At 45.5% G+C, this 72089-nt stretch overlaps 2 protein-coding genes across 2 annotated transcripts; one reads left to right on the top strand and one right to left on the bottom strand.

Moving 5' to 3' along the window:
• Positions 1–24399: 24399 nt before the first annotated feature.
• On the bottom strand, positions 24400–44636 carry LOC149276647 (nucleolar protein 6-like). Its single transcript, XM_089503423.1, has 26 exons — positions 44443–44636; positions 43451–43685; positions 43070–43186; positions 42332–42511; positions 41945–42113; positions 41388–41522; positions 41060–41223; positions 40704–40824; positions 39014–39072; positions 38359–38460; positions 38089–38204; positions 37674–37851; positions 37457–37579; positions 36833–36981; positions 36296–36371; positions 36005–36142; positions 35374–35491; positions 35091–35245; positions 33508–33671; positions 32575–32727; positions 32091–32188; positions 31203–31327; positions 29571–29660; positions 26338–26538; positions 25162–25263; positions 24400–24549 (listed from the first exon to the last, which is right to left on the bottom strand). The coding sequence occupies exons 1-26, from the start codon at positions 44634–44636 to the stop codon at positions 24400–24402; spliced, it is 3612 nt and encodes a 1203-aa protein (XP_089359549.1).
• Positions 44637–46971: 2335 nt separating this feature from the next.
• Positions 46972–54628, top strand: LOC149276646 (von Willebrand factor A domain-containing protein 5A-like). The gene is made up of 9 exons (XM_089503422.1): positions 46972–47017; positions 48940–49142; positions 49325–49567; positions 50182–50343; positions 50756–50870; positions 52433–52602; positions 53657–53745; positions 54101–54245; positions 54545–54628. The coding sequence occupies exons 1-9, from the start codon at positions 46972–46974 to the stop codon at positions 54626–54628; spliced, it is 1257 nt and encodes a 418-aa protein (XP_089359548.1).
• Positions 54629–72089: the final 17461 nt, after the last annotated feature.

Here is a 72089-nt window from a genome sequence, read left to right as displayed (position 1 = left end):
CATATACTTACACATGTACACTCACGCTAACACCATACACTAACACACACCTATACACTCAAACACCATACTATAACACACACATATGCTAACACCATATACTTACACACATACACCCACGCTAACACCATACACTAACACACACCTATACACTCAAACACCATACTATAACACAGACATATGCTAACACCATATACTAACACACATACACCCACACTAACACCATACACTAACACACACCTATACACTTAAACACCATACTATAACACACACATATGCTGACATCATATGCTAACAAACATTAACACCTTACATATACACATGCTAACACACACATGCTAAGGCCACACATGCATGCTAACCTCCATACACCAATGCACGCACTTTCTAACAATGCATGCGGATATACACACTCATGCTGATGCCATCTAGTAACACACACAACACTGTACGCACACACATACTAACACCACACTCTCCAACAACATACACTAACACACACCCATTGACCCTAACACTAAACACACTTAGTATATGTGTGACACTTTACACCAGTGTCTCTATTACATGCAGGTTACGTGAACCCGCTGGGCTCTCTTAGGTGGGCAAGCAGGTCAGGCTGGCCTGGGACCCCCTGATAGCGGCCCCGGCTCCAGAGCAGCTAGGATGGGGTTGGGATTGCTCGCTAAGCAGCCCTGGTACCCACCATGATTAACGACCACCCTGACAGGGGGCAGAAGTGACACTGGGGGGTATCCGATGGCGCCAGTCCACGCAACTAAATTCAACTTTCAACAAAACCATTATTAAAAAATACAGGTCTAACTGAAAAAACGGCAGAGTTACTGAACTCACCGATCCAGAAGGCAGAAAAACAGAAGGAACTCAACGATCTTACCGCCAACTTCAGGAAAAGGATGTGGTTACTTCTCGGCCGACATCAGGAAAACTCCAATAAATCCATCTTCTGGCTCCTGAAGTCTTTGTAAATGCAGGGCTATTTTCGGTTATTTTAATGAAAGTTACCTATCGGCCTCTGGGAAAAACCTCTTCGGGAGCAAATCCATGAAATAGACTCAAGGAGACATCTTTAGGTAGAGCTGTACAAAGGAAAACTTTAAAATAATGTATAGCGATGCACATTTTTCTCTAAATATTGTCCCTTTTATATATTTTTTTCTCTTTATTTTCGTTTGTAACAATAAATAAACGGAGGACCCCGTGAAGCGCGCCCCGTGGGCATTCCTGCGCGATAAAACCCAAAAGCAGCGTGAATAACGATTCAGCCCTGCGCACTTGGCGGGAATTTGCTCTATCGAGTTACTATAAATATGATTCTAACTGAAATAACTTCCTCTGAATTCATCTTAAATAGAACCCCGGCGGTGACAGGTGAGAATAAAAATAATAATTACCGTAAAAGTATTTATTTAGACGGGAACTTGGCACCTGTTCAGTGGATAATTAGAAAATCAGACATGTTACGTTTCAACTAAATTTATAGAATCCTGTTTGCAGACAAAATTAGCAATTTATACAGCACTGTGGGATATGAGGGTGCTATATAAAAAATATTAATAATAATAACTGAAATACTACTACTAATAATAATAACAGAAATAGCAATAATAATAATAACAAAAATACTACTAATAATAATAACAGAAATACTACTACTACTTATAATAATAATAATAACAAAAATAGCAATAATAACAGAAATAAAAATAATAATAACGTAAAAACAATAACAACAGCAACAAATATAACAGAAATACTACTAATAATAATAATAACAGAAATACTACTACTACTTATAATAATAATAACAAAAATAGCAATAATAACATAAAAACAATAACAACAGCAACAAATATAACAGAAATACTGACAGAAGTAGTAATAGTAACAATAATAATTATTATTATAATAATAACAACATAAATGACAATAATAATAACATAAAAACAATAATAACAACAGCAACAAACATAACAAAAATAATAATGATAATAATAATTACAGAAATGCTACTACTACTACTAATAATAATAATAGTAATAACAGTAGTAGTACTTATAGTAACAATAATTATAATAATATTAATAATAACAACAACATAAATGACAATAATAATAACATAAAAACAATAATAACAACAGCAACAAACATAATAATAATAATAATGATAATAATAATAACAGAAATGCTACTAATAATAATAACAATAATAGTAGTAGTGCCTATAGTAACAATAATAATTATAATAATAATAATAATAACAACATAAATGACAATAATAATAACAGTAGTATTAGTAATAATAATAATAATCATAACAATAATAATATTATATGTTTTAGAAGCTCATCTAACATGCCTTCCGCTTCTCAGGATCTTTCTTCCTCCCCATTAAGTTATCTCTCTCCACTGTTATTAAGTTGCTGATTGTTGCTGATTGGTTCAGGCAGCCTTTGTAACTAAAGAGGGAGGAGAAGGGAGAGAAGTTCAGGACAGGAAATCGGTTAGATAATTCTGGCTTTGCCATGGGCTGCCACCGATCCCTGCTTTTGTATGGTAAACCAATTCCTTACTTGTAAACTGAATATTGGGGAGGAAAAAACATTTTAATAAATTAAATTGGTTGCGTTGGACGTTATAAAGGTGATGGTTCCCCTTTGAGGCTGATGCTCCAAAACAGGCAGGCAGCTTCTTGGTTAACCCTTTAATCTACGTGAGGTCGCAGGTTGTTATGGCAACATCAGTTATTTTTTTTCCACATATTTCCAAATTTCCCGAATCATTGTCGGTCTGCGTTTTGTTTGGGGGGGGGGGGGTGCATGACTCATATTTTGAGTATTCCGCAAGTTCCGCACCCACAAAACGCTGCTATCATACCCCTGTGACTCTTTGCCCTGACCCCACTGACCCAGCCAGTTTACGGTCGTGATCTTTACATGGAAGCGTGACGGTGACCGCATTACGCGGGTATTTCTTACTAACGCTACATTGTTGTTTTAAAGTTTCCGCCTCGCGTGATCCTCTAATTCGCCGGCGCCGGGTGACAAATCATTCTGACCACAATAAAGGCAAGACCGGAATGTCACTCTTACTCCGATATCACAGGAAGCGAAGGGACGCAGTGATGAGGTCATAGCTTTCCCCTTCCTGCCTCGCTCATATCTGATTCATTAACAGCCTACAATAGAAACAGAACTCTGACCCCGGCTGCTGGGTTAAAGGGACAGTTTAATGCCCCATAATGTATATCAAAGTGATGCGCCACCTTTTGCAGGGTGGCAGTAAAGATGCCGCGCATGCACGTTGGCAAACAGGTGGGGACCCTTTGGAACCCTTGCCAAGCCAGCTCTGGAGCTGACAGGTGGAAATAAACCTCCGGTAAGGAGGCCTAGGAGCTGGGGGGGAGGCAATCGCATACAGGGGGATTCTGCAGGGGAACGAGACAAAAATTTACAGGGTCCACTCAGCTATCATATGCGTTAAACGATGTATATGATGGCTGGAGTGGCCCTTTAAGCTAAGGAGTAAGTATTGAGGTGTGCTGTGATGTAAAAGTAGTGATGTCATGTCCCTTATTTAGATGGTTGTGCTGTGATGTAAAAGTAGTGATGTCATATCTCTTATCTAGATGGTGAACGGCCAACCACAGTGATTGTCGGGCATCTAGGCGCTTGTAAGTAATACTTTAGACTTCGAGTTGCTGTAACATTTTCCCTCTCTTGTATGAGGAAGCTGTACTCCGAAACCTGCTGTCATGTAACCGGGTTACACGCGTGTTCTGAAGCTCCATTGGACACTGCCTAGGATGCTGAGCTGGTAGGATATACATCCATGAGGTTGTTTCCTAAGTTTGAAGACAGAAGAAGAAGAAGCAGAAGTGGTCAATCCAGATGGAGGATCGGGGAGAGGACGTCACTGGAGGCATTTTTGCAGAAGTTCCCACCGGGTTAGGTCTGCGGAGATGCGAATGGAGATAGAAGAAAGAAGAGACGAGAAGAGAGAAAAAAAAAGATAGAAGACAGAAGAAGAAAAAGCAAAGGTGGCCGTTTAAGGTAGGGAAACACTTAGAGAGCATGAGAGAGCGAATGAGAGTGTGAGTGAATGAAGGCCCATTTATTTTGGATGAAAATTATGAGCTTCTTGCTTCATTTTCATCTGGTTAGTCAGAGGTCTGGTCTCGTTTTCGTGGCTTCCTACGATCCAAATGCAAAAGTCGAGTCGCTTCTTTATAGAGGATCTTGACAGCGATGAAAAAGGAGATACCAAAAATACCAGAATTCCGCCCTTTGACCGTTTCTTAGGACCAGCTGGACCAAACCCATCAAGAACATCAATGCCAAGGTGACACGCGGTCGGACACTGGGGTAGAATACATAGGTGGTGACCAAAGTACGTGGGAAAACGTAGCATGATGGGACCCTGGGAGGTCGGTGAGCGAGTGTCTTCCCACGACTGCTACAGTATACCAGAAATATAAGCCAAGCACAAGCGCTTACAGAGATGGCTGACAAAGTAATTCAAGAGCCGCATTGAATTTTCACTTTGTTTTGTGTATATTACCTGAAATTCCACATTTCACCACCAGGGCGTCAGTGTGCTTTAAGCACCCATGGCTGGATCCTTTATGTGCTTATATATTTTCTGTATGTACCGTAATTTGATTTTTTTTTATGAACTGTTGTACTTTTCGGGTCATTTCACTTTTTTTCAGCTTGGATTCACATCTTCGCGTTACAATGGCTTCAACCGCACTGTTTGTCCAAACGCAAACATGTTTACGTTCCGGTGGCCGAATGTAAACACGATTAACCGCTAAACCTTTTCCAGATTCCCAGCATTCCGAGATCATTACCCAGTAAGCTTTTAGTCTCCATGACAACCGATTGCTTTATTATTTGTTAGACAATACAGTAAAGGACCAAAGGGATTTGTTTAGTTTCTCGACGGTGAAGTCATTTTAATGTTATCTGAAATATACCAATATTTCTGTTTTAGCGGAACCCAAAAAACATGTCAGTAAATGCAAGTTCCTTAAAGCCCTGGAATCCTCGGAGATTCTAAAACGTCGGTATATTAAGTCGCTGAGGCCAGAGCCGGCCTTAAGTGTTCTGGCGCCCTGTGCGGACTACTCCTCTGGCGCCCCCCCATCCCAAAAAAAGAAAGGAAAAAAATCTCCACCCTCTGGCCCTTCTCACTATCTACCACCTCTGCCCCTTCTCACTATCTACCACCTCTGCCCCTTCTCACTGCCTTCCCCCCTGCCCCTTCTCACTGCCTTCCCCCCTGCCCCTTCTCACGGCCTTCCCCCCCTGCCCCTTCTCACTGCCTTCCCCCCCTGCCCCTTCTCACTGCCCCCCTGCCCCTTCTCATTGCCTCCCCCCCTGCCCCTTCTCACTGCCCCCCCTGCCCCTTATCACTATCTACCCCCCCTGGTCCTTATCACTATCTACCCCCTCTCCCTATCCTTACTTACCTTGTTGCCAGAGTCCTGTGGTGGGAGCGGGAGGCGTCCGTCTTCCCGCTCTGCCGCGGTGCACACTTCACAGCTGAGCGACAGAATAATTCTGGCGCTCACCACGAAACGCCGGCACCGCAACGGAGTCACGGAGAGTGAGGGGCGCCGAGCGGTTGCCGAAAACCTCACGAGCGACCGCTCGGCACCCCTGCCTGGGACTTAAATGAAAACACCGTTAAACTTTATTTAACAAGGAGGATGTTAAATAAAGTTACAAAAAAAACAAACGATGTTTTAATTTAAGTCCCGGACGGCGCCCCTGTTGCCATGGCGCCCTGTGCAGCCGCACAGGTCGCACACCCCTAAGGCCGGCCCTGGTTGAGGCCGCAGGACTGTGCTGGTTCCAGTTATTAGACCCTTAGGGGCAACCAAATCCTTTTTCTTGCTGTCAGTTGGGGGGAGGCAGTCAGCAAGGTGTCGGTACAGCGGTGCCGGCCTCCAAGAATTCCGGTGTCTGCCACTGGGACCACCGGAAAATTAATGACTGCCACATCACGACGACCTGATCTGGTTCCGTGAAGTGATCTCTTTAAAGGCAGCCTTCTGTCTTCACTCCGTGATCATGCATGTCTGTGTATGAGAGTGTGTGACCATGGATGTGGATGGATAAGGGTGTGTGTGAGCATGGATGTGTATGTATAAGTGTGTGAGTATGGATGCGTATGTGTGTTAGTGAGTTAGTAAATGTGTGTGTTAGTAAGTGTGAATTTGTGTGACTGTTTACATATGTGTGTCATAGTGTATGTTGGGGGAGGACAAGGGGCAATGATGGCAAAGACAAGCTGTTTGGGGGCAAAGATAGCAGAGATAAGCTGTTGGCACTGACAAGCTGGAGCAAAGATGGCCCAGGCAGCCTGTTTGGGGGCACTGATAAGCTGCTCGAGGCAAAGGTGGCACTCACAAGCTGTTTGTGGGCAAAGGTGGCACTGCGGGGCATGTTACTTAGTGAAGCTGAAGCTGCGGTTTCTAGTTAGTGTCTGTGTGCATGTTAGTGTTGAGTGCCTGATTGTGTTGCGTGAATGAGTGGGTGTGTTAATGGGAGTCTCTGGACGAGTGTGTTAGTGTGAGTGTCCGGGTGACACCAGTCATGAGCCAGGGTCTCGTACATCACAATATTCGGTTTCACGCGTTCACGTTCACTATCAGTTGCTGAAGACTTCCATTTCGTGCCGCATTATTGCAGGCTACAGGCGGGTGAGGCGGGTGAGGCGGGTGAGGCGGACATTGAGTGCCATTTAAGAAAAAAAGAGCCGTATATCTGCCTGATATCTGCCGATTGCTCAATGTCGGTCGCACGAAGGTCACGTTCCCAGCGGAGAACAGAGTTATTTCCCGAGCGGAGACAACGTAACGCATCACATTCTGTGTATTAAGAGCTGGTACAAGAAGAACAACCCGCAGTGCTGCCCCCGGTGGGGTAAACTGCCAAGGACAGAGGGATTTAGCCCCCTGCTGTAAAATCGTGTTGGGGGGGAATACTGCTATTGGGCAATCAGGCTCCCTGGGGCGCCCCTGCTCAATGTGCTCCATCTCCAATCTCCCCCTAGCCATCGGAGCCCCCACAGTATGCTGTCCCCAACACAGAGCATCGTTCTAAGGCACAAGACAAGCAGGAGACATCATATCGGGGTACTTGGTAGAGAGGATGGTGACTTGGGGGTAGCCGGACCCAAGATAGAGCCCGACGTTAAGACATTTCTGGATACTCTTCACTGCTAGCTGTGCAGGCAGCCTGCTAGCTGATCAGAAGAGATTGGATGCCAACCTTCTGTCACTTCTACTGCATCTTTATTACTTAGAGAGTGGTGGATAAGGTGGAGCAGCCTCCCAGCAGAAGTGGTAGAGTAATACAGTGAGGGGATTAAACATGCATGGGATAGACATACGGCTCCTGAATCTAAGACGAGACCAACGACTGATTAAGGTCTGGGTCTTTACAGCAGGAAAACCTGGGAGACTAGATGGGGCTGGGTGGGCCAGATGGGCCAAAAAGAACTGTTTGGATTTGTAAAGATTTGTGACATGCGTACCGACAGCAGTGAAATGCCAGGTGTGTCGACATATTGGTGGTTAAGAAACTTAGAAGGACAAGAACATTAGGACATAATAATAATGATAATAATTATTACACTCCGCGGAGTCACACCCTGCTGCTGACTTACGGACCCGTCGCATTGACCTTAAATCATCGGCAAGACGTCAGATCTGTGCAAATGATAGTTATTTGGCGGTTGTGAAAGATAAGGTGGGTTGTAGGTTTGGGGTGTGCGTCAGACACGCTGCCCCGCGATAATTACACCCACGGGGAGAACTCCCACGGAGCATCGAGGCTTTTATTGCGTAGGTACCACGTTTACCTTCTGCACGGACCTGGAACGCGGTGAAGGGTCCAACGTCCACCTGCTGCGACCACCGATGGCCGGTTGGCGGTGGGAACGGCCAGTTGTATATAATGGCAGAAGCACCCTGCGTCTGTAACGCTCAAGTGCCGGTTATGTTCCACACTGACCTTATTGATTAATCTCAACAATTTAGATAAATACCGGAAAACAAAATGTAGAATTATTTTAATCAATATGTTCCAAATTTACATTTAATGTCAAATAATAACAAAATAGATCTCAACATTGTTTTCTTCTTTAAACCCCTAAAATGTGCCTAAAAGGGACATGACCATGAATACGCATATCAGTAAATATTGTGTCACTGCAGAGTCATTTATAATTTGTAGAAATTAAGCACCCCTCTTTGATGACATTACATTCTAAATACATTAATATGGAGTCGGCCCCCCTTTGCAGATATAACGGCTTCCGCTCTTCTGGGAAGGATTTCCACAGGATTTTGGGGCGTTTCTGTGGGATTTTTGCCCGTTCATCCAGTAGAGCGTTTGTGAGGTCAGGCACTGATGTTGGACGAGACGCCCGGCTCGCAATCTCCATTCCAGTTCATCCCAAAGGAGTCTGATGAGGTTGAGGTCAGGGCTGAAGGGGACATCCCAGGACACTTTGGACAATGCTATGCTTTCAACTTTGTGGGAACAGTTTGGGGAAACCCTTTTCTATTCCAGCATGACTGCCCCGGCGCACAAAGCAAGCTCCATAAAGACACGGTGGGATGAGTTTGGGGTGGAAGAACCCAAGCAAATATGGAACTCATGTGGCCAATAGCAACAAACCATTGATCAGGTGGCTTAGATGTGACGTGAATAAGTTTTTTCTTTACTGAAAGGGTGGTGGATAAGTGGAACAGTCTCCCAGCAGAAGTGGTAGAGGATAATACAGTGAGGGGATTAAACATGCATGGGATTGACATACGGCTCCTGAATCTAAGACGAGACCAACGTCCAGGCCCGGACTGGCCATCGGGCCATCGGGCACACCGGGGATTTACAGTACCGGACTGACTAGGCTTATGCGGCCGCATTAACGCAGGGCATAAGGGGCACCTGCCCCTTAAGCCCGCACCAACTGCGACCGTGTCCGCCTCCCTAGGAGGCCAGGCAACCCCCACCAGGGCCGGCCTTAGGGGTGCGCGGCCGCACACGGGGGGGGGGGGGTTGTTTACTTTATTTAACATCCTTCATGTTAAATAAAGTTTGTTTAACTTTATTTAACATGGAGGATGTTAAATAAAGTAAAAAATAAAAACCCCGATGTTTTAATTTAAGCCCTGTGCGGCTGCGCACCCCTAAGGCCGGCCCTGGTGGGGGCTGCCCGGCCTCCTAGAGTGGGGGACACGGTCGCAGTTGCAGTTTACTCCGGCAACAAGGTAAGTAGGGTAAGGGAGGGGGGTGCGGGGAGAGGGGTTAGATAGAAAGGGGGAGATAGAGGCAGTAGCGTACCCTCGTTAGGGGGGTGCCAACTTGCCGGCCCCCCTCCAGAGACGGACAGTAATGTCCGCCGCTGGGGGAGCAGGCTCGCAAGGGAGCGATATGGAAGGTCTTTAACAGACCTCCGGCTCCCTTGAGTGATTTTAAAATCACTCAAGGGAGCCGGAGGTCTGTTAAAGACCTCCCATATCGCTCCCTTGCGATCCGCGCGGCAACAGCTGCTGTGCGCCGGGATTTGTTGTCAGATCCCGGCGCACAACACTGAAGCTGCGCCCACTGAACCGGAAGAAGACAGAAGAACTGAAGAAGAGGAGGAAAAGAAGCTGTAAGGAGAAAAGAGGAAAGGTAGGAAAGCATTCAGTGAGTGAGAGTGGATTGGTATGCGTGTGGATTGGTATGTGTGGATTGGTATATGTGTGGATTGGTATATGTGTGGATTAGTATATGTGTGGATTGGTATATATGTGTGTGGATTGGTATATGTGTGGATTGGTATATGTGTGGATTAGTATATGTGTGGATTAGTATATGTGTGGATTGGTATATGTGTGGATTGGTATATGAGTGGATTAGTATATGTGTGGATTGGTATGTGTGTGGATTGGTATATGTGTGGATTGGTATGTGTGTGGATCGGTGTATGTGTGGATCGGTGTATGTGTGGATTGGTATATATGTGGATTGGCATGTGTGGATTGGTATGTGTGGATTAGTATATGTGTGGATTGGTGTGTGTGTGGATTGGTATGTGTGTGGATTGGTATGTGTGGATTGGTGTGTGTGTGGATTGGTATGTGTGTGGATTGGTATGTGTGTGGATTGGTAAGTGTGTGAGAGTGATGGGTGTTATGCTGGACCATTTCCAATGTATTTTTCATTATATAATGCTCTAGTACATCATAACTCCCATCACTCTATACTGTTCCATACAGTGGCAGAGCTGGGAGACAGAGGCCTTGCACCCCCACCGCAGGACTCCTGAAAAGTAAGTGAACTTCAAAGGGGGAGAGGGTAGATAGTTAGGAGGGGGTAGATAGGGAGAAGGGAGTGAGACGGGGGGATAGGGGGTAGATAGGGAGAAGGGAGTGAGAAGGGGTAGGTAGGACAAAATGGAGTGAGAAGGGGTAGATAGGGCAATCATACTCCTATCATGCCAAGTCTGCGACTACATCCTGGAATCTGGGTATACCTGGGCATGATAGGAATGTGATTGCTGTTAACAATCATATATATATTAATATTGTTATTTAATTGTTTTGTCCTATTTTCGTGTGTTACTTACTTTAAATAAAGTGTTAGATTTTTTTTTTATGGTGTGGGGGGGGGGTCATATTTGGTTTCGGCCAGGTAAATGCTGCATTTTCGGTTTCAGTCCAGAATTCGTTTCGGTGCATCCCTACTACTAATGAAGTGGTAGGCCTACACCACATCAATGTTTGGCTTAGTATATAGTGATAGGAGTTATGCTGCACTATTGTCAATGTCTGGCTCAATGTATAGTGATAGGGATTATGCTGTACCACCGTCAATGTGTGCCTTAGTATATAGTGATAGGTGTTATGTTGTACCACCGTCATTGTCTGCCTCAGTATATAGTGGTAGGTGTTATGCTGTACAACCGTCAATGTCTGCCTCAGTATATAGTGATAGGTGTTATGCTGCACCACCGTCAATTTATGCCTCAGTATATAGTGATAAGTGTTATGCTGTACCACCGTCAATGTCTGCCTCAGTATATAATGATAACAGTAAGTGTTATGCTGTACCACCTTCAGTGTCTGCGCCGGTATATAACGGTAGAAGCTATGCAGTTTTAAAGTGTGTGGGGGGGGGCACATACAGGATCCGCCCCAGGTGCCAAATACTCTAGGTACGCCCCTGGATAGAGGGGGTACATAGTGATAAGGGGGAAAATAGTTAGAAGGGGCAGATAAGAAGGGGATGGGGAGAGGGGGTAGTGTGAATGCGTATGAGAATGAATGAATAAATGTGTGGATGAATTGTGTGAATGCGTATGAGAATTAATGAATTCATGTGTGGATAAATTGCTTGAATGATTTGTGAGACTGCATTAATGAATATGTGTTAATGATTTGTGTGAATGAGTGAGTAAGTGTTTGTGTCTATCATGAATGTTTAAGTGATTTGGGGAAATGCAAAGATGGTACATGAAGGGTGGGCTTTAGAAATAAATAAATAAATAAAAATGGGCTGCTCAGTCTTAAATGCCCGGGCCTATTTTTTGTCCCAGTCAGGGCCTGCCAACGACTGATTAAGGTTGGAGTCTTTACAGAAGGAGAAACGGGCGACTAGACGGGGGCCGGATGGGGCCGATCTGCCAGCATACTCTGTGTTCCTAATTGTCTCATTTGGAGTATAAGGTGACTCACCAGACCCTGCAGTTCACAGAATTCATGAAGTTTTTGACCCATTTGGCATTCCAAAAAAAACCAACTGCAAAAAAAAAAACCAACTGCAACAACAATGTTACAAAGTTTAAGAAAGACACACAATTCTTACAGGAACAATGACATCACAAGTTTACAAAGATCAGAAGCCTCACACCAAACAAAGATACATTATACTATTTACAAACAAATCCTAAAGACAATAGAATGTTTACAAACAAATGCTACTTTGTTGTATTTGTCAGTAAATATGTATGATGTACGTGACATGGTAAATCATGTACTGAATCACCATGTCAAATGTTCTTTAGTGATGTCATATCCCTTCTACACCTAAAATGAGCATAATATTATATATATATACATTTTTTATTTTTTTTTATTTTTTTTTAATATGATATTACGCTCACTAAGGTGCCGGCACTCCGGACCCGGAATTATTAAGTGAATACTTTGTGTTCGATTACTTTTTTGATTTCGTTCCAAGCTGCAGCAAAGCGGGACTAAGAGCCTAAAAGTCCTCATTAGCTGAAAAAAAGGCAATTATCTTTATCTGGTTAAAGCCAGGCAGGTTCTGGAAAATGGTTGAAGTTCCCTTGGGTGCAGAAAACGTTCTCCTTTCCTTCCGCGTTAATCCTACTAATCTCCTCCGCGAGGTCCGCGTGGCTTTAATGGACGGGAAATGAATACAGACGTCGCAGAAGCCGGCGTTCTATTTCATTTGCGCCGAGCTGGGAGGTTTTATTTTACCGTTCCGTGTAGAATTCCGTTTGTGTCATTTCTGAAAGCATAAAGTCTTTTCTTATACGTTCCTCCTGCGCTCACAGATTTCCATTTCATTTCTGGACGTTTCTTCTTTCACACGAGAGAATATCACGAAACTTTATTTCAAGGGAAACTCCTTCCAAATTTCCAAAGTACATTTAAAAAAATATTGTGCTGTTTTCTTTCACCCAGACAGATTCTTTGAATTATAAAAGTCTATGGCACAACCGACTTCATTAGCATCGCCACGAAGCATCAGTGTGTTGTTTTGGCAGGGAAAGAAACCCAAAATATCACATGACTAACAACAATGGCGGCCACCAGATAACTGTATACAGCGCTGGGGGTTATTACTGTATACAGCGCTGGGGGGTTATATTACTGTATACAGCGCTGGGGGTTATATTACTGTATACAGCGCTGGGGGGTTATATTATTGTATACAACGCTGGGGGGTTGTATTATTGTATACAACGCTGGGGGGTTATATTACTGTATACAGCGCTGGGGGTTGTATTACTGTATACAGCGCTGGGGGGTTGTATTACTGTATACAGTGCTGGGGGGGTTATATTACTGTATACAGCGCTGGGGGGTTATATTATTGTATACAACGCTGGGGGGTTATATTACTGTATACAGCGCTGGGGGTTACTGTATACAGCGCCGGTGGGTTATATTACTGTATACAGCGCTGGGGGGTTATACTACTGTATACAGTGCTGGGGGTTATATTACTGTATACAGCGCTGGGGGTTATATTACTGTATACAGGGCTGGGGGTTATATTACTGTATACAGCGCTGGGGGTTATATTGCTGTATACAGCGCTGGGGGTTATATTACTGTATACAGCACTGGGGGTTATTACTGTATACAGCACTGGGGGTTATATTACTGTATACAGCGCTGGGGGTTATATTACTGTATACAGCGCTGGGGGTTATATTATTGTATACAACGGTGTGGGGTAATATTACTGTATACAGCGCGGGGGGTTATATTACTGTATACAGCGCTGGGGGTTATATTACTGTATACAGCACTGGGGGGTTATATTACTGTATACAGCGCTGGGGGGTTATATTACTGTATACAGCGCTGGGGGTTATATTACTGTATACAGTGCTGGGGGGTTATATTACTGTATACAGCGCTGGGGGTTATATTACTGTATACAGCGCTGGGGGTTATATTACTGTATACAGTGCTGGGGGGTTATATTACTGTATACAGCGCTGGGGGTTATATTACTGTATACAGCGCTGGGGGTTATATTACTGTATACAGCGCTGGGGGGTTATATTACTGTATACAGCGCTGGGGGTTATATTACTGTATACAGCGCTGGGGGGTTATATTAATGTATACAGCGCTGGGGGTTATATTACTGTATACAGCACTGGGGGTTATTACTGTATACAGCGCTGGGGGGGTTATATTACTGTATACAGCACTGGGGGGTTGTATTACTGTATACAGCGCTGGGGGGTTATATTACTGTATACAGCGCTGGGTGGTTATATTACTATATACAGCGCTGGGGGTTATATTACTGTATACAGCGCTGGGTGGTTATATTACTATATACAGAGCTGGGGGGTTATATTACTGTATACAGCGCTGGGGGGGTTATATTACTGTATACAGCGCTGGGGGGTTGTATTACTGTATACAGCACTGGGGGGTTATATTACTGTATACAGTGCTGGGGGGTTATATTACTGTATACAGCGCTGGGGTTATATTACTGTATACAGCACTGGGGGGTTATATTACTGTATACAGCGCTGGGGGTTATATTACTGTATACAGTGCTGGGGGGTTATATTACTGTATACAGCACTGGGGGGTTATTACTGCATACAGCGCTGGGGGTTATATTACTGTATACAGCACTGGGGGGTTATTACTGTATACAGCGCTGGGGGATTATATTACTGTATACAGCGCTGGGGGGGTTATATTACTGTATACAGTGCTGGGGGTTATATTACTGTATACAGCGCTGGGGGGTTATTACTGTATACAGCGCTGGGGGTTATATTACTGTATACAGCGCTGGGGGTTATATTACTGTATACAGCGCTGGGGGGGTTATATTACTGTATACAGCGCTGGGGGTTATATTACTGTATACAGCGCTGGGGGTTATATTACTGTATACAGTGCTGGGGGTTATATTACTGTATACAGCGCTGGGGTTATATTACTGTATACAGCGCTGGGGGTTATATTACTGTATACAGTGCTGGGGGTTATATTACTGTATACAGTGCTGGAGGTTATATTACTGTATACAGCGCTGGGGGTTATATTACTGTATACAGCGCGGGGGTTATATTACTGTATACAGTGCTGGAGGGTTATATTACTGTATACAGCGCTGGGGGGTTATATTACTGTATACAGTGCTGGGGGGGTTATATTACTGTATACAGCGCTGGGGGTTATATTACTGTATACAGCGCTGGGGGTTATATTACTGTATACAGCGCTGGGGGTTATATTACTGTATACAGCGCTGGGGGTTATATTACTGTATACAGTGCTGGGGGGTTATATTACTGTATACAGCGCTGGGGGTTATATTACTGTATACAGTGCTGGAGGTTATATTACTGTATACAGCGCTGGGGGTTATATTACTGTATACAGTGCTGGAGGTTATATTACTGTATACAGCGCTGGGGGTTATATTACTGTATACAGTGTTGGGGGGGTATTTTCCCATAGTGTCCCGTGCCATGGAATATATACGTTATGAGTTTGGGTTCTTTGGGACAGAGAGGGGAACGATCCCGACAATAATCGTTACATTCATTGATAATGACTCCCCGGTGAATTATTATATTATTACAGCAATCCGCGGTGTAAACACAAGACTGTGCCTGCCAGGGTGTTCCAAGATCCTCCCAGGGCAGAGGCAGACGCCTAAAATACCTTTTTATTACCGAATGTCACAAAGCGTCAGCTCGCTACAAGAACCCCTCATTAACCACTTGCTGTGACCTGGTTATTAGCGCATGCACTAATTCCCAGGTAATGGGAGCAATTAATGCAAGAGAAAAATAATAATAATAATACATTCCTGGAGAAAAGGTTATGTTAAGATAACATTGTATGAGTATAAATTAAAGGTTAGGCATTTTTTTTAATCTGATACAAGGATTTCAATAGTCAAAAAATAAATAAATTAAATAATTTAATTTGACTACAGAAAACAATATAATGTGATTTGTTTTTCTCAAAATGTTATCTCCCACCAGACAGAAATTAAATACTGGACATGATATGGCTTCCATGGACTAATTATTAGCTGTATATATATATATATATATATATATAATTTTTAGCTATTTTATATAATATATATAATATAATTGTATTATTACTATGATTATTTTAATTATTTATTGATTTTTTTTATCAGCCAGATAATTAGCAGTTAAGGGGCAAACCTGCTAAAATATTTTTCCCTATCTTCGGGTGCCATCTAGAATCTACAGACTTTATTAGCAAAATTACTGTCAATTACTGCAAAATTACTGGCGAGTATCTAGCCAAAAGTCTCACGTTTAGGTTCAAAGTACCGTATTTGCTCGATTATAAGACGAGGTTTTTTTCAGAGCAAATGCTCTGAAAAATACCCCTCGTCTTCTAATCGGGGTCGTCTTCTAATCAGACCTCAAATAGAGTCTGATTAGGAGACTAAGATCCAGATCCCCCGCACCGCTGCAGGGGACCTGGATCCTCCTGTCTCACCCCCCCCCCATCATACACACTTACCGGTGTTTCCTGCTGTATTGCCGGGGCAGCGGGTTGACGTCTACGCGATCCGCGTAGACAACGTCCGCTGCAGCCGGAAGGAGGTGTGGCTAGCAGCGGGGGTTGTCTGCGTCCGTGCGTAGACCTTCCCCGACTGTCAGAGATCTCTGATCTCTGACAGCCGGGGAAAGTATACGCGACGGACGCATACAAACCCCCGCTGCCAACTCCACCTCCTTCCGGCTGCAGCAGAAGGCGACGTCAACCCGCTGCCCCGGCTGGAAGCACCGGTAAGAGAGGGCTGAGAGGGGAGAGAGGGGAGAGAGGAGAGGGGAGGGGAGGGGGGGGGAGAGAGTGTGTGTGTGTGTGTTAGTTAAATGGGGGCATAGGGCATTTCTGGAGTGGCGTTAAGGGGGCATTTAATAGAGCACTCTGCCTCCTGAAATGCCTTATACCTCCCTATATGCCACTCTGCCCCATAATATGCCTTTTAACCCCCTAAATGCCAGAGTGGCATATAGGGGTATAAGGCATTTCTGGAGGCAGAGTGCTCTATACAATGCCTTTTAACTCCCTTAATGCCACTCTGCCTCCTGAAATGCCTTATACCTCCCTATATGCCACTCTGCCCCATAATATGCATTTTAACCCCCTAAATGCCAGAATGGGATATAGGGGTATAAGGCATTTCTGGAGGCAGAGTGGCATATAGGGGGTCAAAAGGCATACCATGGGGCACAGTGGCATATAGAGGGTTAAAAGGCATATCATGGGCCACAGTGCCATATTGGTGTGGCAAGCCTGGGGGCAGATGTGCGTAACTGGGGGACAGGCTGGAAAATACAAGAAATAAAAACAAAAAAAATATTTTTCTCAATCATAGCTTTTATTAAAAAAAATAGTTTACATGAATTAACATTTACTGGTAAAACTTTTTTCCTTTAGGGTCGTCTTATATTCAGGCTTTTTCTTTTTTCCTAAGTTAATATTCAGATTTTGGGGGGTCGTCTTATAATCAGGGTCGTCTTATAATCGAGCAAATACGGTAGCCAAATTCTTCTTGGTTTTTATCTGCCAGATACAATACAGTACTTTTTTTTTTTTTTTCCAAAAAGGATACATTTTAAACAAGAACATATTTGTCCCATAGATACATTTTGCTGGCATGGGGAAAAAAGTTATTTTCAAAATATGTTATCTTTGTGCTCAAAGAGACACTGCGCCCATCACTGCTCCCATCACTGCTCCCATCACTGCTCCCATCACCGCTCCCATCACCGCTCCCATCACTTCGCCCATCACTGCGCCCATCACTGCTCCCATCACTGCGCCCATCACTGCTCCCCTCACTGCACCCATCACCGCTCCCATCACTGCACCCATCACTGCACCCATCACTGCACCCATCACTGCGCCCATCACTGCTCCCCTCACTGTTCCCATCACTGCACCCATCACTGCTCCCATCACTGCACCCATCACTGCTACCATCACTGCGCCCATCACTGCGCCCATCACTGCTCCCATCACTGCGCCCATCACTGCTCCCCTCACTGCACCCATCACCGCTCCCATCACTGCACCCATCACTGCGCCCATCACTGCGCCCATCACTGCGCCCATCACTGTTCCCATCACTGCACCCATCACTGCTCCCATCACTGCACCCATCACTGCTACCATCACTGCACCCATCACTGCGCCCATCACTGCTCCCATCACTGCTCCCACCACTGCGCCCATCACTGCTCCCACCACTGCGCCCATCACTGCTCCCATCACTGCTCACATCACTGCTCCCATCACTGCGCCCATCACTGCTACCATCACTGCGCCCATCACTGCTCCCATCGGTTGTATTTTAATACATATGAAATCTGCCCTAATACCATGTGCACCGTCCTGTGGTGCTGGCAGGGTCATGTTCCCCTTACGCCTATGACTCCAGGGTTTCTTAGCAATGACCTGTAAAGAGGCGGATAATATCCTCCTCCCATGAATCAATACCCCGTTATATACATGCCAAAACCTTATTGGCCCTCGCAGCTGCCCCCTGGCCTTGCGCACGGCTGCCAAGTCTGTATACATTATATATATATATGCGGGGCCGATATACATTATATAAATATAAGCAGGGCCGATAGACATTATATAGATATATGCGGGGCCGATAGACATTATATAAATATATGGGGGGCCGATATACATTATATAAATATATGCGGGGCCGATAGACATTATATAAATATATGCGGGGATAGGCATTATATAGATATATGCGGGGCCGATAGACATTATATAAATATATGCGGGGCCGATATACATTATATAAATATATGCGGGGCCGATATACATTCTATAAATATATGCGGGGCCGATATACATTATATAGATATATGCGGGGCCAATAGACATTATATAAATATACACGGGGCCGATATACATTATGTAAATATATGCGGGGCCGATATAAAGAGCTCTTCAGTGACGTTCATTGACAGAAATGTACAAAGAACAAGAGGTCGTCCTCTGAGACTGGAAGAGCGCAGGTTTCATAGACGACAAAGTAAGGGATTCTTTACAGTGAGGGCAGTAAAGATATGGAATTCACTTCCAAGGGAGGCGGTGTTATCCAATACAGTAGATGTCTTCAAAAGGAGTCTAGATATTTTCTTAGAAAGGCACGACATACAGGGATATAAATAGAATTAATATTTTAGAGCTTCTTGATCCAAGGAGAAATCCGATTGCCTTTTGGAGTCAAGAAGGATTTTTTTTCCCTCTTGAAGTCGCTTAATTAGGGCTTTTTTTTTTTTGCCTTCTTTTGGATCAAGAATAGGAAGGTTGGGTAGAAGGGTTGAACTTGATGGACTTTGGTCTTTCTTCAACCTTATGTACTATGTAACTCTGTAACACGTACACATTCATTCACTCTCACTCCATGCATCCATATCTACAACCATATCTATATTTAGAACCCCTTTTTGTCCACCCGCCGTTGACACGTCTGATCTCCTGCTCCCTCGCGGTGTTTGCACGCTGATCGAGCCTGAGCGCCAGGATATGATGTCATTACCCGACACGCAGCCACGGTTTAAAAGGTAATATTTTTTGAAAAGTATATATTTCAAACAAATGGAACATCTGGTTTCTATCCCTTTTATTTGTCATATATAATTGTTTTGGGGGATATTTAGCTAATAAATGTAAGTGCTGCATAGGGAGGTTAGTGGCAGCCGGTGGCAGAGCCAGTGGCGTCGGCAGGGGAGGGCCAGAGGGGGCCATGGCCCCCCCTACATCATGCTGTGCCCCCCGGTGTGCCCCCCCAATCGAAACGCCGTCTTTTTTTTTTTTTTTTAATAGACCCGGAGGAGAGAGTGAGAGGCGCCGAGCGGTTGCTGAGGAATAAGTTCTGAGCAACCGTTCGGCGCCTCTCACTCTTCTCCGCGACCGAGAGGCCTCTTCCTGGTTCGCAGTGCCGGCATTTCAAGCCGAGCGCCGGTATATGTCGTCATATCCGGCGCCCAGCAGTGAAGCCGGCAGAACCAGGGATACAGAGACCTCGCGATCTCACCGCTGGACAAGCCCAAGGTAAGTGAACTTCAAAGGGGGGGTTAGAAAGTTAGGAGGGGGTTAGAGAGTCAGAAGAGGTAGATAGGAAGTGAGAAGGGGTAGATAAGGATAGATTGGGAGGGAGAGGGGGTAGATAAGGATAGATAAGGATAGATTGGGAGGGAGAGGGGGGTAGATGGGATAGATTGGGAGGGAGAGGGGGGTAGATGGGATAGATTGGGAGGGAGAGGGGGTAGATGGGATAGATTGGGAGGGAGATGGGGGTGGATGGGATACATTGGGAGGGAGAGGGGATAGTTAGGATTGATTGGGAGGGAGAGGGGGTAGATAGGATAGATTGGGAGGGAGAGAGGGGTACATAGGATAGGTTGGGAGGCAGATGTGGTAGATAGAGAGGCAGATGTGGTAGATAGGGAGGGAGAGGGGGTAGATAGGATAGATTGGGAGGGAGAGGGGGTAGATAGGATAGATTGGGAGGGAGAGGGGGTAGATAGGATAGATTGGGAGGGAGAGGGGGTAGATAGGATAGATTGGGAGGGAGAGGTCTTTATGGGACAAAAACGGCGTACGTTCAGCTGTTTGGGGACAAAGTTGACATAATGTGTAACTTAGGTGCTGGTCAGGTTCTATATGGGCAGTGTGGACACCAGGGCTGGCTTTGGGGTGTGTGACCAGTGATCTATGCCTGTAATTTAGGGTGTTTTATCTATACCTTTAATGCAGAGTTTATATGTAATTTCCAATTGATTTATATCTGCAAAGCTGGGTTTTGTGTCATTCTGTTCATCTGTATCGGCTATATTTCCATACATTATTAATGTTTACCTGCAAATATAGGATTTGCATGTCTTATTCAGTTGATCAATACCTGGAGTGCTGTTTCCATGTGTTGATTATTTGATCTAAACCTTCAGTGCTGAGTGTACATGTGATTTCCAGTTGATATATACCTGCAATGCTGGGTTTGTGTGTTCTGTTGGTTTATACCTGCAATGCTATGTTTCCATACATTATTTATGTATACCTGCAAATACAAGGTTTTTTTTAATCTCATTCAGTTGCATGTGCTGTTTCCATGTGTTGTTTATTTGATCTATACCTGAACTACAGGGTGTAAGTAAAAGAGCGCTATGGTTTAGTGAATGAGGGGACAAAGGGACTCTGGGGATGATTACAGGGGAGAGGACCTCTCAATGTCACGGTGCAGTCAGAAGGAGGGAACACTGCACTGACTCTCACTGTCTTCCCCTGATCTGCAGTCAGTGTGGCAAATATATTGGCAGCAGGGTCTAATATTAATATATATTGGCTGCAGGGGCTAATATTAATATATATCGGAAGCTGGGACTAATGTTTATATATATCGGCAGCAGGGGCTAATATTAATATATATTGGCTGCAGGGCCTATTATCAATAAATATTGGCTGCAGGGGCTAATATTTATATATATTGGCTGCAGGGACTAATACTATATATCGGCAGTAGGGGCTAATATTAATATATGCTGGCAGCAGGGTATAATTTCTATGTATATCGGCAGCAGGGTATAATTTGTATGTATCCGCAGCAGGGGCTAATATTAATATATATCCGCAGCAGGGGTTAATATTAATATATATCTGCAGCAGGGTGTAATATCTCTATATATCTGCAGCAGGGTCTAATATTTATATATATTGTCAGCAGAGGCTAATATTAAAGAATGAAAAATAACTGTCACTTTAGCTGTTATTTTGAAATCATATTTTAATCACAGTCTTTACTTCAAAGAGATAAATACATATTATGTAGTTAAAAATGCACGTCTAACGTGTGTGTGTGTGTGTGTGTGTGTGTGTGTATATATATATATATAGTGTATATGTACCGTTTTATAATTGGCCCCCCTACTTTGGTCCCTGGCCCCCCATGTGCCCCCCCTAAATATGAAACCTGGAGACGCCACTGGGCAGAGCCAATCAGGAACTTAGCAATAGGAGAGAAAAAACTTAATGGGGAGAAATAACTATGAAGAACATTGAAACAGGAGGTTAAGATGGCTGCTCCCAAGCCTGACCATTGGCTTAGGACTCATCATATGACAAGTAGTGCTTAATATTACAATATGACAGGGGTGTCCAAGTTTTTTCTGCAGTGGGCCACTTCATCAGAATTGTATACATGCGCGGGCCGCACTCATTTTTCACTGAGAGAAAATACGGCCTTTAATAAAATATGCAGATTAAAATAAAGTAAATGACACAAAACCTTTACTTTTCCTCTCACTGATTTCTGGGCCTAGAAAGTTTTGTGACTACAAATTCAGGATTCTGGATAAGTAAAAATAAAATAGTTCTATTTATTCTAGGGATGCACCAAAATGAAACTTCTGGACCAAAACATTCAGGGTTCACTTAGCCGAAACCGAAAATGACCCCCACCTTTAAAAATAATAAAAAAATCCCATACTTTTAATAAAAGTAAGTTACACACCAAACTTGTACAAAAAAAAAATTAAAAAATAAATAAATATATATATATATATATATATATATATATATATATATATATATATATATATGATTGTTAACAGCAATCTCAGGCATACCCAGAATCCAGCATGTACTGGTTGGCTGGGCATTATAGGAGTGTGATTGCGGTCAACAATCATATATAAATTAATATTGTTATTGTAGTTTTTTGTCCAATTTTGGTGTGTTAACCACACTTTTATTAACAGTAAGTAACACCACAATTGGACAAAAAATTCAACAATATGACTTGGCATGATAGGAGTGTGATTGCTAACAGCACTCACACTCATTTTATACCCAGGCAACCAGTAAATGCTGAAACCTGGCTAGCTGCCCCCCTTGTGTATTGATGCTGCCAGCAGTATGGGGTCTGCACATCACTTACAGCCACCCTGTACCATGCCCCCCCACTTACACATCCATGCTATCACACACACACTCATTCATTCATATACTCATTCATTCACAGATTCATTCCTTCAATCACGCATACTCATTCAAACTCTTGGACTGCACAGAGGAAGCAGGACTGGAGCAGAGTCATGTGATGTCACGTACATTCACGTGACTCTGCTGGGTTCCGGTTCCTCTGTGCAGTACAAAAGACCCTCCCACAGGTAAGCAGCAGGGCCCTTGTGATCCCGGTTGCCCTGGCTGCTGATCTCACGCGGGCCGCACCTCGAGGTCCCACAGGCCGCATGTTGGACGCCCCTGCACTAGAGGGTCAGAGGCTGAGATGGAATGGAAGGAAGTTTTTCTTTACTGAGAGGATGGTAGATAATTGGAACAGCCTCCCAGCAGAAGTGGTAGAGGGTAATACAGTGAGGGTATTAAACATGCATGGGATAGACATACGGCTCCTGAATCTAAGACGAGACCAACGACTGATTAAGGTTGGAGTCTTTACAGCAGGAGAAACAGGCAGACCAGACGGGGGGCCGGATGGGGCCGATCTGCAAGAAACATCTATATTTCTCTAATTGCTCCGCAGACGCTATCCAATAATTTAAACCAAATGCTGCTGATATTATCAAACACTCTTTGGAACTATTAGGAAATACCTATAAGGTAAATTATAGAGGACTTTGCCATAAACTTTAATTAACGTTAAACACGGAGCGAGATTCATGGAAATGCGAAGACAAAATTACAGCTTTACTGCGTGTTTTTATTTTAAATATTGTGTTGTCGAGGGAGCTGCTATGGGTGGCCGACCAACAGGGCCGAGCACTACTACTCCTTCAGATGGTCTCCGCCGAGGTCGAGTTCCATCAGCAGAGATTCACATTATATGACCGCCTGACCATCACACCTATACGAGCTCGCTGGACACCCTGTTCCAAAATCGTGGCCATTAGTTGCCCAAAGTGACCTGTGGCAAAGGATGGCGTCCTTTTTTTATGCTCCACCAGAACAAGCAATCAAATCGCCAAGAATTAAATAATGGTGCTCACAGATTTTATATATAATATATTTATATATATATATATTACACACACTGAAGGCTCTCGGGATCTGGAGGATTATGACTCCCCGTTAAGTTATCGCTCGCCCTATTAAGTTGCTGATTGGTTCAGGCAGTCTTTGTAAAGGCGGGAAGAGAGGAGAAGGAAGACGGAATGTCGGATAATGCTGGCCCTGCCACAGGCTGCCACTGACCTCAGGTTCCCTAAAGCAAACTTTTAAACCAAATAACTCGCAACGACAGAGGTAATTTTAAAGAACGATTTCATTAAACGTTGCCAGGGCAACAGTTCCCTTTTAATAATAAAAAAAAAAGGCAATCAGCAGGTCAGATCTAAAAGAAACGGGGGCGTTCATTGTTATATATATATATATATATATATATATAAATAAAATCTGCCATGGTGTTTTGTTTTTGTTTTTTTAATAAAAAACCCATCGTCTCATCGTAAACATCCAGACTCTGGCGCAGGCGTGGATGTCGTGGCAGCCTCTGGGGTCACTGAACACCGGATCTGGAAGGGTTTTTTTTTTTTTTTTTAAATGGCCCATTTCTCAGTCCGAGTCTCCACGTTGTGGACGAGGCCTTCTCCCAGAATCCGGAAGTCTTCTAAGATGGCTTCCACGTTGGGGATCATCACAGGGGGGCTGCTGTCCTTGTCCATTACCCTTCCGTTTGCGTTGGTCGTCTGCAAGAAAAAGGAACGAAAACTAGAGGCGTTTCCCCGCGAATGACGTATATATACGTACAACCCATCTCATCCACCCGGCAGTGAAAGCAGCCATTCATATAACATATTAAATATTACATGATTTGCATAATGGCTCCTCCCTACTGTGATGCCCCGCCCCTTCACAGAAAGCTGTGAGTTTTGCATTTATTTTTTTTCACATGGGGTCAATTTTGGGGGCTTTATCAGAATTTGGTTAAAGGCAAAGCGTGACGAGACAGTAAAAAGGTGATTATCTAATTAGAGCAGGCACTGGGGGCGCATGTACAACTCAGAGGCTTTTTATAGTGCTCCAAACCGTGCACAATTAACACTTTTATTGCTGAATGCTGGGTGGCGTAGAGCTTCACACAACGTGCATCCGTCGCCCATTTCTCCTGCTGTAAAGACTCAAACCTTTATCAGTCGTTGGTCTCGTCTGAGATTCAGGAGCCGTATGTCTATCCCATGCATGTTTAATACCCTCACTGTATTACCCTCTACCACTTCTGCTGGGAGGCTGTTCCACTTATCTACTACCCTCAGTAAAGTAACAGATTTCATTCTGCATTATGCTCCAAGTCTACTCACTTTGAATGGCTGCGGCTCGAAGCTTGATGGCTTCCATAGAACTCCAATCACTTCCCCTCCGTGGGAGTCGTAGAAAAACAGAGCAAATTCTTCATAGGCCTCCTGTAAGAGATCAGTCATTACTTTCAAAACATGGAAATAAACCCTGGAAGATCTGAAGCTTGAATAGCAGAAAACCAGAATTTAAGTTTTTTTTTATCTTATGGTGATATACTATTGGTGTCTGCGCAGCGGACTTAGTAACGTGTGCAAAATGTGTGTTTTGTTTCATGTTGTCCAATGAACTCCTTTAATTTGCAGCGGCGACCATTGTATGCGGTTAATCGATATACGGGTGACAGCCTCACACCCAGCTAAAAATATTTTTAAAAACTGGCACTGGCAAAAGTTTGGGGTCACTCAGCTGTTCTCATAGAAAACAAGGAAATTAGCCTTTTAAACTAAAACTTGGGAGTGATAAAGGGCCATTGGAACACGGGAGTGATGGGAGTGATAAAGGGCCGTTGGAACACGGGCGTGATGGGAGTGATAAAGGGCCATTGGAACACGGGAGTGATGGGAGTGATAAAGGGACATTGGAACACAGGAGTGATGGGAGTGATAAAGGGCCGTTGGGACACAGGAGTGATGGGAGTGATAAAGGGCCATTGGAACACAGGAGTGATGGGAGTGATAAAGGGCCATTGGAACACAGGATTGATGGGAATGTTTCCAGCTACAATAGTCATTTACAACATTAACCCTGTCTGCGCTGGATTTCTGATCCTTTTCATGTTATTTTAATGGACAAAATTGGCTTTTCAAAAAAACAAAAAAATAATAAAATAAAAGACGGGACCTCCCTTAGCCCAGATTAATTTTGTTATTTTCTAGGTAGTATCGCTCACAGAATGGTGATTTATTTTAAAATGTTAGCTTTCGTTTGTTGACAGCTCTATTCTTGCAGTATTCTGTTGGTGTTTTCCCCGTTATCTGCCCCAAAGCAACCAGACAACCCCAGCGACTCCTTATCGTGCTGCCTTCTGTCTCGGGTGGAAGGCAGTCCATTGAAAGTCAAGCTAGAAAGGACTCCATGATTACCTAGAATTCTGTCCTTTAGCCATTAAGACAAAGATGAATATAACCATAAACGATTATATTATGTATTTGTTATCAGGTCAGTATGCAGATCCTTACTCTGAGCTCGTTGAGGTATAACTGGACAGGGTCATAATCCACCACTGGGAAGAAGAGGTCCTTGACAGGAGCGTCGCTTTTCAGCACGCCCCGCACAAAGGACTTCAGCGGGGTGTCCAGCGCCTCCCGGTGGCGAGGAATCTGCTTGGGATTCAGGCGAATCAAAACATCGTACAGGTTCAGCGACGGCCGGAAAATCATCTAAAGAAGACAGAAAGAGAGCATGAAGATATTAAGCGCCATTCTCGGCATCGGATCAACTGGAAAGTCCCCGAAAGTAATGAAAACAAACAGGATTTCTACGAGATTTACAGGACAGCTTATCCCCAGCTCCCCGCGCACCTGCCTGCAAGCGGAGGGTCGGGGGCCGCTAGGCACGGCATAACCGGTGCGCTAAACTAGTTCCAGGCTCAAATAATACAAATGTGTAACCAAACCGGTGTGAGCGCGCTGCACATACAGCGTACACAAAAACCAAACGCTGTCTGCGCTCCTCACCCCAATAAAGTGGCAACAAATATATAAACATAATATAAACGAGAGGTTTTGGTTATATGAATTGGCCAAAGCATAATTAAGCTCACCCGCCACGTCAAGGCACACTCTCAATAGGGCGAGAACCGACTCTCACCTCCTACATAGTGGGCACACAAAGCAGTTTATAGGGCTACCAAAACCTTATTAATGTGTTTTATTATATATATGTATATATAATATACACACACACACACACATATATATATATATATATATATATATACACACACACACATATATATATATATATCACACACCATGGGTCGGGTTGTTGTGTATATTATATACACACACGGACTATACATGTATTATTATTTAATGCTTTGTTTCGACATCTACATGAAGAATATCTAGTCTGACATCATATTTCCCCCTAACAAAGCCATAGCCAGGGAACTTCTTCTTCCTCCATTTCCCATGATCCCTCAGGGCAGGCTGCATCAGGATGCTCCCGTCAGCCCAAGCAGGAAGTTGTCAGCCGCTTCCTGTTCCCTCCCCATGTCAGCCCAAGCAGGAAGTTGTAAACCACTTCCTGCCTCAGCCCAAGCTCATTGATTTATTTATACATTATACAGGGGCCAGTCACTGATTTAAACTATACATTATACAGGGGCCAGTCACTGATTCAAACTATACATTATACAGGGGCCAGTCACTGATTTATCTATACATTATGCAGGGGCCAGTCACTGATTCAAACTATACATTATACAGGGGCCAGTCACTGATTTATCTATACATTATACAGGGGGCCGGCTCGCTGATTTATCTATACATTATACAGGGGGCCGGCTCGCTGATTTATCTATACATTATACAGGGGCCAGTCACTGATTTAAACTATACATTATACAGGGGCCAGTCACTGATTTAAACTATACATTATACAGGGGCCAGTCACTGATTTAAACTATACATTATACAGGGGCCAGTCACTGATTTATCTATACATTATACAGGGGGCCGGCTCGACGATTTATCTATACATTATACAGGGGGCAGGCTCGCTGATTTATCTATACATTATACAGGGGGCCGGCTCGCTGATTTATCTATACATTATACAGGGGGCCGGCTCACTTATTTATCTTACATTATACAGGGACCGCTCGCTGATTTTTCTATACATTATACTATGCATTATATCAGCTAAGACATGCGTTAAAGCGCACACAGTGGCCGGAGCGTAGCTTAGATCTGTTGTTTACAGAGTGCATTGCGCTGGCAGAGAATGCGGGCCCGTCACCCGATCAGCTGGCACCGCAAGGCTCTGATCGGGAGGCAGATTAGGGCAAGGAGCGGCGTTCTGCGGATTGTCGTTTAAAGGCCAACTCCCAGCGATTGGTTCTGGTTGACCTGAGATGGAGCGCAAGCACAATAAGTGCTATTTGTTACAGTGAGCTGCAGCTTCTACCCAAGTCTTTAATATGCATGGGGGGGTTAATAATGTACATTAACCCGAGATGCCACCTCCTACCTCACAGACCTCTGCAGCAAAACTCTGCAAAGGTAAAGCCGTGATATTTTTGAAAAGGTTGGTTAAAAAAATACAATGAAAAAAAATTACCCTACGGGGTGCAGACAGAGTAAGTGGCAGACATGTAAATACACGGGCCCCAAAACATGGGCCGGGGCCAAGAAACTGTACTTTCCACCACCCTACCCGCCTCCAGAACATCTCTCCTGTCTCTACACGGGACGTTATTTGAAACAGCAGAAGACACATAATATGAATAATAATTATATATATTTATAATAAATACTAATATAATATGAGTATGAATAACACAATGAATAATTCTAATTATATATATATAATAAATGTATACGCTCAATGTTTTTATTTAAATTTCATGACCGCATACCTGCATTATAGCAATACTGTGCGAGGTCTCTGTAGAGAGTGCCCACAGCGCCCTCTGCTGGAGGTAATAGGGTAACACCTACCCTCGGCGATATAGTATAATTTACTTGTAATATTTCCAGCCAACAGACAAAACAGCCCAAGACATAGGCAAGAGATTAGTGGGAATCTGCCACCCTGCTGCAGCCACCACAAAATCACATTCATTCAATCCAGTGGCCCCCTGGACTCCACGCTTGTGGCACCGAGCAATGTTTTGGAACCAGACATCTGAGGAGCAAACAATCAGCAGGTAGTCCATGTTCCAAGAACTCCCTGTCCGAGTTCTAAATTCTATCGGGTTCCGGTTGTATATTTGGGTACAGGACGGAGTTCTACGCTTCCGCTGACGCTTAAAACAGCCAATATTTTAACCCTTTCGCGCCCACATGCCACCATTTACGTGTTAATGTAACCGACGTATAATGATAAAACACTGATTTGTGCGCTTCAGATTTCCCACCAGGACTATTGCAACCCCGTGTAATGGAGCTTTCGGGTAACTTCCCCCGTGGCTTGTTTGGCCGATGCCACTTCACTCTCTCTCTGGCCCCCTTAAACCCTGTGAGGTTACATCTATCAGCCCAACTAAATAGTTATCTTAACCCAAAGCCTCGGGAAAAGAACCTCGTTAAAATAACTGTACTGAACCAACCGGAAAAACGATTAGAGCCTCGCAGCATCGGCGCGCGGAGTATTTTTGGCATCGGGCATCGTTTAGGCGCACGCCGCGTTCCATTACCTCTGAGCCCACATTCACGACCCATAAGACACCCGTGGAACGCCCACTCACCTTTATGTTGTGTTCTTCCAGTGGGTCCATAAGCTGCTTTTCCAGAACTCGCAGAGACTCCACAGAGAGAAGAATGAGGCGCTGTAGGATCTGTGGAGAGGCGAAAGAGTCCGTGTCAAGGGTAAGCGTTCACCAAAAACGTACAAAAGGCATCGGAAGACCACGTCTACAGCACAGATCTCCCATTAATGAGTACGACCTCATGCAAGAAACTCTCAACATAGTGTTCTGCGGGGGAAGTGCAGTAAAGATCCGGAATCCACTGCATGTGAAGCTCAAGAAACAGCAAGCATTACGACCCCGAGAAACCGGAGAAAGGCTAAAGTAACATTTTATTTTTGTGGAACCTTCATATAATTATTATTACTACTATTTTTTATTTATTTTTTTAAACAAAATGCTAAATCATATTAAATAGAATTAAAACTGAATTCAAAAAACTACTTAAAAAATGTGAAATGAAATCTGATTAAAAAAAAAAAAAAAGAAAAAGATTGTTAATTAAATAATAATTAAGAAAATTTTAATTGTTTAATACACGTGCCAGGGTTCAATCCTGAAATCAGCCATAACAGGATAACGTATTGGGGGTGCAGGAAGGCAGCCCTGACGCCTCTGTACATGCGCAAGGAAACCGGTAGCGGTGCTGCTTAACAGTCGAGGCTGTAGTGTTTTCAAACACAACTAACTTTATTTAAAGAACACCATCAGTGCCTTTAATACAATTAAATAGCAAGGTACAGCCCGAGAGAAGACAGCTTTTGATAGGCCCGCATTGTCTCCCTATCTATGACATCAACACCAGGCGCCATATGCAAATGAAGACTTATTTGCATGCGGTGCCACAAACCGATGTCACCATTTTATTTCTTTTGATTTCTGAAACTCTAAAGGTTTGTTAGAAGTTGTTCTGTTGACTGTACATGCACAGAGGGGTTGTTTTTAGCGTTCCAATGGCTGTGGTGGGACATAAGCCAAGTCCTCGCACGGGCTTGTCTGGAGCACGGTTGTTTTTCGCTGTAATTGTCAGCGAGGTTACACGGTTCCGCTCGCACCTTTTGGATGAAGACGGATCGCTGCCCTCCAGGCGAATCCCTTCACGCTTTTCTGATCTCTCTCTTCGGTTCTTAAATAAAGATAAGTTGGCAGCGATTCGGCAGCCGAGCCTCCGCACGCCCTGCTGTTATTTGGCATCAGGTGCTAAAACTATCGGGCACTTTCTTAGATTCAGGAGCCGTATGCCTATCCCGTGCGTGTTTAAATACACCCCCCCCGCCGTATTACCCTCTACCACCTACCGCACCAAAGGGGGCAGAATATGACACCCACCACCTCCACCCCAGAGCGGTAAAGCCTAGAATATATGTTTTCGGGGCGCATTGAAGGAAGCTGCTTCTCGACTCTCTTTCTGCAAAACCTTCTTTCTTCGTCTGTCTGAGCCTCCATGCATCACGCGTTCCCAGGGTAGTTTCCCGGGGGTTGAATCCGGCCCCCGGCAGAGCCGTGACCTGCCGGATCGCCTAGTGTGCCAGACTGCCGCCTGCTCCTTCAAATGTTTGCGTGTATACATATTATATATATATATACACATACACACACACATACATACATACACGTTAAACCACCCCCTACCTGCGCGGACGGCTGCTTCCTGGTCCACACGGAGTCCTTCCTCTCCCTGGGGGTAGCGATGAACATAACCGGGAGCTGCATGCGCGACGACACAAAATCATTCTGAATTTCTGTAAAGTCCGTACCTAAAGAAGACGGAAAACAAGAGGGGATTCTTTAAATTAAAAAAAAAATAAAAAAAAACAACATTGATGTCTAGATTATAAAAACTCAAGTTTTAACGGTTTAAGGTTCCTCCGGAAAGCCCTGACTCTTCAAAGCGGACTTAAAGCGATCCCACGTTCTACTTTATTACGTCATTATTATTATATAATTATATACATATATATCATAACATATTATAAAATGATATCTATATATACACATATATATTATATAATAACGTTATATATTTATGTATCATAATGTTGCTATATAATTATATACATATATATCATAACATAAAATTACATCTGTGTGTATGAGATTTCCTAAATTCTAAAAAGAATAAACAGGAGGTAAAATATCAACGTCCAGACGGCCCCGAGGGGCAGCTTATCTGCCGGCCAGTACTGATAGGCCCGGTGGGGGAGGGGGGGGCTGGTGGGCTATGGTTTAAAGAAAAACATTTCCAGCCAATGACAAGAGCCCCAAATTCTGATACGAACAGAGTGTTGAAATGGTGTCAAAACCGCCAAATTTCTAATAAAACCGCAATTTAAGGAATCCAGGAACGCAGCCTTGGTGTTTAAAGGAGTACCAAGGAAACTGCGAGAGCCGACACACAGAAGAGATGGTAATTATTTAGAATTTTGGTTGTCCCTTCCAGCACATTTGCTTCGGTTTAAGAACGTCTTCTGGAATGAGAGAAGGGCGACGACGGGTCAGCGGATTTAGGCAAACACTCACCCTTTAAGTCTCTGTTCAGATTCACTATCAGGGGGCTGTTCTTCCAATCAAAAGTCGCCAAAAGGTGAAGGAAGCGCAAGAATCCCACCTGAGGGGAGCTGCAAAAAAAATAACATATTATAGCAGTCCGCTGATTTATAAGAAACCCAAAGTCCTGGAGACAATAAAGCCGTTGAGTTAATCAGCGCCCAGGGCTTTTTTTTTTTTTTTTTTTTTAACCTTTGACATCCCAGCCGAAAATCCGACCCTCGCCGACACTACTTATTTTGAGAAGGTATAGGATCTTAAAGGCTCTAACTCAGAAGTCCCCTGCTTGCCAGGGCCAATATGTCCCTTTCCATTTAAAAGGTGTGAGGGTCCCCCCAGGCGTTAGGATGCAGACCCCCGTAATCTGAGATACATTTTCTAATCTAAAAGTGAAAGAGCTTTTCCCGCTAGGACTTTTTGAATAGCGGACGGCGTTATACGAGACCCCGGCGGGTACCTGGGGGCGCTGAACGGAGCAGGGTGCAGAAACAGGTGAGCAACCAACAGATCCACGCATTCCTCGGAGAAGCTGCTCCCCAAGAGCTGACAGTTAATCCAGCGCTTGGCCAGACGAGACGTGCCCCCAAAGGCTGGGTGCTGCTGATGGAGTCTGCGGGGGGGGGGGGCAGAGAACGTGATTAGGCATGCAAAGAAACACTCACTACCGATCAAAAGTTTGGGGTCACTGAGCTCTTTTCATGGGAAAACAAGAATATTTCTGGCTGTAACATAATTACAAAAGGGTTTCCTAACCATCAATTAGCCTTTTAAACCTAAACTTGGATCAGCGAACACAACGTGCCATTGGAACACAGGAGTGATGGGAGTGATAAAGGGCCATTGGAACACAGGAGTGATGGGAGTGATAAAGGGCCAATGAAACACAGGAGTGATGGGAGTGATAAAGGGCCATTGGAACACAGGAGTGATGGGAGTGATAAAGGGCCATTGGAACACAGGAGTGATGGGAGTGATAAAGGGCCATTGGAACACAGGAGTGATGGGAGTGATAAAGGGCCATTGGAACACAGGAGTGATGGGAGTGATAAAGGGCCATTGGAACACAGGAGTGATGGGAGTGATAAAGGGCCATTGGAACACAGGAGTGATGGGAGTGATAAAGGGCCATTGGAACACAGGAGTGATGGGAGTGATAAAGGGCCATTGGAACACAGGAGTGATGGGAGTGATAAAGGGCCCGTGTACGCCTAAGAAAAGATTCCATTCCGCTGGATTTCTGATCCATTTCATGTTATTTTAACGGACAAAATCTGCTTTTCTTTTAAAAACAAGGAAATTTCTAAGTGAGCCCTAACTGTTGAGCGGCACTCATCTAAACATAAAACAGATCTTTATATTGTCAAACAAGATACAGTCCAAAAAACCGTACCCGTGTAACGTGCTGGTCAGGTGCGGCAAGTGGAGCGTCTCCAGCTCAAGCTGCCGGGATTCCTCCGTCTCCTGTGACTTCAGCATCCCCTCCGGCGTGACGAACTCCTTTATGTACTGAGGCTCCCGGTGATAAGCGACGTGCACACGAAACACGTAACCGTCCTGCAACACGAATACAAAGACGGTCAGACCAGAGGAGGAAAGACAGAGGAAAGACAGAGGAAAGACAGAGGAAAGACAGAGGAAAGACAGAGGAAAGACAGAGGAAAGACAGAGGAAAGACAGAGGAAAGACAGAGGAAAGACAGAGGAAAGACAGAGGAAAGACAGACAGAGGAAAGACATTTATTGGGGAATCATCTCAATCACAGCTTTTAACACAATATATGAGAATTGCATTATATTTATTTTTCAATTCATTTTGGGGAATATTTATTTTAACGCAGGATCGGGGGAGGACGTCACTGGAAGTTCCCGCTCGTAGACGGAAGCGTCGGGATTTGTATTCTATTTATATCAGATTTTCCATCCTAACTTCTCTCCTCTCACGATGTTATATGACAAAAAGGGAAAATATTGAGGAAGTAAAATTGAATTTGCATAATTCTTTCTTCCATTTCACAGGGAATATGTATATTATATATATTGTGGTAAAGTGTATGGGAAAGTGGTGGATGGGGTGTATATCCCACCCGGTTTTCTCAGCCAGGCACGGTAGCAGACATCCAGGAGGATACAGGCTGCTTTAGCAGAGCGTAGTCTGCTAGGGCTCTTTTGTTAAAGTTACATGGGCTGGATTACTTGGACTGGAGGACAGGTTGGAAGCGGGAGAGCTCCAGTCCACACCCCTAGTCCACTACGGGTTTTCCTTACTCCCAGGGGTCCTCAGGTGAGGCTTCCTATGCTTATTATTGGGGAGGAAGCCTTAAAAGAGAGGGCTGTTAGGTATGCAGGGGGTAGGAGAGACAAGGAGCAGCTACAGCCAGCGCTGCAGCCCACCAGGTATGAAGCTTTCCCTATGGACAACTTGTTATTTTGCTTGGTGCCAGACCTTAGGCCTGTAGTGGGATAGAGAGGGATCCTGATGTTTAGTTAGAGCCGGCCAGGCTTAGAGTTTGATTTGTTTGCAAGGTGCTCTGCGCCTAAATCATTTAAATAAACCCCCTCTCGAACTTTTGAAACCTGCTGCCTGTGTGAATACTGTCATTGCCGCCCCATGTGTGAGATGTTCCCTACAGTATATATATATACACACACAGACACACACACACACATTAAAATGTGCTATTCCATTCATTCTGCTGTAAAAAGCACAATAACTAAATGCAGCACCAGAATCTGCTGAAAGCTAAAACCTCATCCCCAAAATAAAGCTGTAACTATGTAGATTTTTCAGGGAACACTTAAATGTCACATGACACAAAAGCAGGCACCGATAGGCTGAAAAAGCTTCTTAGATGTGTCAGTTTTCTATCATCGGAGGAAGGAATAAGATGACAGTATTAGCTTAGCTCCCTCTATAAGGAAGCTGTAACGGCGTGGGGCCCGGAGCCGCGTGGGGCCCGGAGCCGCCCGGTCTCACCTTGTAGACATCGGTGAAGGCGGCCGTCACTTTACACGGCAGATCGTGCTGGGCTCTCAGCAGCTCCGCCAGACGGATCTGAAATGCGGCTTTCACCCTCTTAATGGCGTCTTTATCCTGCGGCCATTTCCCGCTGCCTTCCATGTGACAGATCACTGCCGGGGAGAGACGCGGACGCCGTCAGAAACCAGAGGCACGCCAAGGACCCAAAATATCCAAACAGCCCCCAAACGTAGATCCGAACACAGCGGCCCCAAATAGAGAGGATATATTAATGATTCACCTTTCACCGGAGAGATGTATGCAGGACACGGCTTGTCTTCCAAGGGGACGAGACACTTCTTATCCTTCAACACTTTGTAGAAGGACCACTCGGGTTTCACCGGAACAGAAGGGAACACCTGTCAAAAGGTAAAACAATAATATATATATATATATATATATATATATATATATATATATATATATAATATATACATACACACATACATATACACACACACCGTCCAACGGCTGCCCCCACTTGACACCAGGGAGTCTGGTGCACGGAGGCCAAGTCTAGGGATGCATCGGTAAGTTGGGGGCATAAGGCAAACAGGGGGGCAGAGTAGCATATGGGGGGGTATAAGGCCTTCCTGGGGGGGGGGGGGGGCGAATAGCAAGCCATGGGGCAGATTGGCAAATAAAAGGAAATAAAAACAAAACAAAAAAATGAATTTTTCTCAGTTTTTATTAAAATATGAAAACATTTTTCCATGTGAATATTTACTAATAAAACTTCAACTCAAATTTGGGGGAGGAGTCTTATAATCGAGCAGATACAGTATTTATATATTTAACAAAAACAATACAACGTATAACGAATATATAATTTACAGATACAATAACCGGCGCTGAATCCGGCGATCACTCACGTCCGTGTAGCGGAGGGCCGGGTGGGTTCCTTGGACAGAGGTCACAGTAAGCGGAAGGTCCTCCAGATTCCAGAGCTTTCTGCTCAGATCATCGTAAGACTGTACAATGCTGACCATGTGCTCCTCGCCCGTCCCGGCCTGAAACAACCAGAACAATCAGCCAGGGCTCAATTCTACACTTTAACAGAGGGGACGCTGTATAACGGTATAACTTCCACAAGATCCTGTCAAAAATTGTACGAATGGGGTCTATATCGCCCACTGTGTTACCCCCCCCCCCCCACTCCTTACCTCTCTGCCCCTGACAAGGACGCAATCCAGCAAATTACCAGCGTAGGCGACGCACGATTCGGGAACGTCAGCGTGTCTGAAAACGGAACAACAAGCGTGAAGGGACCGCGCGTTTCACACTTCGGCACTTAATCTTAAGTATTAGACCGCACATAACAGACAAATACCCACTTGTACAGCGCCGTGGAATATGATGGCGCTACATAGAAGAAATAAGAATAAAATGCACAGAATTCAAGAAAATTTTATCCAAGTGATGTCATTTGTACTGATATATTACAGCGGAAGAAATAAATCAGTACAAAAAAAATATGAATATGAATAATACCTTAATTATTAGACTGAAAATTATAACAAAAAAATTCAATACTCTCAACAACACAAATCTAGTTATAATAAAAATAATTATTTATCCGGAGCAAAAGCCTCAGGGCGAGCGGTTTTTAAATCCATAAACGCCACTTATTGGTGATTTGGTAACAATATATTTATAATTTCCCGATATACGCAGAAACGCCGGCAGAACGCGGGACTCACAGGCCCAGTAAGTGTTTCACGACGAGCTCCGGGATCCGCCGTTTCTCCTGGAGGTTGCTTCCCGGCCAGACCACCGCTTCGCAGATCGAGCCGTCCTGGAAGCGACGCAGCTCCGACTTCTCGCCCCAGAACTTGCGGAACTCCGCGGCCTGGAGAAACAAAACGCTGCCGATTAAGGATCCGGCGCCGATTTAGGATTATTTTATTTTTTTTTTAAGCAGGGGTTAATACGGGTTACCGTGGTAACAGTACACAGCAGCTTTGGCGCCAGGATTTTAAAGGTCTGTAAGAGCGACTCTACTGGTCGCCGGCAGGGGGCTCCTCTGCCATCAGCCAATGAAGGCCAGCTGCCCTTCTGGCGCGATCCAATGGATTCCCGTTAACCCTTTGCTATACTCCGAAGACTTATAGATAAGCTAGAGGCAGTGGCTTGTATGGGGGAAGGGACCACGGAGATATTTCTTAAGACGAACATGAAAAACGACGATTCTTCGCGTACGTTTACCCGCCACCATATAAATTTATTTAGTATTCGGTTTGAGCAACGAAGACGCAACTCGAATACGAACGCACAAGTCTAGAAATAAAATTATTCAAGCAATATAAAAGAAGCAGGAGACTCACCTCCGGGCTGTCCGCTGCCGGCCCCTTTTCCAGTACACTGCTATAGAACTCCGTGGTTAGCAAGAGGCCTACGGAGAGCTGACCGACGTCCTTGTGCTTGCGAGGATCGTCCCCTACGGACCACTGGAAAGAGAGCAACGTCATCGATTAGACGCAAAGCAGCGGGAGGGCAACCTCGGCTTAAAGGCGAACGTCCACGACGGGGCCCGCGGGTTACCTCCGGCGTCTGCGGCAGCGCGTGGGACAGCAGAGCCACCCTCTTGTCCAGTCCCTGGTTTAACACGGACAGGAGGAACGGCAGCGCAGCCGACACGTAATCGCCTCCCCGGTCCATCAGCTCGTTCAGCAGCTTCATCTTTTTGCAGGCTTCCTGCAGCTGGGCGACGCGGGTCAGGCTGGAGGGAGAGAAGGTGGGTAACCGGGGGTCCTTTCCACACCAAACTATAGGAGCATAGAGCCCAGGAGGTTCTCTTCTCGCACACAGGTTCCGAGCGACGGAGGCCACCAGGGCTCAGATACGATTTATGTTTTGCATACATATGAATTTTGGTAATTTTATAAAAATAAAAAAAAAAACACAACAACTTCTCCACTTTCCGTGGATAGGGGGAGGTGGTTTTGCAGGCACTCACTGAAAGACATGATCGAACGTCCTGATGAAAGGCTTGGAAACCATGAGGAGGAGGTGGAATCCATCGATGGTCGCGTCGTCCAAAGTCTTCAGAGACTCCTGAGCCTCAAACTGGATCTGAAGATAAAGAAGGAAGGGTCCTTAAAAGGGGCTTCTTATCCAAGAGCGCGGGGGGTAGGAAGGTTTTAAAACGTTGATATATTGCGATATTGTAGACGAGGCCATTAAACGGCCGTCATCGGGAGCTGCCACCTGTTCTAAAGCACCTCACCTGTCTGTACGTGGCGGCCGTCATGTCGGCACATAGATTCACGAGTCCCAACGGGTCCACAAACACAACCTCAAAGGCTTGTTGAAAATCGGCAAGCGATGGCTGGAAAATAAGACATAGGAACGTTATTACTACATCAGAACATCAACAGGAAAGCAACATATGGTTCAACCCAACCGGTAAAACACGGAGGAGCGCGAGAGTAGAGCCAGTCCCTACGTCCCTGCCTTGGGGGTCTCTGTATGCAGCTTGGTTAGCACCCCCTTAACTTGGCTCGTCTTGCCTTTAGCCTCATAAATACTTCAAGCATCGGTCTGTAACGCGATGGGACTTCCGCCACCTTAATGATCTACCCATCCGCGCAAACGTCAAAGATGCTTGACGCGGATCGCAAGAACGCCAGGAATAACACGTCGGCTTTAGAGGGGCAGTTCTTAGAACTTAGATTATACTTTGTATCGCAAAACTAGAATTGTTGAGACTAAGCCTTCCTGAATAAACCCGTGGTAAACCTCTCCGGACCCTCGCCGGGTGTCTTCATTATCCGTCTGGGGGTCTCATCATTTAAGGGTTCGCGATACGTAGTTACCAGCTCCCCGGTCATCCGGAGACCTCCAGTATACGCAGTGCGGACGTTTAACTGAATATCACTCACCAGGGAATGGTCGGAGCCGCTGGACATCGCTATCCCGTTAACGGTCAAATCCGTGGCGGCTGCAGAAACAGACGAGACAAGCAGGAAGAAAATAAGACTTTCACCCGCAGGGCTTGGATCCATAAAGGATGTTCTGGTTTAAGACAAAATTCACCTCCCTGTTAACAAATATCTCCCCAAACCATTCCCTCCGCTAGCGGTCTGCTCCCGCTCCTCCGTCACGCGCTTACGGGAACGATTTACTTTGTCGTATCAGAACCAGCTCCAGCTTAATAGACCTAAGCGCTACCTTTTTTTGATCCAATGTCAATGTATATTTGCCGTACCGGCACGGCATTGTCCCTCATAAAGCTCTGCACTGTGGGATTTGCTCTTTAAAGCTAAGTAATCAATGTAAGGAAAAGCTTTTTCTTTTTTTTAAAGTTAAAAATTGGTTAAAAAGTGCAACAATGTCAGAAACATTTCCTATCATCTGGAAGTATATTAGCATTATATATATATCAGGGCTTGACAAATTTGTTGTGAATCTCGGCGCCAGCTAAAAAAGTTAGGAGCCAGGATTTTTTTAAACTAACAGTTGGTCAGGAGGGATCCGATCATCAGCCCACTTACTAAACTCACAGCGTTTGACCTGGAAGCACCCTGGACTTTCAGCTCAGTGCTGTTTTTTTTTTTTTTATTATTATTTTATTTCATATTTTTTTGATATATATATCATATATTTATTTATTTTTTTTATTATTTTTTTTTTTAACTCTTTCGATGCTGATGTTCCATTGAAGCACAGCATTGACTGATATTTAGTCCCCACAAACTTGTGGGGACAAATGTTAACCCCTGAAATGCCACGAATGTGTTATACACAATTGTGGAATAGAAGGGGTTAACGCAGCACTGTCACTCTCATGGAGCGATCAGGCAGCAGGGGGGTGTTGGGGCTGCTCTCCACACTCATGTGTGCCTCTGGCAGCTGGGACGCAATTACTGGTCTATAGAGCAGCCATTGCAGGGAGGGAGTCTCTGATGACTGCTGTAGGCTTCCATGCCTACAGGAATCATCAAAGGGCTTGTGGGGGGACTCGTTTTTGCTGTTGCTGGTCTGCCTGGGCTTCCAGGCAGGCCACCAGCAGCAGAGCCCCGTACAAAACGGGAATTAACCCCTAAAATGCCGCGATCACAGCATTGAAGGGTTAACGCTGCCCTGTCGCTCTCATGGAGCGATCAGGCAGCAGGGGGGTGTTGGGTCAGGTCCCCACACTTGTGTGGGGAACCAATCAACACACAACCCCCTTCCCTGAAGCTGCCTGCGGCAGCTGAAAACACTATTGCAGGTTTTCAGCCTACAGGATCACTCCGTGGGATCTCAGGCTCGGGCTCTGAGTGGCTGTGCTGTCTGCCCACACTCCTGGGCAGACAGCAGCAGCGCCCCCGCTGACAAATTCCTAGGCGCCAGGACAAAATTCGGAGTCGCCATGGTGACCTGGCGCCTGGGATTTGTCGAGCCCTGATAGATATATATATATGCATTTATACAGCACCAGTAATTTAAGGTCTGTACCAAAAACAGGATTAAATAAATGACACTACAAAGAGCATTTGACAAAGTAAAACATCAGACACAGAGTGTGGCACCTAAGCTTACAATTTAGAGACGCACGGAATATGCCGAGACAGCGGTTTCAGAACTCACCCAGAAACTGCAGGGTGTTCCTCAGGACCTGGTAGCCACTCATAACTTTGTTAATCTTATTTTTGGAAAGCAAATAGGCCACCAGCATTGACACCATGAAGCCATTGAAGCTGCCGCGACCCTAGAAGAAAACAGAAGCAGCAGCACATTTTAAGAGGGTAACGTCCAGAGAAGAGGTTCTAAAACAAACCAGGTACCTCCTGGACAGACCTCTGCTGGATCTTACATTGATATATTACTTAAAAAAATGATTTTCTGTCCTACTCATGACAAACAGTCCTCGGCAAAATCCACACTCAAAATGTTTAAACAAAACGTAAATAAATATTTATACTTTTTTAGGTGAATAGTCTTACCTTGTCCAGCTGCCGCTGGCGAAGCCAGACCTTGAGGATGGCGATCCCGTCCTTCATGCCGGGGAAGTCCGTGGCACAGCTAGACAGGTGGTGAAGGTGATGCTCCATGGCCAAGTCGGAGAGGATGGCCGTGTTGTAATGAGGGGTGGCAGGCTCCATGGGCCCTGCGGAATTTAACGAAAACACTGATTCTTGGCTCTGAAGGATTTACGCCAAATAATAAAATTGAACGAAAAGACGGTGGGAAGGAATATGTCCTGTACCGGAAGCTTATGGCCCATTGCTGGACACGGAACCCATAAAGCCCCTTTGCCAGGCCAAAACGTACCCTCTTTGTCACAATGCTGCTCCGTGAACCAGGCTGTTCTTACATTGTTCTTGTTGGGGAACAGACGACTGGCCTTGAAGACCCCAGGCGGTGGGCAGACATGGATACGGACTGTTACCAGCTTCTCATCTTTACCTGGTGGCCATAAGACAGAGAGCAGTGATGAGTAATCGTTACCTGGACAGTGAATATTTAACACAAGTGGGACAATCCAAAGTACTAGTAGTAGCATTGAGAAACACAACTCCCCTAAGCATGCTATTACTTTTTAAATGATTTTTAATAGTGAAAGAATGTTTAACCCCGCCCCCCCCCCCCAAAAAAAATATATATATATATTTAGTAGCATCATGTAGTACACCAAACAGCCACTAGATGTCAGTAGACCACCCAACACAGTAATAAGCATTCCTGTAGTTTACCAAACATCCACTAGATGTCAGTATAACTTCACATAGCGCCAGCAGGTTCCGTAGCGCTGTTACAATCAGAGGCTGTAAAGACAGTCAGGGCGGTGAGGAAATTTGTTAAAGGGTCCTTACGTTACCACAACTCACCGTGAGGCCGGAGTAAAAGGATGGGTTTCAGGTGGTTGCTGTTCATGTAGGAAAACTTCACGCTGCCAAAAAGCTCATTATCTGCGAGATGCGCAGCAATGTGGGCCAAGTAGAGCGCTCGCTTCCGGAAGTAACGCTGGTTCAGGTTATCTTTCTCCTGGAGAATTTCCTGTAGAGAACGGCACAAAAGAGGTTACCGCGCGCCGGCAGATCATACGGCAGCAACCGCTTCCACGGTAACCGGCAGCATTTCAGTGACGGGCAAACCAGTCACCATACTCCTAATTAACCATTACAAGTTATTCCCCATTAAAGGGTTAATTATACGGAGATAATTGTGAACTCTCAGGATTGCCTAAAACGCTATTATCAGAGCGAGGCTGTTACCCGCGGCAGGGTCAGCGCCAAATCCACATTGATCTCCGGCTTGATGCAGGTCCCCAGCAGGTAGCTGCCGACTACTTTGATGGAGGAGGGGCGCTGAAAGCGAAACCTGCCCTTCACTCTGTACGGGATCTGCAGGATGGGGACCTTCACGGACTTGGGGAGCCAGGACTGGTCCGTGAGCTGCGAGAAAGGAACAGCTTCATTAGAACGACTTCCCTGGGAGATGAACTATAACGGCACACAGATATAAAATAATGACCCCCCCAGCAAGGTATGCAGCGATACACCACAACCCCCCCTCCCCGAATGATATGCAGCATTACACTACCCCTCCCCCCAGCACGGTATGCAGCGATACACCACAACCCCCCCAAACGGTACGCAGCAATACACAACAACCCCCCCCTCCCCGAATGATATGCAGCAATAGGATACCCCCCCCCCCCCGAACTGGATCAGAGATTTGCTGCTACCGGAGCTTCCAGCTGATCACAAAACAATTACTTATATAGATTGTATAGGTTATACAGGTTATAGGGGATATACAGATTCTATAGGATAGGTTATAAATTATAGGGAATATATAGATTCTATAGGTTATAGGGGTTATATAGGTTTTAGGGAATATATAGATTATTTAGGTTATAGGGGGGATATATAGATTAGATTATACAGGTTATAGGCGCTATATAGGTTATACAGATTATATAGGTTATAGGCGCTCGTCTTCCCACTCACGTCTCGCTCCTGCGTCTCGGGGATTTCTCCCAGGAGGGAGTTGATTTGGTGCAAAAAACTATCAATGTTTTTCCTCCTCTTCTCCTTCAGCTTCACTTCTTGCAGCAGCTCCTCGATCTACAAAAAGAACGCAACCGGATTCCATCAACAGAGCGTCCGACACAGAAACACACTGCCGGCAGATCGGCCCCCGGCGGCCCCCGTCCTCCGCTGTAAAGACCTTAACCAGTCGTTGGTCGAAAATACTCTCTCCGACAGGCAGGCAGACCTCTCTCTCTCTCTCCCTCTTTTTCCGTCTCTCCCCCTGGCAGACCCCCCTGTCAAGAATTGAGCTACGAGGATTATTATTTGCCCCCCGTCACTCCCCCGCCGCCCCGGTACCTGCATGCGCAGAATGTTGGAATGAAACAGGTGCTCGGTCTCCTTCAGCCTGTTGAGCTCCTCGTTGGTGGGGGGTTTGTAGAGCTCAGCCTTGCTCAGTTTGACGGGTCTCAGAATATCCCCCGGGACAGATCCGCTTCCCGCTGCAGCTTTCTTCTCCCCCGCGGAGGCCCTCAGCATCATCCAGCTCCTCAGCTTCCTCCGACCGGATGCCCTCCTCATCCTCAACAGCTTTCTGTAAATAGACAGACAGACGTCGTCAGCCGGTAACTGAAAAAATCACTTCACAGAACCTGCCGGCAGGTCGGCCCCATCCGGCCCCCCGTTTGAGTAAAGACTCAAACCTTAATCAGTCGTCGGTCTCATCTTAGATTCAGGAGCCGTATGTCTATCCCATGCATGTTTTATACCCTCACTGTACTACCCTCTTCTGCTGGGAGGCCGTTGCACGTATCTACCACCCTATCTGTCTCTTGTAACTTCCCTCCTTCATGTATTTAAGTGTCTCTCCCCTGAGCCGGACACATTGTACCAGGCACATGAAGAAGAGACCTCTGAGGCCTCTGAAGCTTTCTTTGTAACGTAGGTCGACTAAAGACTCTACTTCCTCTGGGTTTATACAGCTGTACCCGTTTATTACTTATCGGTACCGGGCAGTACCCGGCCTCCGGTTCCGCTCACCAGTAACCCCTGGTAGTAATTAGCACCGTGGGGGTCGCAGTTGAAAAGTCACAATCGATTACAGTGCGTGGAATGCAGTGACTGATATCAATCAGCCTATTAACCAGTATACCCAGTAACCGCCACCAGCGGAACCTGCCTTCTCCCAGTCACCGGCCCCTCCCCCTGCCGGTACCTGTGCCGGTTCCCGGGCCTGACTCCGTTTCCTCTTCATCTCTCTAACCCTCTAAACACGTGGGACACGGGGCAGCCAGGCAGCAGGAACCCCGCCCACCATGAACTCTCTCATTGGACTGTGAAGCGGCGCACACCTGACGTCATCCCCTCGCCTCTGAGGTGGTGACAGAGAGAGAGCGGCCATGTTAGTTGTGGGCACTGTCAGGAAATGACGCACGGGAGAGGATATCCGCCATGGCGGTTTCTGGCAGCTGCGCCCACACTTCCGGTGTCGTGCATCATGTGACAGAGTATTGCTGTAACCTCTGAGGGATATGTCACGTGTCATACCTGCATACTGTCCCAGATTTCCTGAGAAATGACCTGAGACATAACATTTAACCTCTTTGCATCATCAAACTTTACATTGTAACAGGTTATTACTGTAACTGAGGGGGGCATTTAGAAGAAGAATAATGGGGTTTATTTGCCCCGTTTAATTTATAAAGCCGTTCTCTTGCTGTTTCTATACACATTATCGGGGCTTTTAGGGCTGTAGAACCCTGCGATACCCTCATACCCAGCAAACATTCTGACCTCCTGCACGCCCCACTTCCCCTGCAAAAATGGCCTGTGTCCCGCAATGGGAGCTCCCGAGTAGCCGGAGAGTTCCCAGGTACAGAGTGGCAAAGCGTGGCAGTTGGGAGGCATGGCAAGTGCGGGCTCATGTAGCATATCCAGCCGGCAGCCACGCGCTGCGGCACCTGATCTGCCGCTCCAGCCGGCGTTTGCCCCCCTGTGTCAGGTGGCCGGGGGGTATATGCAGCATCGCAAACATCATTCACTGAAACCTTTCCCAAAAGCAATCCTTTATTCTGTCTCATTCCTTTTTTGGGGGGAATGCTTAATTGTCACATGACACAACAGCAGCCGCTGATCATTACTGTCGTCGTTTAATGTTACATGCAAATGCGGAGCGCCGGCAGAGTCCATGGCGCTGCTCCATTCGGGGAGATTATAAAAGTAACATTAAGATTGGTGCAGGAGGAGAAGGCGGCCGCTGGGAGCCTAGACAGAAGAGGATAGGCTGTTGCCGTGGAAACCAAAATAAACCTATTAAAAGTTTGTGTTTCTGATGTGATTAAACAAAGGAATACGATAACCGATCTCCTGAGGTTTAATTAGCCGGCATCTCAGAGACCTCGGTGTTTTGTCTGCAGGATCCCGGGGGATTTTCGGCTGTTTGTTGCCGGCGGCGGTCTCGTGGGTTATATACCGCGAGGACGCAATTTCACAACCCCAAGAGCGGGTCTCGCTTTACAGCCTGCTGTGCACGGGGTCCTTTGATAAGTCACACACACACCCTAGCAACAACTCCCCCTAGTTACCAGCTTCCTGGCACTTGGAGTTTAATAACCATAAAAGTCAAAATAAAAATGCACTCATTATTTAACATTCCTTTAATGTAATAGCCACTACCACTTCTGCTGGGTGGCTGTTCCACGTATCCACCACCCTCTCAGTAAAGTAAAACTTCCTTCCATTCCATCTCAGCCTCTGACCCTCTAGTGTTAGATTCTGGTCTCTTGTTGTAACTTTTTCCTTCATGTAATTAAACGTCTCTCTTCCATCCCCTCCCCTCTCTTCCATCCCCTCCCCTCTCTTCTCTCCGCCATCCTCTCTCTCTTCTCTTTCCCATCTCCTCTCTCCCACCCTCTCTCTCTTCTCTTTCCCATCCCCTCTCTCTCTTCTCTCTCTCATTCCCTCTCTTTCTCTCTCTCTCTTCCACTCCTCTCTCTCTTCTCTCTCCCATCCCCTCCCTCTCTTCTGTCCTCCAGAGAGAATCTGCAGTCTGACAGCACGGGGTTAAGTATAAAGCAGTTCTGGCACTTGCTGGTAAGATTAGAGCGATTGCATCGTTGTTACCCCGTCGTGCCCCCTCCGTGTTGTAGAAGTTGCCCCGGATTGAGACACGGCGGGTGCTCTGTGTGCCCACAACAACTGCCAGACGCTCCCTCCCTGCGCATTCGGACGCGTCCAGGGGCCGGGAGGAGGAAGAAGGGAGCGGCTACCAGCGGAGGTAGGGGGGAAAATCACTTTATCTGCACCGACCCCCCCCCCCGGGGCCATGGGTAAGATCCTGGGTAGGGATTGGGATCCAATTGATCCTGGGATCTGTTTGTGACATTACAGGGAGCAGCTCAGCCCCCTCCCTTACAAAACCAGATCTTTTGATGTATTGATCAGTAACGCCAGAATCCCCGGAACGGCAACCCAGCAGCCGTGGCCATTAATCCAGACACCAGCAGACAGACCTTCCTTTTCCCAAAGTCCTGTCATCACCCGAGTCTCGGGTTACTGAGCGATCGGACGGATTAGTACCGAGTATCCCGGTTCTGGTCCTCAAGCTTTTTGGCTCGGGGCTCACAGTTGTACCATGTTAACTAAAGTGCAAGCTTTTGGGACTATGTCGGTCGCAATGCTCCTGATAGTCTCTAGTGCGCAATCAAGCCAAAACTACTTTGGTTCCAGGCAGGGATACAAAGAGTTCCCGGCCTCCCTGTGGCCCTTGTGGACAGGGGTTGGGCAGCCCTGAATTGTCCAGGCAAAATCCTATGTTTTAAAATGATTTTTTAATTACAAATCTCCATTTTTCTGGTGTTCCTTTTAGGATATTCTGAAACATGGCTCCCTCCTGCGGCCTGATTATCGCAAGCTCTGGAGAGCCGGGTGAGTTACCGTGGATCCTCCGACCGGCAAAGCTGCAGCTTGGACCGCTGCGTAAACATTACCTAAAAAAAAAATAAAAATAAAAAAACTTAGGGAGAAGCTGCAGCTCCAGAGCTGAAGCAGAACGCCCTCTCTATAGTCTGACATTTCACTCTACTTATTGGCTGCTGGAAGCGAATCAGCGAAAGAGAAAACAATGGGGGCGCTTTACACACAGGGGGTCTCGCTAGACCCCCCCACGCACAGAGCAAGCTGTGGAGTAGATTGGTAGTAAGTAGTATATCATGTGACACAGCAAATAACTGGGGGGTAAATGCACATGGGGGGTATTCTGCAGAAGCCCCCACCTATGCGTTTGTAATAATCCCTCCAGGAAGAGGGGTGTAAATCCGCGAGCCGCGCAGGGTTAAGGGGTAACACGAGCTGTTCTGAGCGGAGCGGCTATTTCGGGCAGGTGTCGAGGCGGCCTCTACGGGAAGTTTTATCCAATTTCCATCACATCCCTCAACGCCTCCCGCACCATTCTCATCCTGTTCCGTTATATCATACCTGCCAAGTGTCCCGGATTCCTGTGAAGTCGCTCAGCCTTCTCCCCTGCTGCCAGCTGTCCCAAAGTTTGACATTTTTGTGTTTTTGGGGGGGTTAGATTTCCATATTCTTACATTTAATAATATTATTTGTTTTTCCATCATTTTAAATGTTTTGATGGTATTACGGACGCCGGGGGTCGAGACCTAACTTTTTGGCAACATGTCTGAACACTAATCTGATTTTGGCGTCGGCGGGCGTTGTTACCGCCTCGTGTAATCTCTGGAGATTTATAAATAAGATGACCTCAGCACTTTCTTCTCCCACCAAAAAACCCTGATTCAGCTGGAAGCCGAATAATATTAACCAGAGCAGATTCTGTGACGTTATAATTATTTATAGCGCCATCATATTCCACAGTGCTGTACATTGCCCTCTGAATACGGTCTTTGTACCACTAAGCGGAATTGACCATAAAGCAGATTATTCAGGCAAAATCGAAGGGCCTTAATGTTAGCTCTGCCCCCCCCCCATTAATACCAAATTTCAAGCATGTTACTCCTTCTATATATTCTGCTCACGGCCAACCTACACGCCAACCTTTTTGTGCCTAGAGTTGCGTGGAATAGAAATCCAGCTCACCCCAACCTTCTCAGATCTACCCCTAAGAGTCACAAGAAGACATCACATGATATGATGTAGGAGAGAGAGGGGTATCTCCTCCATTCAAGATGTCCTTCAGAAGCGGTGGGAAGTCCTTCCTCTACCCGTAACGCCATTCTTCTACTCTTCAAGATATTGCCCACTATTACAATCCCGATGAAGGCCCTCAACATCAAGACTCCTTGGCCCTGTGTCCTACTGTCTTCCATTGCATGTATTAACCTCCAAAGACGGGCAACATGACGTTGCTGGGTTGGTTGTTTGGATTCATAGTCATGGCGCCCTGTTCTTATCATTCAAGACTTCAGAGCTTCTTAAAAGTCAATCACTTTAAGAGTTTCCAATACCATCCAAATGGAAGCATATGGAGAAGGTCTCCAAGGCCTTGATGGTGGCCTAAAACATACCCTAGAATACGGAAGAACAATTAAGGGACAAATCAGTTCCTTCTACGTAGGAGCATTTGTCTAGATTTGTCATAGTTTAGGTGTTTTGGTCTGTTCTAGAAACATAAGTTAATGTCCTACCAGAGCTATTCCATGAATACCTTAGAAAAGTTCTACTTCTTCTCGAAGCTTTCCACAGAATGCGGAAAACCAACAAAGTGGCGCTGAAACTTTACATATCCTCTCTCTGTTGTCAAGAAGGAAAACTCTGGCCACTGTATTTCTCCACCTGTAGTCCTGGTCCGACCTCCTCTTGAATTCATATTTGTTGCTTCTGTCCTTCAGTTCCTCTAAAGGGGATCTCGGTGGACGTCCAGGTGAAAGGCTTCGTGGCCGACGTATCTGCTACTCTGAAGTATGAGAACTTGGAGGAGAATGCGGTGGAAGCCGTCTTCGTCTTCCCCATGGATGACGACTCTGCCGTCTACAGCTTTGAGGCGACGGTGGAAGGGAAGAAGATTGTGGCAGAAATCCAGGAGAAGGAGCAGGTAAATTCAGATGTTGAGTTAAGATCATAAAACTGAAGCCGGTCATGGTGGTCTAACATATACAGTCAAGAACATCTTAGAAACATAGATTAATAACCATTTGGCTCATCTTGTGTATTTAGGTGATGAGCATTACATCGATGAAGGTGATTTTGTGAACACTCTGTGTTTGCTTCTCCCAGGCTCATAAAACCTACGATGAAGCCGTCAGCCAGGGCCAGCAGGCCTTCCTACTGGAGGAGGACCAGAGCTCCGGGGACATCTTCAGCTGCAGCGTGGGCAACCTGCTCCCGGGGCAGGAGGCGGAGGTGACTCTGTGCTTTGTGCGGGAGCTGCCGGTGGAGGCGGATGGAGCGGTGCGTTTTGTGCTGCCGGCCTTGCTCAACCCCAGATACACTCCAGAAGGTACATCACCCCAATACGGGGCCGGGTAAACCTGGGGGTTTTTCTGAGGGCAGAAGAGAGAGGGCACTCCTTGACTTAAAGGGACGGTATACTGTTCCAAGCAGCCCTACCGCAGAAGAATCCGTGTTAATGTCACTACAATAAAGCTACTAGTATCACAAACACCTTATTAAAGGCATAGATACAGTATTCAAAAACACATAGTAAATAAAATAAACACATCTCCCGGGGGCTGTGCCCGCGTGGTACGCTCGTCGCTCGTTACCTCCATCTCTGGCTCGATGAGGTTTGTGGGGGTCTGATGAGACCCCACTGTGTGCCTATACTGAGATATTGATTTTAAAGGAGGTACTTCCCTGCTACTGATTGGCTCATTCAAGCACCCAATCAGTGGCATGAGTAGTTGGACCATGGAGGAAATGTTCTTCTGCATCTCGTGCTGCAGCTTCACCTTAAGAAAGTAAATATTATTATTATTATTTCATTTATTTTTTATTCACAAAGTACTTTAATATAGATTCTTAAGCATGATTATTCCTCCCCATAATGTTCCCTGTCATGAAATTAACGATTGTTGAGACCAATCAGGATTTTGTGCTGGATCACATTCTTTCCGTTTCTTTAAGACCACGAGATTAATGTTACGGCCAAACGCCCATATGTGCCCGTCGATCAGATCCAGTACACCCTGGGCTTGGATGCCAGCTTCCAGTCCGCGCATGGAATCTCCAGGATTGAGTCAAACTGTGACATCACACCAGTCCTGTACACCGATAACGGCAAAACCAGAGCCAAGGTGAGTGCCCGCAGGTCGCGAATTCTAGGCATACCTGGGAACTTCCCAAGGGTGGGCAAACTGGAGCTCCTCCTCTTCTGGGGGAGTGACGTTGCACAGAGGTGGAGCTAGCCATGCAGGGGGCTCCCTTAAGAGAGCTGAGAGTAGGCGGGGAAGTGGGCAGGGAGTGGGTGTGGCCAAACTCCCCCGCAATGAGTAAAGTGGCCCAGAGAAGCAGCGCTTCACCTGGAGACTCTGGGTCAAACCCAGAGGTATGATTATATACAATTTGCATGCAGGATCAGAGGCTATCGAGGGGCATGGAGGTTTTGTCCCCCAACACAACAATTTTATACGTGCTGATAATAATTTATTTCCCTCATTTTACTCTTTTCCGACACCTTTAATACCCTCCTTGCCTCTGTCCTCGCAGGTGTCCCTGACTGAGGGACACAAGTTTGATCGAGATGTGGAGCTTCTTGCCTATTATACGGAGGCCAACAAACCTAGCGTCACTGTGGAGGCGGGGCTTGTGAATGCTGAAGCAGGTGAGCCAATCAGAAGCTGGTATAATGCTACGCATGCATTGAACTGCATTTATTTTAAAGGGGGAAAAATCTTAATTTATGTTTCACGGCATGCAGGAGCCACATCTTGCTGCTGCTCATGTGCCGTCCACTAATAAAAAGCAGGGGGAGGACAGGAAGCGGCTTACAACTTCCTGCTTGGGCTGATGCAGAGAGACAACAGGAAGCACCTTACAACTTCCTGCTTGAGCTGATGCAGGGAGTGAACAGGAAGCGGCTTATAACTTCCTGTTTGGGCTGACATAGGGAGAGAACAGGAAGCAGCTTACAACTTCCTGCTTGGGCTGATGCGGAGAGACAACAGGAAGATCCTTACAACTTCCTGCTTGAGCTGATGCAGGGAGAGAACAGGAAGCGGCTTACAACTTCCTGCTTGGGCTGACGCAGGGAGAGAACAGGAAGCGGCTTACAACTTCCTGCTTGGGCTGATGCGGAGAGACAACAGGAAGCATCTTACAACTTCCTGCTTGAGCTGATGCAGGGAGAGAACAGGAAGTGGCTTATAACTTCCTGCTTGGGCTGACATAGGGAGAGAACAGGAAGCGGCTTACAACTTCCTGGTTGGGCTGATGCAGGGAGAGAACAGGAAGCGGCTTACAACTTCCTGCTTGGGCTGACGCAGGGAGTAAAGAGGAAGCGGCTTATAACTTCCTGCTTGGGCTGACGCAGGGAGAGAACAGGAAGCGGCTTACAACTTCCTGCTTGAGCTGATGCAGGGAGTGAACAGGAAGCGGCTTATAACTTCCTGCTTGGGCTGACATAGGGAGAGAACAGGAAGCGGCTTACAACTTCCTGCTTGGGCTGATGCAGGGAGAGAACAGGAAGCGGCTTACAACTTCCTGCTTGGGCTGATGCAGAGAGACAACAGGAAGCACCTTACAACTTCCTGCTTGAGCTGATGCAGGGAGTGAACAGGAAGCGGCTTATAACTTCCTGTTTGGGCTGACATAGGGAGAGAACAGGAAGCAGATTACAACTTCCTGCTTGGGCTGATGCGGAGAGACAACAGGAAGATCCTTACAACTTCCTGCTTGAGCTGATGCAGGGAGAGAACAGGAAGCGGCTTACAACTTCCTGCTTGGGCTGACGCAGGGAGTAAAGAGGAAGTGGCTTATAACTTCCTGCTTGGGCTGACATAGGGAGAGAACAGGAAGCGGCTTACAACTTCCTGCTTGGGCTGATGCAGGGAGAGAACAGGAAGTGGCTTATAACTTCCTGCTTGGGCTGACATAGGGAGAGAACAGGAAGCGGCTTATAACTTCCTGCTTGGGCTGACGCAGGGAGAGAACAGGAAGCGGCTTACAACTTCCTGCTTGGGCTGATGCGGAGAGACAACAGGAAGCATCTTACAACTTCCTGCTTGAGCTGATGCAGGGAGAGAACAGAAAGTGGCTTATAACTTCCTGCTTGGTCTGACTGGAGGATTCTAAACTAATCTTCACAGAGAGATCATGGGAAAGGAGGAAAATTCCCCCCGGGGGTGGGAATGTTGGATTGTTTCTCATGTTTTGATCTTTTTGAAGGTTCCCTCTTGGCCGACCCTGTGGTTATGCTGAATTTCTACCCCAGCCTCCCTGCGATAGAGGGGCCATCAAACTGCGGGGAGTTCATCTTCCTGGTGGATAGATCTGGCAGCATGACGGAAAAAATGAACTCCAATCCTAATGCCCCGCAGAGAATCCAGAGCGCCAAAGTGAGTTCATGTCTCTGCGAGGGTTATGGGCCACGCTCGCCACGGGGTCCCGGGATAATGTTTAGACTCCTATAAATCCGTGTGGGAGAGGTTTAAGAGACCCCGTAGAGGGGCTTGTGCTTCATACACCTGGTTATTAACCTTTATTAATAACAACATCTCTCAGGACCGATCCTTAAACTCCAGAACACTTTTTAGGAGATGACGCTTCAAGCACACGACCATTGCCCTCTACGTACGTATATACGTACTCATCCAGTCACATACTGACATATATACGTACTCATCCAGTCACATACTGACATATATACGTACTCATCCAGTCACATACTGACATATATACGTACTCATCCAGTAACATACTGACATATATACGTACTCATCCAGTCACATACTGACATATATACGTACTCATCCAGTCACATACTGACATATATACGTACTCATCCAGTAACATACTTACACACAGTAACATACTTACACATACTTACACACACGGTAACATATTTACACACACATAGTAACTTACTGACATACTTACAAATACCCACAGTAACACACTTACACACATTAACATCCTTACTGATGCATACTAATACACACACACATACCGTTACATACTTACACACACTAACATCCTTACACATACACACACATACAGTGATATACTTATACACACACACTAACATATGTACTTACCCATCCAGTAACATACTAAAAATTTTTCGCACACACTAACAAACTGATGTACTTACACATGGTAACATACTTACACACACACATACAGTGATATACTTATTTACACGCATACAACCTAGCTTTGTTGGCTCCGGAGGGGGTACTTGGAATTCTTCAACACGGGAGATGGAACACGAACAGAAGAGGGTTAGCGTGACAGGCAGGGTGGTTATGGTCTCAAACACATGATCTTAGAATCGTCATATATGTAGGGAAGGAAATTATCATCCCACAACTGAAATAATATCACGCCTCGAAGTCAGCAGTAAGAAGCCCTACTAGAGATTCGGACGCATCGTCTTCTCTTTCTCTGCAGGAGACGCTGATCCTTTTGTTAAAGAGTTTACCGCTTGGTTGCTACTTTAATATCTTTGGTTTTGGATCCCATTTTGAATCTTTCTTTCCGTGAGTATAACATCTGATGGAGGGTGATATGTTTTTTTATTATTGGATTGTGGTGGATAAATAGAACAGCCTCCCAGCAGAGGTGGTAGAGGGTAATACAGTGAGGGTATTAAACATGCATGGGATAGACATACGGCTCCTGAATCTAAGACGAGACCAACCACTGATTAAGGTTTATGTCTTTACAGCAGGATGGGGCCGAATAGGGCCGATCTGCCGGCTGGTTCTGGGTTCTTCCATTCCAGTGCAGTCACCTTTCATAACACCGTTTACCGGCTTCACTGATGATGTCATCGGCGGGCATTCCTCGAGAACGTTCGACTATTTACAGCAAATTCTTTTTTCCTGTTTGCAGGGAAAGCGTGGGGTATAACCAGCAATCCATGGACGCCGCCCTGCAGAAGGTCTCAGAGATCGACTCCGATTTTGGAGGAACAGAAATCTTACAGCCATTGACCAAAATCTATAAAACCGCTGGGATAGCAGGGCACCCGCGGCAGGTAAGGGGGCTAGTAACGTGGTCACCAATAAATCCATAGCAGGGGAGACCCTATAGCCCCAGGTCCATCTCCATTGGGCACCAGCAAGGGGCGTACTGTCCCAATAAAGGGAATGTCTTCAGGTATCCGGGAGGGACGGCATCTGTCCATCGGAATTTTAACTCAGTCCTGCCAGCCATTGGGATCATTTCATTAACCCCTCGATGAAGCCATCAGAATGCGTGTCAGACATGGGGAAGCCTCTCGGTTTCGCTATCTGTCCTTGTCACATGCGCAGCGTGACTTCTGTGTCTCCCCAGCTCTTTGTATTCACGGATGGAGAAGTTGGGAACACCACGCAAGTCATATCAGAAGTTAGAAGGAATTCTAAGCATCACCGGTAAGTGAGCGGGACCGGTACGTGAGCGATACCACAGATGATTTCTACCTCCGACGGTACGGGGGCTGGCAGGGTCCAGATCCTCGCTTCCCGTTACGGACACTGAAACATAATTCCAAATTCTGTCGAAAGCCCCAAATCTTTCCCAGAATAATTTTTTTATTTTATCTCGTTCATAATATATTCTGGGGACACTTAATTGTCATGTGATACCAATGCAGCCACTGATAGGTTGTTGCCAAAAACAAAATGATATATTTGCAAGAGGGTGCAACTAAAATGTGTCTATGCGGGACAGCACCTTTACATGATCCATGTTTATGCTGCCATATCATACATTAGCACTGATATGTCCCAGCATGCATCACTCTTTGCAGGTGCTTCACGTTTGGTATCGGTGAAGGCGCCTCCACGGCTCTTATTAAAGGGATGGCCCTGGCCGGAAACGGCACCTGCAAGTTTATCACCGGAAAAGACAGAATGCAGCCCATGGTAACCTCTGTTATTATTTATATGTTTATATCGCGCTATCGTATTCCGCAGCACATAGAACTTTTAGAACTGGAAACAATTCAGTGCAGGAGTTTTAGGAGATAGTTACCTCTTGCCTGTTACTCACCCATCACCCTGCCTTATGATCCTCCCATAGGCAAACCTTATAAGAGTATAAGGTCGGTGGCTTAGGGTTAGTGGCGCCTGGGTGCAGTATTTTTTTGACAACCCCATTACTAACAAGCATACATCTTAACACACTCACTCACTCTAACACCAAACACTCTCCCAGGTGCCACTCACCCTAGGCTCACCCTTGACCCCAAACTCTGACACACACACTCACAATACCACCATACGCTGACACACACACACTAACACCAAACACTAATACACACACTCATGCTTATACCACACACTAACATACATTTGCACCCTCTAACACCATACAGTAAAAGAAATATATATTCATTGTCTTTCCTTCTCCCCAGGTTCTCCAGTCCCTGAAACATTCCCTGCAGCCCACCGTGAAAGACGTGGTCTTAAAATGGACCCTCCCTGCGGGCCTTGAGGCGTCTCTCCTCTCGAGACCTCCGACAGCAATTTACCAGGGTCAGAGATGTATCATTTATGCCCACCTAAAGGGACAGGTGTGTGGCATTAGATTTAATGTGTATGATGGCCGAGTGCCTCCTTTAAATGATCACCGGAATCCCCCGGGTCCGTGGCTTGCGTGTGCTTACTGACTGCTAGCCAACTCCAGCACCGGGTCATGTGAGAGTTAAAAGACCGGGTCATGTGAGACTTTAACGAGACCCTCGGTGCGCATGCACATCAAACGCTCTCTTTGATCTCAATGGGAACTGCTTTCTTGCCAGCAGAGGTGTATTTACCACAGGCTGTGCCCAAGGTCTGACCCAGGGCATCAACCCCTCCTGCCCCTCGGCAGCCACTGTAATACATATGATGTCATATGTCTGCCCCTTTTCCTGCCTGCTATGGACGCTTCACCGACAACCCCTCTAAAAGTAGCTTAAATTAATGAATCGAGCTAAAGGGTAACAATTCCTCTTTCTTAATAATAATAATAATTATTATTATTATTATTATTATTATTATTATTATTTGCTTATTCCTTAGATGGGTAAAGAGTCCGAGGGCGACGTTTGCCTGGAGTATAAATACAATGAGGACGTTTTCCAAAATATTCTTCGGTTTTCCTGCCGCTCTGCAGACGCTGAGAGGTTCGTCACTTATTTAACACTTTCATTACTCACTATGATTACTCACTATGATTACTCACCATGATTACTCACTATGATTACTCACAAGTGCATATTTCACCATTAATAAAAACCAAAGCTGCCAATGTTTATTCTACATTCTAAATGTTAGAATATTACTTATTTTAAAAAAAAACATCAGTGTTAAGAAAGATTGTTTTTAAGACTGAATCCTAACATTTATTTATATAGCGCCGTCGCAATAATAAAATAATAATAAGATCATTTCATTTCACACAGAATATTAACACGTGTTGAAATATACTGGAGCAGAAGGAGAAGGGGGTCCTGGCACTCCAAAAAGCAATCGGATTTCTCCAAAAAGCTCCAAAATATTAAAGTTATTCTATTTCTAGCCCTGTATGCTGAACGCGGGACGAGGATGTCTCCGGAATGATATCGTTCTCTTTTAAGTGAACCCCTTCCATTTTTCTTCGCAGGCTCTATTTTACTATTCCTAAATATATATTCATTAACATCCTAGCGTTTCCATTATCAGACCGACCGCCCACAGGCTGGCGGCCAAGGCTCTGATCTCGGAGCTGGAGAACGGGACAGACTCCGACTCGGAGGAGGCGAAGAAGAGGATCCTGGAGACCAGCGTCCAGTCCGGAGTCATCTCCTCGCTCACAGCCTACGTGGCCGTCAATAAGGAGACCAAGAAGCCGGTGGAAGGTCCTCCGATGCGTCGGGACGTCCCGGCTCCAAGTACGGCATTTAATATCAAGGGTCTTCGGACGCAATAGCGATGAACCAAATATGTTATTTCTCACAATAATTGTACAAAGTAGAAGAAGAAAACAGGAAACTTTATTATTGGGGTCGGCAACCTTTGTGTCTTTAACTCCAGCGCCTAAACCCCCCAAAACAGGACATGAAGCTCCTCTGTTGTAATTGATGTATCACGTGCTGGATCATGCACAGGGCAACCGAGGCAATTAGGAGAGGGGCTCCAAAATGACACCTTTATAGGGGCGTTTTAGTGTCCCATAAAGAGACCCCCGTGACAAATGAATACTCAAAGTAACGGCTTCCCGGGGGTTAATTAGACCCCTCCCCCATGGAACACCAGGGGGGGACATGGGGCAAGGGGGCAGGGAGAGAGGCAAGGTGGTGATTCTGCAAGATCATTTGCAAGGGGGGGGCAATTTAAAGGGGACATTGCATGAAAGGGCATATAACAGCGGGAGGATCCCTCGGGAATGTCTGTAGATCGCATTTAGTGGCTGATTTCTTTTTCAGGACCCCGTAATAAACGCATCATTAAAATGGCGTCATTTAAGGAGTCACCCGAGGAACTCTTTGAGCTTTGCTGCGACTCAACGCATGGTGAGTTTGATTTTTATTTTTAATAAATGGGACTGCGGCATTAATCCATCACTCGTAACATAATGTAATTAATAATAATATAGCAACCGTACCCTTCCTTCATTTATCTGTGATAATCATAGCTGCCAACAGTCCGGAATTTTCCTTGAGAACCCAGAAAACTAATTGCCAAGGCGGCTGGGAGTCCCCTCCCTGCACTAGCCATCATTCCATGGCTGCCACTCAATATGATTAATAATGATTGATGTTAATCCTAGAACTACATCTTCATGAAGTAGTGTAAAGCTTCCAGATGAGGCTGTCTTACCCTCCCGTCGGTATCTCTTGTACCTCCGTCAGTGACCTTCATCCCAGAAAGTGCCGCGTGTGACGCGCTGGAGCCCACCGCTCTCCTCAGACTCATCTCCCTGCAGAACGCGGACGGCTCGTGGAACCCAACCTCGGAACTGCTGACGGCCCTGGGAATATCCAAGGACTTTAAGGAAACCCTCCCCGATCCGGTAATCTCACTGCTTACTAAACACAGCCAGAGTACGGAGCATCCTCGAGACATTTGTTTCAAACGCCGTTCGTGTAATTTTTAATAAAAAAATACTATATTTGGTCAAATCTACTATAATTGATCAAAAATTACGATTACCAGTGTTGTCGACCTCTGAGAGACTCGCGGTATCCAGGGCTGCCATCAGGCGCGGTACAAACCTAAAAACAGGGACCCCTGCCCCAGGCCATGCTCCCCCCTACCTCCCTGTCCCCTGCTTCACCCACTGCCTTCCCCGTGCTCACAATGTGGCCACCAGAAAGGGACAACCAAGGGTGAGCCAAGGGTTACCGAAACCTGGGTGCAGGATTTCATTGGCGCCCTCTTCTACCCCGGCAAGTAGTACACACACATACACACAGACTAAAACATACTAACACACAAACTCACTCTAACACCCACACAGTAACACCATACATTAACACACAAACTCACTCCAACATCATATATTTACACCATACACTAACACACACCCACTCACACTAACACTTTATGTTAACACTCTCTAACACATCTACAGTTACCTCTGTGTTGCCCCCAGCAGCCCCTGTATTTCCCCCCAGCCCCTGCCATGTCCCTCCAGCTCTTGTACTGTCCTCAGCAGCCCCTGCCACTTCCACACCAGCACCTGCCATGTCCCTATAAACCCTTGTATTGTCCACACCAGCCCCTGCCATGCCACCACCAGACCTTGCCACATCCCCATCAACCCCTGGCATGTCCCCACCTGCCCCTGTTTTGTCCCACCAGCAGCAATAATGCCCCCTCCCCATCTAGCCTACCTTATTTCGTTAGGGGGGCGGCGTTCCCTTGTGATCTGGTGAAGAAGCTGCAGCAGATCCCCTGTGGCTGTATCAGCATGCGCGGTATCTGATATAACGGCTTCTGATACAGCCACGCGGGACGCGCCGCAGCCTCACAGACTTGCGTGGGCCGGTGAAGGGAGATCTTATGATGTTCCTCGCCTGGTCCCTTAGGGGAGTGCGGGGCCTGGAGTGCGCCCCTCGCTAAATGAGCGTCTGGGTACAGTGCACCCGCCCAACGTGCATTACAGGCAACAAGCCATAAAGTTCTGAAAGTGGCCACCAGGTCTCAATCTCTTTGGGCAAAGGGTCATCTTGGCTCTAAACCCACAAGGGCCAAGTCCTGGGTATGCAGGCTGCAGGAGCAAATGAGAGGCCATGTGTCAGATCACCTCCCTAAGTGCCCGGGCCCCAAACACACATATTGGTTGCACTCATCTGATGTCCGAGTCTTCCTTAATTACATCTTATTGCCCTCTTGTTGCCAGGACACGGATGTTGCGGTTTGGGCCACGGTGCTCGCTGTGATCTGGCTCCACGCATCCCACTCCCCGGACAGAGCGGAGTGGGAGCTCCTGGAGGGGAAGGCGCTGGCGTGGATCAGACCCAGAGCAGGTACTCAAAAAAAGGAGATACAACAAATTAAAACAATAAGTAGCAACAGACTCTAAAAAAAACAGAAATGTGTATGTTATAGCCCAATAATTTCAGATTCTGGTTAAAAAAAACCCAAAATATGGATTTTTCTACCTAACTTTCTCTTTCTGTAACTGTGGCACAGTTAGGGAGAGAAATGCCCATTTATTTTGGGGAAAATGTCCCAGTTTAATGTCAAGTAAGACATAAAGTGAAGACCAGTCCATGGACTAAAACATAAATAATGTATTAAAGTATTATAATAATGTGTATTATTATTATTATTATTATTATTATTATTTATTTTAATTATTGTTATTATTATTTAATATTATTAGTAGTATTGTTATTAATAATAATTAATAAATACAAATAATAATTTTTTTAAATCCCTATAGATTCAGGATAGCATCAGTTTAAGAATTCATGTATTTGCTGACATAAACCAACCCTACAAGCTATTCATAGCTGCCAACATTCCTGATGTAAAGGGGAGTTTTATGTCTCATTTCTTCTTTAGCAACCCATGTATTCTTTACTGTTCCAAAACTCCTTATTCTCTCGTTTCTTTAGTTTCTCTTTAGGACATCAAATATCTACATATTGCTTATATTAGATTTTCTTTATAGGCAAAATAAGACATTTTTTTTATCTTGAATTTTTTAAATGTTCTTAAATATTTTATTTTGATTGTGGCAATCCGTCTTTATTTATTTAATCGTCTTCTTCCAGGCACGTCTTTGACCGACCTGATCACGGCCGGGAACGAGTTGCTGAAATCTTCAGTGGATCCCAAAGTTTTTGGCCTTTGAGGATTTCCATGTAACAATCGGGGAGCGATTTAGCGATGGCGCGTTTCCTCCAGACAGCTTAGTTCAGGACGGATAGGGTGCTGCTTTTCTTCAGCTGACGGACATATTGCTCAGTAGGTTTTTGGGGGTTTTTTTAGATATTTTTAATCAAAGTTTAAAATACATGACATATTACTCAATTACATTCTGACATTTTTCTTCCCGGAGTCCTGCACCGGTACTAGATTAGAAAATGTGAACTACAACATTTACGTAGCCAATCAGGAGGAAGTCAGGTGCATGCTGGTTAAGGGGATGGAGCGGTAAGCGTTCGAAGCATACAGGAGATACAGGCATGTGGATTATGTACCAATAAAATGAATTAAAATTATCATTCATTGATATCTTTAAGCATCGGAGGCAGGATACAAGGGGTTAACGTGCACAGGTGCGGTGGGATTCGGGAGGTATGGATTTGGGGGGGGGGGGGGCCCCGGCTCGTGTTCCTGGGGCTGAATACACCTACCATGGATGTTTGAAAGACCCCGGAACAACTTCTTAACCTTAGGATTTATTCTGTATTTATCATTAGGAAAAATATATTTTTTTTTACCCAAAAAAATAGCAGTTTTAGCTAAAGGAGCAGACTGCATGTTAAGTCTCAGCAGTCAAGAGACACCAGGCGAACTCCCATCCCCCCAACCCCCTTATAATGAAAACGCTGACTAAAGTTGTGTTTGAATTCCGCAAAAAAAAACAAACTCTGGCACCCAGCTGTTTTTATTTACTGCTCACAACTCACATCACTCACAGCCACCCAAGGACCCATGAAAGTTTCTTGAACAAGTCTGGAACTGCAGGTGAAACACGTATATATCATTCCTCCCTTCAAATAAAACGTTTGAAATACTTTGGGGGCTGGCCCCGGGGAAGTGTACCCGGCCTCCACGGTCACTAAAGTCTTTAAGGTGAAATGGTGGCCAAAATGTCCGCCCACCTTAAGCGCCCAAAAACTGGATCTTCAGGGATGAGGCTCCTCCGCGGCACGTTCGCTGCCCGTAAAATAACATGAAAACGGCGAGCTGAATAAAATACGGTAATTGACTTTTATTTTTGCCAAAAGGCAGAGAAGCGATGCACTTGCACAGCGTGACCACTAGGTGTCACATTTGGCTGCTCTTTATTCCTGTGTGACATTATTATTATTATTATTTATTGGTTTATATATTATTATTATTATTATTTATTGGTTTATATATTATTATTATTATTATTTATTGGTTTATATATTATTATTATTTATTGGTTTATATATTATTATTATTATTTATTGGTTTATATATTATTATTATTATTATTTATTGGTTTATATATTATTATTATTATTATTTATTGGTTTATATATTATTATTATTTATTGGTTTATATATTATTATTATTTATTGGTTTATATATTATTATTATTATTATTTATTGGTTTATATATTATTATTATTATTATTATTATTATTTATTGGTTTATATATTATTATTATTATTATTATTTATTGGTTTATATATTATTATTATTTATTGGTTTATATATTATTATTATTATTATTATTTATTGGTTTATATATTATTATTATTATTTATTATTTATTGGTTTATATAGTATTATTATTATTTATTTATTGGTTTATAGCGCCGTCAAATTCCATGGCGCTGTACAATGGGTGGACAGGACTTAACAAGTAGTATGTAACATAACAAATCGATTTACAGAGACAACAGGTGAGGAGGGCCCTGTGCACAGGAGCTTACAGTCTAGACATCAGGTAAGAAGTTATATGATCAGCGACATACTTACATCGGGCACTGCCCTGGACAGCCCCCCCAGCAGCACCCTTGTATAACAGGTGTATAACAAGGTAAAATCTTAAATGGCAAATGATTTTAGTAAATGAGAAGAATGGGGGAGAGTGGGGGGAGCTGCAGTTTAACGTTGATAAATGTAAAATAACGCACTTGGGATGTAAAAATCCCACAGCAGATTATAGCATTGGGGCTGTTCTGTCATTGATAACGGAAGAGAGGGACTTAGAAGCGAACGGGGCGTATAGCGAGGGGTATTAGTGGCAGGAGGGGGGTCTGGCGGCTTTACAGATCTCGGGTCAGATGTCACCTACGGTATAGCCCGGGTTTGGTCAGGGCAGTCTAGACAGTGTCTGCTGCCCTGACCAGCGACTTCTTCTCAATGAGACACTTCGTGTGACCGAAGCGGTGGGGCTGCGACTGAGTTGGCAGAGAATGACGTCTCGTAGCCGCGATGTAACACGGAGGGGATATCACCTGGAGCTGCCACACGAAACTATTCATCATTTCCAGTCGCCCCCCCACTGAACTCTCTCCAACGTGTCCATATTCTTCGAAATAATTCTATTCGCGGGGCTTCTATAAACGCCCGACATTCAATCCGCAGCAAAATCTAAACAATGAGAGGAGAAGAAAGAATGCAATCAGCGCCGATACGGGTCGGGTTACCGAGAGTTTATTCTGCAGCTGCCAAAAATGCCGCATCTGCAAAAAAATACAAGGAGGATGGAATCGGGGGAGGGTCATTCTTTACCCATAATAGCGGGGCATCGGTAATAGGGTGGATCGGTAATAGGGGGGATCAGTAATAGCGGGGATCGGTAATAGGGGGGATCGGTAATAGCGGGGATCAGTAATAGCGAGGATCAGTGATATCGGGGATCAGTAATAGCGAGGATCAGTAATAGCGAGGATCAGTAATAGCGAGGATCAGTGATATTGGGGATCAGTAATAGCGGGGATCGGTAATAGCAGGGATCGGTAATAGCGGGGATCAGTAACACATCAGCAAAAGAAGTTACAAGATCTGCGGAGGAAACGCAATGGAATGAAATCTGTCCCAGAGACAAGCAGGGCGCGAGCCGATGGCAGGGGGGTCCCGGCACTTTAAGGCCACTCACAGAACAGCCGATGCCTACGGCTACAAAGGCAGAACCGAAATCCATCATCTAAATAAATAAGTGAATAAATAGAATAAATATGACAGTAAACCCCCCCCCAAAAAAAGTCCCAGGAACGTCCTCAACGCGTTTCGCCTCTTCTGCGACTTCTTCAGGGGGAAATTATATTCAAAATACGCTCTTTTCTGGAAGTAAAGAATTGATGGATTTTATGAGGAGAGTCCGTTTTTATGTTTTCCTGCATATATCCCTCGGTGGATCTATAACCCCCGCTGACCTCTAGATGCCCGACGGCCAGTCCGGGGCAGGTCGTGAGAGTTCACCATAACGTATGTTATGAGCATACATGTTCTGTGTAGTGTATATGCGGAGGGACAATATTACATGCTAGACTCCCGTTGGCTCAGATAACAGTAAGACATGCGCAATCACCACACTCACTCTTCAAACCACGTCACCACACTCACCCTTCAAACCACGTCACCACACTCACCCTTCAAACCACGTCACCACACTCACCCTTCAAACCATGTCGCCACACTCCCTCTCCACCTCTACTTTTCACAATTTTGCAATAATTTTTTGGGGAATGCTTAATTGTCATGTGACACGAAACCAGACACTGATTGGTTGCTGCCAAAGAAACCGCAAAGTCCGTGTTTCTGTGTTTTGTGTGATTAACCCTTCTGGGGACAGAATAAAACGACAGATCTATGAAGGTCGGTTTGCTTAACATTCTGAAGAATGCAATTAATGTCTAAGTGGAACGGACGCTTTAGAGGATTTGACGTGCAGAGGAACGTTCATGGTATGGCGGGCCCTGTTCATAAGAGCTTACAATCTAAAGAGCTGTAACACAGCCCCCCGGCCTGGTTCGGCACTCGCAGGGTTACGGAGACAAGGCGTAGCTCGCTGTATATCATCACAATATTGTCTTCCTGGTTTAGCATTTTGCCGTTGTCATGGTTACCTTCTCTCATCTGACATAAGCAAAAGATGTGACCAATATTTAGTGCCAACACGCCACCGGCCCCCACGTCTTCCGCGCCCACCTTCCATGCCCCCACCCCCAACCGGTGCGCGTGGGAGCTGACACTCTATGTTCTCATCCTAAGACAGAATGAGGCGACGCGGGATCACGACATCGCAGCCGATCCCTCCCGATCCTTCCTCTCCCCCCTCTCCAACCGACACCCCCCCCCCCCCAAGACCACGGCGTGTTAGTTAGTGTTCGGCGGGAGACGCGGCACAAAAAGTCATTCTCAACTGTTCTGGAACACATGAGCGGAACCGCAACGTTCCAGGTGTCCGGATCGGGATACCTGTGATAGGAGTGGGTGAGCGGGGGCAGAGGCAGGAGTGGGTGAGTGGGGCCAGAGGCAGGAGCGGGTGAGTGGGGGCAGAGGCAGGAGTGGGTGAGTGGGGGCAGAGGCAGGAGTGGATGAGTGGGGGCAGAGGCAGGAATGGGTGAGTGTGAGCAGGGCAGAGGCAGGAGTGGGTGAGTGTAAGCGGGGCAGAGGCAGGAGTGGGTGAGTGTAAGCGGGGCAGAGGCAGGAGCGGGTGAGTGTAAGTGGGGTCAGAGTAATGGTCAGCTGCCCAACCGGCGAAAAGCCGACTGCGAAGCGCAGCAAGGTGGCCACGCAGGAGCTGCAATGGAGATCTGTACTGCAACATCAGAGACCCTTATTGGCTTTACAGATTCTGGGGCCACCCGGGGGACAGCACAGGATCTCCCCAACTGTCACGTGACCCCCCACTGTCTGTAACAACAGCGGCCGTCGGGAAGCTGCGTGGGAACGCGGGGCAGAGAGACGCCAGGGCAGAGGGAGAACGCCAGCAAGGCAGCAAACTCCGATGCAGCGGTTTTGAGAGCGCCGTGATTACATTATAACGAGTTAAAGCTGCTGTTCCACTAAGTCTGCTGAATTTAACACTTTGGTAACCAAATTCTCCATCAGAAATATCATTCCTAGGCAGTGATGTATTTACCGCCCTAGACTCGATCAAAGTCGAATCAAAGATATGATGTCATATCCCGGCTCACAGCGTCTTAAAGGGCTCGATCTGCCCCCCCTCCCGGTTTTGTACTTCTGCCCCCCTGGACCGGCCGCCCTGTACCGAGGCTACGTCACTGCTCCTTGTGCTGCTGCCACCCCTTGTCCATCCCATTAACCTGCTCCAAGTCCATCCCATTGCCCTGCCCACTGCTCCACCCATGCCCACCCATTACCCCACCTTATGATCCTCCCATAAGCCCACTTCATGCTTCTGTTGCACATGCTCCTCCCATCATCCTGCCTTATGCTCCTCCCACTGTCCCGCCTGTTCTCCGTCACCAATGATATTGCTGAAACAGATGATAGCTGGTACTTTGCTGGAATCCCATAATTATCATGTGACCCAAAGACAGGAGCTGATAGGTTGTTGCCATAAACACCGGAAAATAAGTTTCTGTAAATGACATTTTGTTACCAGAGCGGGTAAATATCACACGAAACAGAAACTTTAGAGCTCTCTGCAAATAAAGGACGTTAAACGCCCCCCACAGGGGAATCGAAAGCGCCTCGTATTAAATTTAAACCGAAATTGAGTTCTGATTGTTTCCATGACAACAGACAATCTCACTTGACGGATTTAATGATACAAAAAGCTCTGTGGCACCCAAGGTTCCCAAATATAACGATTATTAAAACGGTGCTTTTTTCTTATTATAGCTGACATTTTTTACTGAAGTATTGGGGGAAAAAATATTTCTGGACCCCTGAAAATTCCAATATATATATTTATGTATATGTATTATGTATATATATATATGGGGGCGGGGAATAGAAAACGCAAACGGAGGAAATAAAAAGTCACTAAAATACGTATTAGTGCACAAATTTACTATCGCAAACTTTGCAAAAATACAAAAAAGTTTTGGATCTGAATGTTATTTGCGTTACCAGCTGACCCCGTGGACCCCTCCTGGTTAAAGCATTTCTTAGAAGGCATCCAGTCCCACCGTGCAGCGAGATCAGATCCTGATAGTTTTATCGAGCAGACTGCGGGGGGGGGGATTAGAGATTTATGCACAATATTTAACACGCAGATTTGGTGAAAATACAGCATTTTATGATTAACAGACAGCATCGTTACTGAACAGAGTGTAACAATACTTTTATCGGTTGCTGTCCAGGGTCCTGAACGCTATCTGACTGAACGATATTCACTATCCAGCTCAGTAACGGGGGCTACGACTATTACAAAGGGGCAACTCCACAGAGCTTCTCCTGCAGGAAGGGCTGAGCCGGCCCCCTGTATAATGTATAGATAAATCAGTGACCGGCCCCCCTGTATAATGTGTAGATAAATCAGTGATCGGCCCCCTGTATAATGTATAGATAAATCAGTGACCGGCCCCCTGTATAATGTATAGATAAATCAGTGACCGGCCCCCTGTATAATGTATAGATAAATCAGTGAGATGCCCTGTATAATGTATAGATAAATCAGTGAGATGCCCTGTATAATGTATAGATAAATCAGTGAGATTAGGTAAACAGGGCCGGCTCGCAGGGTTAGGATGCAGCCCGTCTTGTTTCATTGTTACACCCGCTGGGGCATCATCGGGACTGTATGCGCTTTAACATTGTTACCCTATAACCCCACCCCGGGGCAAATCCTGCCTTAACCCCGCGTCTCCCTCCCATCCTCCCGACTCGTCGCGTCCGTCTGCAGGGAATGCTGATCGGCGGGTCACACGAGGACACGGACAAAAACCTCCGACGTCCCGTCTACACCGAGTACTCACATCTCGGTGTGAACCATGAAGAAGGCCCCCGGGGGCCGCGCGGAGCAGACATCCGGAATCACGATGCGCGCCATTACTATTCGGATATTCGGATATTTCCTGAAATATGAATGAATTGAATCATTTTGGGATATTTAGGGGCATTAAAGTGGCCGTTCCACTGACAGAACATTAATTGCCCTCTTTAGTAAGCTCGGTCGATCTGTCGTTTCGTTCTTCTCCTTGCTGCTGCATTTTAAGCCGCTCTAGCTTAATCTTTTCCCAGTTTCTACGGCGACGACATATGAGTGCCCTTTTTGTGTCACATGACGATTAATGTGCTCCCGGCAAAAATTAGGAACGAGGCAAATTCCGACATAATTACAGAGTCTTTTAGGGGAAGGGTTTGGGGTATTATTCAGACAGTCCTGATTTTAGGACACTGTAGGGAGGAGCTGCCCTACTGCCCTCTCATCTACCCTGGGCAGCCCAGGAAACTGTATAAAATCAATGGAGGTCTATGCTGCTGACGCCACTCTGGAGCGAAGGTGGTTCTTCCAGTAAGGCAGGTGGGCAACCACAGCCAGCTCCAACCATTTCCAGTGCTGGCCCCACCCCCTCCCAGTCTCTTCTCTTACACTTCCAACACAGGTGCCCCATGTGGACAGGTAAAATATGGTAATAGAGGAGAGGATACGGTATATCATACATATTATTATTTTTTTCTCTCAAATCACTAAAATCCTCTGTTTGCCTAAAACATCCAGTTTCCACCTGTCCAAGGTCGTGGTCCTTCTCTCCCACACTCGTCCTCCTCACCCCCGGAGCTCCCACTCACTTCCGCTCCGTGTTTCTCTCTATATATAACCAACGCTCTGTCCCCTCCTTTCTCTCCATGTCTCTTCTCCTCCTGTTTTCCCGTCGATCCCCGCCACGTCTGCTCATCTTTCCTTTTTTTCCCACCTCCCATCTCGTTAGCGGAGTCTTTGTTTCAGACACCAGCTGTAGACCAAGCGATTAATAAAAACAAAACGTCACCCATTCAGAAATGAAGGAAGGGATTTGCACCCAAAGCATTGAAGTGTTCTTTACAGTAAGAGCAGTAAAGATGTGGAATCAACTTCCCACAGGGGCTGCCCTATCACATACAATAGATGCCTTTAAATACGGGCCAGAGAGTATATAATATATAATATGAGGAATATACAGGGATATAACGGGTTATAAGGACGGGATTAGTTATACGGGGGGAGAGTATATAATATATAATATGAGGAATATGAAGGATATAACGGGTTATAAGGACGGGATCAGTTATACGGCCGGAGAGTATATAATATATAATATGAGGAATATACAGGGATATAACGGGTTATAAGGACGGGATTAGTTATACGGCCGGAGAGTATATAATATATAATATGAGGAATATACAGGGATATAACGGGTTATAAGGACGGGATTAGTTACACGGGGGGAGAGTATATAATATATAATATGAGGAATATACAGGGATATAACAGGTTATAAGGACGGGATTAGTTATACGGCCGGAGAGTATATAATATATAATATGAGGAATATACAGGATATAACGGGTTATAAGGACGGGATTAGTTATACGGCCGGAGAGTATATAATATATAATATGAGGAATATACAGGGATATAACGGGTTATAAGGACGGGATTAGTTATACGGCCGGAGAGTATATAATATATAATATGAGGAATATACAGGATATAACGGGTTATAAGGACGGGATTAGTTATACGGCCGGAGAGTGTATAATATATATTATGCGGAATATACAGGGATATAACGGGTTATAAGGACGGGGTTAGTTATACGGCCGGAGAGTATATAATATATAATATGAGGAATATACAGGGATATAACGGGTTATAAGGACGGGATTAGTTATACGGCCGGAGAGTATATAATATATAATATGAGGAATATACAGGGATATAACGGGTTATAAGGACGGGATTAGTTATACGGCCGGAGAGTATATAATATATAATATGAGGAATATACAGGGATATAACGGGTTATAAGGACGGGATTAGTTATACGGCCGGAGAGTATATAATATATAATATGAGGAATATACAGGGATATAACGGGTTATAAGGACGGGATTAGTTATACGGCCGGAGAGTATATAATATATAATATGAGGAATATACAGGGATATAACGGGTTATAAGGACGGGATTAGTTATACGGCCGGAGAGTATATAATATATAATATGAGGAATATACAGGGATATAACGGGTTATAAGGACGGGATTAGTTAGAGGTTTTAAATCCAGAGAGAAATCTGAGTTCATTTAGGAGTCAGGAAGGATTTTTCTCCCATTCTAATTCGCTTTTTGTTTCTGCTGGGGATGTGATGGACGTGGGGTCTTTTTTCATCCTAAATTACTATGCATGTTAGAAATCTCCAGTTCTGGCATTAAGGGATGAGAACGCAAGAGGTTTTCAGGAAAATACTAGGAGAGGTTGTCACTAAATCATGAGCTGAAACTGTTACAGAGTGAACGGCGGGGAACTTCTGCAAGAACAGTTGAGCTGCCTCTACGTATTGTATATGCAATGGGATAAAATAGTTAATCTCACTTCACTTTACATGCAAATCATGTCCTACTGAAAAAAACAAAATGTTAATTAAGGAAATCCTTAATAATCTGCCCGTATTATAGTCTTTCATAACCAAATGTGAAACCTCCAGAAAAAATAACCGCAGTTATAACCTCAGAGAGAATCGGGGTCTAATGACGCCAATTGTTGTAAGAAGAATCACTGATCTAGTCTAACCTCCACCAGCAGTTGGAGCTCATCTCTGGTTACCCCCACTAGATCCAGATAGGGATATGGAGGTCTGTCCTCCAAAGGTCAACAAGGTCAACGAGTGGTAGAACGGTACAATATGTTGGGTTTGAGCCCTTTATTCCGCGTTCTCCGATAATCTCCAAGATTCCGCAAATCCTCCCAAGCATAAGTCTCAGAACTCTAGATCAGGAATCAGGAGGTTCCTCCTCTTCTGTTTTGATTGAACAGACTTTTGGTTTAGTGTTGGTGGCTCTGCATACGGCAGAAGATGAGTTCTCGTATGATCGAGCCGTGCTGGTTATTTATATGCTGTTTACGTGAGACATATGGCTCGTTTCCCTCTCGAAGTTCGGAGCATGTAGTACGTTTTACCGTCCTAGGTTCCTGGTGAGGCGTCGCAATTCCACATCGCTGTCAGGGTCCATCCAGGCTGCGGAGCTGCATATCTCAGTTTTTCCCTGCCTTGCCTCAGTTCCAATGTTTTGTTGTGATCCATTCCTGGATTTCAGTGTGCTCTGTTCTGTACCTCTGATTCCTGGATTCTAGTTCTGCTCTTTGCTTCAGCTCCTGTTTCCTTCATAAGGTGCGCCCCACCCGTTTGTTCTGTTTGTCTCAGTCTGCAGTCTAAAGGTTTGTCCTTCTCGGTTCTGTGTTTGGATTCAATGTTTGGTTTATCAGTACTTTCGTACGCAGGGCTTAGCGTTAGGACCCTCCATCATTGGAGTACTTTGGCGTAATGGTGGGCTAAGCATACTATGGCCATATGATGTGACAGAATCCCCAATTGTTATCACATAGTCCTAGGCTAGTTCCTGTATTCGTATGTATCTGTCTCTTATGTACCTTTGCCCTTCTTCCCTGAATCATCTGAGGATTCTGGTTCCTCTCTCCTCTCCCCATGTCCCAGTTAAGATGGCCTATCCTTAAATAATGCTTAATGCTTAAAGGAGAAGCGTCCAAGGATCCTGGCGCCTCACTCCTTCCCCTGTGTTTCTTGCCTTGTTCCCTCTCCTTTGTTGTGCCCTGTATCATGTATGTCTTGTATGGTTATGTTCCTTGCTCGGTCTCCCTGTTCCTTGCTCTGTCACCCTTGCTTGCTTATGTTTCCATTATGTACTCTGCTTAGCTTCCATACTCCCAGCCTGCAGCATCCGGCACATGACCCTTGCACTGCCCATACCCAGGAGGTTCCCCATTTCTCAAACCCGAAATAAGAGACAGACACCAGCAGGATTGGATTTAGAAAAGGCCGAGACATTTATTTAACAAATGTCTCGACATAACTTTATTTAACATCTTATAAATTATTATAAAACACTTTAATAATAACTTCTGTATAAATACTATACAGTCTTCTGTACACCTGTGTACAAACCGCTGAGGGTTCCCAACCTAAACACCAAACAATGGCTTCACACTACCCCTTCCGCCGGATACCACAATCGCCCAAGCGACCGCGGGTCGGATAGGGGAGCTCCACCTTAATGCTTTGTTTAATCCTGTACAGGGAGGGCATTAACTCTAACCTCTAACCAAAACCATCAACTTGCCACTCCCATTATCATTCAAACTTCTCCCGGGAACTCCTCCGCCATCAGCAAAGAAAACAGAACCTGCAAAAAGAAAGAGGGAAAGGGGGAAAGAAAAAACACACAAAGCCAACACAAAAACACAAAGCAAAAGACAAAAAGAGGGAGGGCGGGCGGGAAACTGCTCCTGTGGTGTTCAGTAATTGCCCCTTGCACGTGTGCTTAGAGGGGCTTTATAGCCCTGTCCCCTTCCCCCTACAGTCACGTTCCTTGTGACTTCCCCCACGTTCCCTGTGCATTCTCACCTCGTGCTAACCCTTGCTGAGTTAACCCTTTCCTGCCCTAATACCATGTGCACCGTCCTGTAGTGCTGGCAGGGTCATGTTCCCCTTACGCCTATGACTCCAGGGTTTCTTGATTCCAGTGCTACGTTTCATGCCTGCTCCAGGGTGCCCGCAGGATATTTCCAAGTTTT

This window comes from Sceloporus occidentalis, unplaced genomic scaffold (assembly GCF_023333645.1).
Source record: "Sceloporus occidentalis isolate IW3139 unplaced genomic scaffold, rSceOcc1.0.p SCAF_232, whole genome shotgun sequence".
Classification (NCBI taxonomy): Eukaryota; Metazoa; Chordata; class Lepidosauria; order Squamata; family Phrynosomatidae; genus Sceloporus; species Sceloporus occidentalis.
The sequence above is the reverse complement of the archived record's forward strand: the minus strand, read 5'-3'. Positions and strand labels throughout refer to the sequence as shown.

Coding starts and splice junctions, on each gene's coding strand:
- LOC149276647 (XM_089503423.1), bottom strand. CDS start 44,636: ATGACACGTGACATATCCCTCAGAGGTTACAGCAATACTCTGTCACAT. Junction 38,205..38,358: donor CGGCCGCCACGTACAGACAG/GTGAGGTGCTTT, acceptor CTTTATCTTCAG/ATCCAGTTTGAGGCTCAGGA. Junction 24,550..25,161: donor TCGAGCCGCAGCCATTCAAA/GTGAGTAGACTT, acceptor TTTTTCTTGCAG/ACGACCAACGCAAACGGAAG.
- LOC149276646 (XM_089503422.1), top strand. CDS start 46,972: ATGGCTCCCTCCTGCGGCCTGATTATCGCAAGCTCTGGAGAGCCGG. Junction 49,568..50,181: donor GTACATCACCCCAATACGGG/GCCGGGTAAACC, acceptor TAAGACCACGAG/ATTAATGTTACGGCCAAACG. Junction 54,246..54,544: donor TAGCAGGGCACCCGCGGCAG/GTAAGGGGGCTA, acceptor GTGTCTCCCCAG/CTCTTTGTATTCACGGATGG.